This window comes from Lynx rufus, unplaced genomic scaffold (genome assembly GCF_022079265.1).
Source record: "Lynx rufus isolate CCGP_SWC_20201006 ecotype Redwood Valley unplaced genomic scaffold, mLynRuf1.p SCAF_7, whole genome shotgun sequence".
In the NCBI taxonomy this organism is placed as follows: Eukaryota; Metazoa; Chordata; class Mammalia; order Carnivora; family Felidae; genus Lynx; species Lynx rufus.
This window is the reverse complement of record NW_025814889.1, coordinates 29800603-29872691: the sequence shown is the minus strand read 5'-3', so window position 1 is coordinate 29872691 and position 72089 is coordinate 29800603. Positions and strand designations below refer to the sequence as shown.

General features: G+C 37.5%; 1 protein-coding gene across 1 annotated transcript; it reads left to right on the top strand.

Annotated features, from left to right (window-relative positions):
• The first annotated feature begins 14165 nt into the window (after positions 1–14165).
• On the top strand, positions 14166–61331 carry ITGB1 (integrin subunit beta 1). Its single transcript, XM_047065197.1, has 16 exons — positions 14166–14463; positions 32288–32354; positions 35285–35370; positions 38139–38361; positions 40093–40263; positions 40770–41008; positions 43807–43962; positions 44740–44835; positions 45173–45262; positions 46929–47069; positions 47248–47447; positions 48907–49145; positions 49368–49590; positions 50202–50434; positions 52843–53009; positions 60144–61331. Exons 1-16 carry the CDS (start codon positions 14185–14187, stop codon positions 60207–60209), a joined length of 2676 nt encoding a protein of 891 aa, XP_046921153.1. The 5' UTR covers positions 14166–14184; the 3' UTR covers positions 60210–61331.
• The last annotated feature ends 10758 nt before the right edge of the window (positions 61332–72089 follow it).

Genomic DNA, 72089 nt, shown 5'->3' with positions numbered 1-72089 from the left:
TTTTATAAGGATGTCATTATAATCACCAGATATTATTTAATGTCCAGAAGGGTACAATTGGTGCTGCATTGATTTGCTTCAGTCCAAAAGCCAGGGTATTTGAGAGAATAAGTTTTTTTCCCCAGAGATATCAGAATTTACTCTCTTGAAAGAGGAAATTTATTTTGAAGTAGGTACTTATATTCAGTTTGGGTGGAAGGAAGAAGATGATGTGATCAATTTATATTTTTATGAATGTGTAATTTTAATAACTAAATTTAAAGTATAAAAATTGCCTTCCTTATTATTTTCATTAATATTTATTTACTCTGATTATGGTTAAATTAAAATTAAAGCTCTTTGGTGTGTCCATTAATTTAAAGAAAAACAACAGAAAAGATGAAGTGCAGTGGACAAATCTACTCAAGGCATAAAGTTAGAATAAGATTGGAAGAAAATCCAGGAAAATAAGGGGAGTTTTATTTGTTGAAATGGTGTAATTACATGTTTCAATTTAATAATACAGCATTTGTAATATATGATAACTCTAAATTTATAAACACGCACAAAAGCAAGCCTACTATTTTGAATAATGTGTGTACTACCTAGGTTCAATAATTAGTAATCTTTTGTCATGCTTACTTCATCCATCTTTTTCTTTCTTTTCTTGTATTTTAAAACAAATCCCTGAGATATTCTATTATTTCACCATTTTTTCATGTCCTGTCACTCTTAAATATTTCCCTAAAAAAAGTTTCTTACATAATCCCAATAGCAGTAACATGCCATCAAAAGAAATATTAATTTTTTAATATAATCCTCAGTCTATATTCAAAGTTCCCCCAGTTATCTTAGAAATATCTTTTTATACTTGGTTTGTTCATCAGGATCCAAATAAGTTCAACTCTGAATTTGATAGTTAGGTTTCTTAAATCCCTTCACCTTTTTAGGTTTTCTTTTCAAGATCTTTCCTTATAAAACTCAGATCAGTCGTCCTGTAGAATATACCACAATCAAAGATTTTTCTGATGCTTTCTTGTAGTGTCATCTAAATTGTTTTTCCCTCCCCTGTATTTCCTATTAACTTAAAGTAATATCTAAATGTGATTAGATTCTGCATCATTTTTTTTCTCTTTTTTTTGGCATAAATATTTTACAGGTAGTGCTCTGTACTTCACAACATATCACATTAAGGAGCACATGTCTGGTCGACACACTTTTAGTGATGCTAAGATGGACCTCTGAGTTCAGATGAAAGCAGTCAATGCTTCTAGTGTGTAGCTCTCCATTAAACGTTACCCTAATAGTTCTTAGAAGAATCAATTATTTCAATAGAGATTGTCAAATAATAGTTTTCTACTTTTATCATTCCTCTGTAGTTCTCAGCTGTCATTCTTCTTTAAAAAGAGCTTTGCTCAATAAACACATCAATTTAGATACCTTGTCAATTAATTTATACAGGAAAGGGAGGATAAATGATTAAGTCTTTTGTTCTAATTACGTTTCCAGACTAAGAAGTTAGTTCTCTAGCCACCTCCAATGGCCTTTTCTTTTTTTTAAAAAAATTCTTTTTTGTTCAGTTTTTTAACTTTCCTGTTTTTTTTCTTTTTTAAAAATAATGAACTCATAAATTTTTATAAATTCAGTGTGTTTGAATCAAGTAGTCACTTTTTCTTTGATGATCAAATTGTCCCATTTGTAACAGTTGGAAGGGCCTTTTTAATCTGGCTCCTATGTCCTTTTGAAAAAACCCAAGTAATGCTTGATAGTTTCTTTGGTTTCTGGTATGCACACAAGTGCACACACACACAAACAGTCTCAATTCATCTCCTATATTTGCTATTTCAGGTTTGTAATCAATCATTTTCCAAGCTTCTAACTGGTTGGGAATTTCCAGTAGATAACAATTTGGATACCGGAAGTATTCCTTGCTTCCAACTTATTACTGTTTCTAGGCATGTCCAGTGTATTGAAGTAGGAAATACACATTTAAAAAATTGTGATAAAATACATATAAAATTGACCGTTTTAAAAATTAAAAAATTTTTTTTCCTAATGTTTATTTATTTTTGACAGAGAGAGAGAGCACAAGTGGGGGAGAAGCAGAGAGAGAGATACACACACAGAAACCAAAGCAGGCTCCAGACTCCAAGCTGTCAGCACAGAGCCCAACATGGGGCTTGAACCCATGAAGTGTGAGACCACGACCTAAGCTGAAGTTGAACATTCAACCGACTAAGCCACCCAGGCGCCCCTTAACTATTTTTTTAAATTTTTTAAGTTTATTTATTTATTATTGAGAGAGAGAGAGAGAGAGAGAGAGAGCACAATCTGGCGAGAGACAGAGAGGGAGGGAGACACAGAATCTGAAGCAGGCTCAGCTGTCAGCACAGAGCCTGACTCAGGGCTCAAACCCACAGACCCCGATATCACAACCTCAAGCCAAAGTAAGACACTTAACTGACTGACCCAACCCAGGTACCCTACCCCTTAACTATTTTGAAGTGTATAGTTCAACAGTATTAAGTTCATTCATATTGTTGCATAACCAACCTCCAGAACTCTCATTATCTTGCAAACCTGAAACTCTATGTTCATTTGTTGTTGTTTAAACTCCCCATTTCCCCAGCCTCCTAGCCCCTGGCAACCACATTTCTATTTTCTGTCTCATAAATTTTACTCTAGGTACCTCATACAACATTTGGTTTCTTTGTGACTGGTTTCTTTCATCTAGCATGATGTCCCTCAGGTCCATCCCTGTTGTAGCATGTGTCAGAATTCCCTTCCTCTTAGGACTGAATTAATATTCCCATTGTATTATGTATTATATACCATATTTTGTTTACTCATTCATTCACCAATGGACAGCTGGGTTGCCTCCCCATTTGCCTGTTGTGAATAATGCTTTTAACATAGGTGTACAAACAGCTTTTGGAGACTCTGCTTTCTGTTCCTTTAGATATATAGATATATACCCAGAAGTGGAATCACTGGATTATATGGTAATTCTATTTTCCACTTTTTAAAAATTTCATTTATTTATTTTGAGAGAGAGAGAGCGCTGACGGAGCAGAGAGGGAGAGACAGAATCACAAGTAGGCTCTGCACCATCAGCGTGGAGCCTGATGCAGGGCTCCAGCTCACGAACAAGATCATGACCTGGGCCAAATCAAGTCTGACGCTTAGCCGACTGAGCATCTATTGTCCATTTTCAAAGAAACCACCATACTTTTTCCATAGCAGCTGCACCATTTTACATTCCTGTCAACAGTCACAAAGTTTCCAATTTTTCCACCTCCTTGCCAATACTTATTTTTCTTTTTTAGTAATAGTCATCCTAATGGGTATAAGGTGGTATCTCATTGTGGTTTGATTTACATTTCCTTAATGATTAGTGATGCTGAGCACGTTTTCATATGTTTGTTGGACATTTGTATATCTTCTTTGGAGAAATGTCTATTTGATCTCTTTGCCCATTTTTTATTGGCTTGCTTTTACTTTTGTCGAGTTGTGGAAGTTCTTTTTTTTTTTTTTTCTGATGTTTATTTTTGAGAACGACAGAGAGACAGCATGAGCAGGGGAGGGAGAGGGTCATAGAGAGTGGGAGACCAAATCTCCAGGCTCTGAGCTGTCAGCACAGAGCCCAGCGTGGGGCTCAAACTCACAAACTGTGAGATCATGACTTGAGCCAAAGTTGGATGCTTCACTAACTGAGCCACCCAGGAGCCCCTGGAAGTTCTTGATATATTCTGAATATTACTCCCTTATCAGATATATGATTTGAAAATATTTTCTCCCATTCCATAGGTTGCCCTTCATTCTGCTGATTGTGTCCTTTGATGCACAGAAGTTTTTAATATTGATGTTGTGCAATTTGTCTACTTTTACTCTTATTGCCTATGTGGGGTTTTGTTTTGTTTTTTTTTGTCCAACTAGTCTTTGCCAAATCCAATGTCATGAAGTTTTTTCCCCTATGTTTTCTTCTTAGAGTCTTATAGTTTGGGGTCTTATGTTTATGAATCTTTGATCCATTTTGAGTTAATTTTTTATATAGTGTAAAGTAAGGATCCAACTTCATTCTTTTCCATGTGGCTATCCAAATTTCCAAATACTATTGGTTGAAGATACTGTCCCTTCCCCATTGAATAGTCTTGGCACCCTTGTCAAAAATCATTTGCCCATATATATGAGGACTTATGGTCTCTCTAGTCTGTTCCATTGATCTATATATGTCTGTCTTTATGTCAGCACCACACTATTTTGATTACTATATCTTTGAAATCAGGAAATTTGAATCTTCAACTTTGTTCTTCTTTTTCAAGGTTATGTTGGCTATTCAGACTCCCTTGAAATCCAATACTTTAGGATGAATTTTTCTATATAAAAATTGCCATTGGGATTTTGATAGACATTTTGTTGAATCTATAGATTACTTTGGGTTGACATTTTTACAATATTAAGTCTTCCAATTCATGAACAAGGGATGTCCTAAAATTTAGTTGTGTCTTCTTTAATTCAGCAATGTTTTACAGTTTTCAGTGTATAAGCCTTTTACCTCCTTGATTAAGTTTATTCCTGAGTAGTTTATTCTTTTTAAAGCTATTGTAAATGGAATTGATTTCTTAATTTCCTCTTTTGGATTAATGTATATACATACAAAAAAGATACAACATACAAAAAACATACAACTGGTTTTTGTGCATTGATTTTGTATCTTACAACTTTCCTGGATTTATTTGTAGTTCTAACAGGTGTGTGTGTGTGTGTGTGTGTGCGTGTGTGTGTGTGTGCATGAGTGAGACAGAGAAAGAGATCTTTAATGTTTTCTACAAATAAGATCATGACCTCTTCAAACAATCCTAATTTTACTTCCTCCTTTCATTTTGGATGCATTTTATTTCTTTTTCTTGCTTAATTACTCTGTCTGGAACTTCCAGGACTGTATTGAATAGATGTGGCGGAAAAGAACGCTCCCCTGAGCATTCTTATCTTGTGATCTCAGGGGAAAAGTTTTCAGTTTTTTACCACTGAGTATGGGTTTTTCACAAATTACCTTTATTTTGAGATGATTTCCTCCTATCCCTAGTTTGTTGAGTGTTTTTATTAAGAATCACATGGAATATTTTTAAGGAATAAGATTAAGGATGAAAGCTACACTAAATAATTGCTTTTTAAGATGTTATTTTAATGTTGCTTTGTAATCTTCACAAGGTATTGAAATAACCATAATATTTGTTGTTAATAGTAAACAAGCATTTACTCATTCATTCAATTGTTTACTCTCTGCATGTGTCAAGTACTTCTGGGAACTGGGTGAGGTAGACAAAGCAGTTACTCTCATGGAGTTAGGACTTTAGGGGAGGAATATAGAAAATAATCAAAGAAAAAAATAAATAGAAAAATATCAGATAGTGACCGGTGCCATGTGGAGAATTAAAATATGGCAATGTGATGGAGAGGGTCGGGGGGAGACTATTCTAAATTTTAAGGTAGGGAAGACCTTCTAAAGAGGTGATAGTTAAACTGAAACCTGATAAGAAGGAAGTAGACATATGAAGAGAAAGCATTTCAGAATGACAAAGACAGAAACTCCAAGATAAGAACACACCTGGTGAAGTCAGACTTCACGAAACAGAGAAGATCAATGTGATCAAAGTACAATGAGCAAAGGGGAGATGGTTTAAGATGAGGTCAGAGAAGAGTGGTAGTTATTTTACCTTAAATGTAAACAGAAGCAATATAATCATATATGTAAAGCCCTATGTTAAAAACAAAAGCACTTAAGATATACTCACTGCCCTTAAGAAATTTAGAATCTTATAAGGTCTCTAATAAAAAATATGTAACAGACCAATATTGGAATGTGTTTGAATAATCTTAGCTATGCCTAGATAAGCTATGCTTATATGCTTGTTTACATTGATATATAACAATTAGAATCTCATGTCACCCTTTCCTTTTTGATATGTATATACATATTTGATATATATTTATATAAATATAATATTCATATATTATACAAATATATATTAAGTTATTTATACTTATACATATAAAGAGATAAACAAGAAGTAACAGAGGGAAGTGAAAATGTCACCTTACTATTATTGAAAATGCTGGTATTGAAGAACATGGCTTATATCTAGAATTACAGACTTATCTGCCTGGTCACAGCAGAGATGTAACAGGGAAGACAATATCTCTATAAAGTTACACAAGGGATCAGAGATAGTAAAGTACAGTGAACAAACATGTGAATCCTAGAGCCAGACTGCCCAGGTTCCAGTCTCGGTGCTCTAACTTTCTAGTGTTTCAGTGCAACCACTTGCTTCCATTTCCTCACCTATAAAATGTGGAAAATACTAATGTTACTTCTTATAAGGGATTATGCCATAATATGTTCTGCATCTTGTTAATAATGCACACATAATCTATATCAAATATCTTTACATATCCATACATTCAGGTCCAATGCATTATTTTTTTTTAAGTTTATTTATTTTTGAGAGAGAGAAACAAAGTACAAGCAGAGGAGGATCAGAGAGAGAGGGAGACACAGAATCTGAAATAGGCTCCAGGCTCTGAGCTGTTAGCACAGAGCCCAACGTGGGGCTTGAACCTGCGAACTGTGAGATCATGACCTGAGCCAAAGTCAGATGCTAAACCAACTGAGCCACCCAGGCGCCCCCAACGCATTGTTTCTTTTCTATGCTGCTGATTGTTATATTCCATGGATATATTAGAATTTAGTTAATCAATTTTGTCTTTTCCTGAATGTTACATATCAGAATCATACTGGAGGTAACCTTTTTAGACTGGCTTCTTTCACTTAGAATTTGCATTTAAGTTTCCTTGGCTTGATAGTTCATTTCTTTTTAACACTGAATAATATTTCATTGTCTGGATGGACCACAGTTTATTTATCCACTCATCTACTGAAGGATATCTTTGTTGCTTCCTGGTTTTGGCAATTACGAAGAGTGATTATAAAACATCTGTGTGCAGATTTTTGTCTTGACATAAGTTTTTACCTCCTTTTACCTCTTTGGTAGACACCAAGGAGGGTGATATGGGCAGAGTATGTTTAGTTTTGTATGAAACCACCAAATTGTTTCTCCAAAGTGGCTATACCATTTTGCATTCTCACCAGCAATGAATGGAAGTTCCTATTGTTCTATATCCTCACCAGAGTTTGGTGTTATCAGTGTTTGGATTTTGGCTATTCTAATAGGTGCATAGTTGGGACTTGTTGTAATTTGCAATTCCCTAAAGACATATGACATGGAACATCTTTTTCATATGCTTATTTGCCTTCTCTATATATCCTTTGGTGAGGTATCTGTTAAGGTCTTTGGTCTAATTTTATTTTTTTATATATTAAAACAAATTTTATTTTAGAGAGAGAGAGTGCACGAGTGGGGGAGAGGGGCAGAGGAAGAGAGAGAGAGAATCTTTTTTTTTTTTTTTTTCAATGTTTATTTATTTTTGGGACAGAGAGAGACAGAGCATGAACGGGGGAGGGGCAGAGAGAGAGGGAGACACAGAATCGGAAACAGGCTCCAGGCTCTGAGCCATCAGCCCAGAGCCCGACGCGGGGCTGGAACTCACGGACCGCGAGATCGTGACCTGGCTGAAGTCGGACGCTTAACCGACTGCGCCACCCAGGCGCCCCGAGAGAGAGAGAATCTTAAGAAGGCTCCATACTCAACACAGACCCCAATATTAGGGCTCCATCCCACAACCCTGGGATCATGACCCGAGCCAAAATCAAGATTTGGATGCTTAACCAACTGAGCCACCTAGGCGCCCCTGGCCTATTTTTAATCAGGTTGTTTGTTTCCTTACTGTTAAGTTTTAAGGGTTCTTCATATATTTTGGATAACAGTCCTTTATCAGATATGTATTTTGTATGTATTTTCTCCCTGCTGGTGAAATTGAAGTGTTTCATTTCCAGAGCCAATGATCTGAGTACAGAAGAAAAACAGTTTAGTTGACATTTTAGGCATGTGGCAGCCATAAGCAGTTCTAAATAGGGAATTCTTGTGATCATAGAGTGAAAAGCCTATGACATCAGCCAGAAACAATGCAGAAATCCTAAAGTAGAAAAGCCACAGGGCTTATTCTTCTGAATGTTATATGGAAAATATTACTAGGAAATATAATTAAAGTTTATTTAGAATCGTTATCTAATTAAAAATTTACGATTTTTGATTAGGAAAATTTTTAGATATAATTTGAAGGCATTTAAGTCCCAGTAAATAAATTGGAGATTTGAAATAACAAGGTTCTAGTTTCTCTTTGAAGGATCATTTTACCTTAAAAATTAAATACAAACACTCTTTAGTTGTATGGTTTGGTCACAAATGATTCTACTTTTTCTGTTCTACTTCCTACAGGTTAGATAACACTGCAGTGAATATCTTGTTATAACAAAATATTTGGACATTTATCTGATGATTTAAAAATTAGATAAGACTAACCAATATTCAACTCAAAAATCTAGGGCAAAAAAAAAAATTAGTCTCTTGGTCTGTAAAAGGGACTGATTGCATCTGGGATTAAAAAACTGATTCTTAATGTTTTCAGGTTAAGATCCCATTAAAACAAGAAATATCTGCAAAATTACAGAGCTGTATAAGTGAAATTCTATCTACAATTTTGGGAGTTAATGTATTCATGGGTTGCCTGTGTTGACATATCAACAACTCTGTCTTAAATAATATGTTATGGGGATTAATCTGGGGGAGGAGGGTGCTTTTACTTCCAAACAAATATACCTTATATACCTTTCTACCCCTAATGAATCTGGCCTAAAATCAAGCTATTCTTAACTCAAAATAGCAAATTTTCTCGATACTCAAAAGTAATTAAATAAAGAAAATAACACTTTTATAGTCACTTGCCATAACTCACTGGTAGCACCACCATTTCCCGCACTGAATGACCCCGGTTCCTAAAAATAACTCCAGTGCTGTTCAACTGCTTATATTTGGCATATTCTTCATTCTTATTTGGGAAAGCACATTCCCTTCTCCAGCTGAAGAAACTCATGAAAAGAGCTGCTTAAAAACACTGCTCCCTCTGGGCTCTTAAAAATGTTCAGCATCTGAATGCTGGGAGAGAATGCTCACACCCAGCAGAGGCAATACTGGATGGACTGAGCAAGAGAAAAATGGGGATGCTATATATGGAAGACAGGAAGCAGAACTAGTTGAGGAAGACTCACTCGTAAGTGACCCATCTTTACAGTCATAATCCAGCAACTGTTATCTAGAAAAGGAAAAGCTTGGGGCGCCTGGGTGGCTCAGTCGGTTCAGCGTCCGACTTCGGCTTAGGTTGTGATCTCGCAGTCCGTGAGTTTGAGCCCCGCGCCGGGCTCTGTGCTGACAGCTCAGAGCCTGGAGCCTGTTTCAGATTCTGTGTCTCCTTCTCTCTGACCCTCCCCCAATCATGCTCTGTCTCCCTCTGTCTCAAAAATAAATAAAGGTTAAAAATTTTTTTTTAGAAAAGGAAAAGCTTTAATAGCTAGCCTAGGTTATAAGGGACACATTGAAAATCAGGCCAGACTGTTCTGACATGTTCCACCCTACTTTTAAATAAGCAAAAAGTAAAGAACTAAGTAAAGCCTCAGGACAGGACAGTCAAATACACAGACACACACCATGTATACCGATGGTAGCTGTCTTGCTTCATGGTTGCTCTGGCAATTAGGGTACTGAGGAGTGTTGATGAAATCAAAGTCCCAAAGCCAAAAATACAAGTTGCAAAATAAATGAACTTCCAGTTTCTCTGCATTATATGATTATTTGCATGTTATTTATAATATTTGGAGACAGAAAAAGAAGGAACTGGAAGGTCTGTCTCACCCTTTCTTATTTTTCAAAAAGCCAGTAATTCCCATGGCTGTTTTGTTTTGTTTTGTTTTGTTTTGTTTTGAACCAAAGCACACAGATTCACATTTTAATAGAGAGATTTTAGTTTCCTAGGAAAAGAAATGGAGTTATTTGTGATTAACCCAGGGGAGCGTGGGTGGCTCAGTCGGTTAAGCATCTGACTCGATTTTGGCTCAGGTCATGACCTCATAGTTCATGGGATCGAGCCTGGCATTGGGCTTGGTGCTGACAGCACAGAGCCTACTTGGGGTTCTCTCTCTCTTTCTCTGTCTCTCTCCCTCCCTCCTTCTCTGCTCATGCTCTCTTTCTCTTCTCTCTCTCAAAATAAAGGTGTTTTTTTTTAAAGCACTTCCACATTAGCATTTTAAGACATTATCAGAGACTTTTTATTCCTTCTCTCCCCATCCACTCATCTTTGTCCTTTTTGTTTTTTTAATGTTTAAAGAGAAGTTACGCTCTAAGTGGCTGGAGATGGCAAATGAGGAAAATACACCTAGGTCACTCTGTAGAAACAGTTCTTGGAAAAGTAAATGAAGACTCACCTAGCCGTTGTCAATTTGTTCCAGAAGCCACCACATACATTTATCATGGTATTTAAAACACAAGTCTTGTTGATCAACCAGGTTACTGTCAAAGATTTTCCTCAATTAAAGTTACTAGTAGGGCATTTTCATCAATACAAACTGCTTCATTTACCACACTCATCCCTACACAATTTTCCCTATCATTAATGTTAGAATTGGTTTTCACCTATAAACCTGGAACGTGATTTGCAATGTGTCCCTATGTATCCTCTTTGAATTTCTAAAACTATTTCTCATTCCTTATTGTCTGGACATTCTTATTTATTGGGCAACCACAGAATCTATCATCCATATCTTGGATGTACTTTTGGGAATTATGCATGGACAACAAACTGTGACTATCTTGGGCACACCAGGACACAAAGTCTCCCTGCTTATTTAAAAGTGATCTGGGGTTGGCTGGGGTGGGGGAGGTGCCTGGGTGCCTCAGCTGGTTAAGCATCCAGCTCATTTCAGCTTAAGTCGTGATCTCACCATTCTGAGATCAATGGAGCCCCGTGTCCAGCCCTGTGCCTGCTTAAGATTCTCTCTTCCTCTCCTTCTGCCCCTCCCTGGCTCTCCCACATGTGCTGCTCACTCTCTCTAAAAAATTTAAAAATAGAGGCAATCTGGTATATTGTGTGAGAGTGTGCCAGTCAGTAGCCAACACCAAGAAAAATTTGGTCTTAGGTATACTTCTATTCCTACAATGCAGGTATTCATCCTTTGTTCTAATCCCACAGAATGATCAGATGCACGTTGAAAATGATGATTATTGCACGTTGAAAATGATTTATCGATGAACATGTACTAAACTATTAGCCCACAAAAGTTTATACTATTTAGGGTTATTTCTACTCTCAAAGATTGAAAAGCTGTCAAGTTATCATGGGATGCCTACTAAACACATTCATATGTGAGAGGGTAAGTCCCAAGACTGCTCAAACTTCAAGGGAAAGACAGCTATCCACTCCTGAAGCCAACATCGGCTTACTCACTCCCAATCCTGTATTTTATAATCACGGGATTAAATACAACCTGCTAGTTCTAAAGGTCAGTAATCAAATTGTGATCCTGCTGCTTAAAAGAGATAATCAAGTTCCTAGAGAACCTTTAGTTTCTTTCGTGCCTCACTAAATATTAGTGGTTCCTTTCATTTATGCAAGCCTATCCTTTAATTATACATAGAAGTAGGATTAAATGCTGATTGAAAGGAACCTGAGTATCCAATAGTCTTTGCTGGTGAGCAACACTGAAACTTCACTTTGGAAAACAGGGTGAATAAAGATACATTTCAGAGAACATATAGTAGTGTGGTGGCAAAACTAAAGAAAAGGCCAACTTTTAATTATCTGACATAATGACTTATGAGATAGAAGACAATTCACAATAATTGGGAGACAGTATAGGCACAATATAATTTGAAACATAGGCTACCAATAGATGTTCTATCATGATTTGATCTGGCAATGTGACTTGCACTATTCCTACTTACTAGGATTTCCTGTTCAGGATGGTAAGACTGACCAACCCTTTCGTAGAGTAATCATAAATTTTATAGTTAGCTATCAATTGATGAATATTTTATGAAATCACAAGTAGAGCCATACTCTTGACCAATCACTGCTTTTCTCAATTACCATATTTCTTTAATTTCTCCTCTTCAGGGCTCATGACTTCTGTACATAAATTGCTACTCACACTTCAGTTTAGCCAAATGGTCTAACCTATCCCAAGGGAGAAAAAGGACCTTTTAATTTATTCATTTATCATACATTAGCTGAGCCATTATTATGTGTCCTGGAATAATGTTTGACCCTGGGATTAGAGAGATGATTAAACTGCCCTTGAACTCATTTAGTTTAGGGTTGTACAAATCTAAACCTCGTAATTTTCTTTTTTTTTTTTTAATTTTTATTTTAGAGAGACAGAGAGCGAGCGAGCATGAGTGAGGGAGAGGGGCAGAAGGATAGAGAATCTTAAGCAGGCTCCATTCTCAGCAGGGAGCTGAACGAGGGGGCTTGATCCCACGACCCTGGGATCATGATCTGAGCTGAAATCACAAGTCAGACACTCAACTGACTGAGCTACCCAGGTGCCCCTAAATCTCATAATATTCTTGTGGCAAAGAGTGCCTCCTCAAATCACATAAGAAAGAAAATTCTGGGAAATGTAGTGCAAAATCAGGCATTATCAATTATGCTTTATCTTTGAACTTCAGTCTCCCATGTTGAGACTAGGCCAATTCTTAGTAATTTTGAACACTGGTATAACCAAGAATCCAAGATTCTTTAAATCCAAGAATGTTGAGGTCTTGTAGCAGCTTTTCTCTTGGGATAACAATAAACATCATTTAGCCTCATCCATTAAGTGGGAAAAATCAACCTCATCCCTTCGAGGTCTTCAGAGATTATCTATCTAATCAACAGATTTGAATTTGCTGGTGAGCAATATGCAAACTTTCCATAAGTAGAATTATCTTATTTTATCTTATTTAAAATTGGCAGCCAAGGGGCACCTGGTGGCTGAGTCTGTTAAGCATCTGACCCTGGATTTCAGCTCAGGTCATGATCTTCTGGTTTGTGGTTCTAGACCCTTGACAGGCTCTGTGCTGGCAGCACAGACCCTGCTTGAGATTCCCTCTCTCTCTCTCTCTCTCTCTCTCTGCCCCTTCCCCATTCGCACACACACACTCTCTCTCAAAATAAACCTTTTTTTTTTTTTAAGACTATAAAATTCACAGCCAAATGGGCATATCAGCTTCTAATTTCCCCCAAGTGAAACATTACTCAGTTTCATAAATCTCATTTGAACTCGATTCCCAACAGGGTGTTGCAGCTGGCCGGGCGGCATGGCTGTGACATTTTCTGTTAACAGGATGGCGGCCTGCCAGCAGCACACTCTGAATTACTAGGTTTCAATATGATGTTGGTTGGTACAAGTTCCAAGCCTCTTATCAAAATGTGTCCAGCCATTCTCACAATGAATATTTCCCTTCCATTTTAAATGTTCCTCCTCCAGCCCTCCTCTCCACCTACTAAAAAAAAGGGAAGAGAAACAGACACTGTATTCTTATGGATGGAACTTTCCCTCCTTATTCCTGTTCCCCATAAACGGACCTCCAGATTAATCTAACAAAAGCAGATCCCCAACTTACCAGTTTTTTTTTTTTCTAAAACCTTCCTAAAATTCATCTTTCTTGGCATCGAACTCCTTCCCGTCTTCACCTTCTCAAAGACCCAAGTCAAGCAAACTATCACTCCAGAAAACAGTATTGGTTTTAGTTAACTGCATTCCAAAAGTTAAACGTTTTTGGCCCCACGAAGCCTTGTAGGGTGGGTGACCGTCTCGATTTGCCTGAGGCTGAAGGGGATGCCGAGACAATCCAGGGCAAAAGGGACCCTTGGGTGTGTCCTGGGGGAAGCAGAACCTAAGGCCGAAAAGGAGTCCAGCCGCAGGTTCCCTGCGGCCCATCCAGCCCTCCCTCTTGGTAAGGTATTACGGCTTGCCGGGGCCGCGCAGAGCTTTGGTGCAACGCCAACGCCTCCGTCCCCAGGCATAAAAGGAAACTGAGGCACAGCGAAGGCCCGGCCGAGTCCTCCGCCCCGCCCCGCCCCCCGCGGCTCCCCCAGGCCCGCTCCCTCCCCGCTCTGCCAGCTCCTTTGTCCTGGGCCGCGGTCTTCCTGCCTCCTCCACCGCCTCCGCCGCCGCCTCCTCGCCTCGGGCGCGGCTGACGCGGCGGGGTAGGAATGCGTTTCCGGAGGGAGAGGACGGAGGCAGCGGCTTGGAGGAGCAGGATCAGCCGCGCAGAGAAGGAGGTGCCGCGGGGGTCGTTTCCTGCCAGGGGGCGGCTCTGGGCCGCCGAGTCTCCTCCTCCCGCCCCCAGGAGGAGGAGGAGTCGCAGCCGCCGCCGCCCGCCGCGCCCGAGACCCGGGAGGCCGCGCCAGCCCTCGGGAGAGACCCAGCGGGAGCCGCGGAGCAGCAGGCCCGAGCCGACCGCGCCGGGGCCTGGACGCCGCGCGGAGAAGGTAGGCGCCTTGGGGGGTGGGGCGGGCGGCGGCCTCCGGGCTCCCGAGCGCGGCCGGACCTCGGGCGGTCCGCCGCGCGCCGGGCCCTGCGTGTGGGACGTTGGGGCCGAGTGGGCCGTGGAGGCCGGGGCGGGGGTGCGAGCGGAATCCTGCCCGGGGCCGGAGAGGAAGTCTGGGCCGGCGGCCGCGCTCCCGGCTCCTCCCGGGGCCCTTCCTCCCTTCCCCCGGCCCGGGCGCCCCCAGGGCGCTGAGTCGACCCAGCGGCGCAGCGAGTGGGAGGGTCGTCGGCCTGGGCGCTGTCACGTCGGGGCTGGAGTCCGCGGAGGACCGGGGCCCGCGACCGGCCCCTCGGACACAAGCCATTCGTAGCAACCCTTGTCTGATTCGTGGCCCGGACCCCGTTGAACGAACTGACCCCACGCGGTGCCCGGGTTTCCGTCCGCCGCCTTGGGCGCGTGCAGGTGAGACGGCGAATGGGGGCAAGCCTCCCAGCGACTCGACGCTTTAGGACTTTGAACAGTCCTTGACGGTTTCCCTTTGTCTGGATTTCAGCGTTCGGTTTAGTAATTCGCTTCCAACTTCAGAAGTTGGGCCGTGGCCTTCAGGGCCTGTGGCCCGGGATGAATTGCCGGGTGGGCCCAAACAAAGTTGGCATCGTGGAGCCGCTAGGAGAAGAAGGCGCAGTGTTGGCATATATTTTTTTCCACTTCGTGTTTATGAAGGCCGCACTTGAGTGTGTCGGCTCCCTCTGCAGTGAGAGTCCTGGGCCCGGGCTCCCTGCCGCTCCGCAAGTTTGAGTGCCCGACCTGCCTCTGGTGCCTGTCTTACTACGTGTCAGTTCCTTTGCTTCCTAACGAGTTGTAGTTTTAAGAATATCAATATTTTATGCCCAAGTAGTTTTTATTTCACCAAACTTGTGCTTTTGAGTCAAAACCTAGCACCAGTAAATTACCCTCTTTAAGCTCTTCCCATCTGTAAATGGGATACAAGAATACCTACACTATAATAAAAGTAACTATTATTATAATAACGACAGTGTCAGCCATGCTTACCTGTAAGCACTTTAAGTCTATTTTCTCATTTTATCCTGGAACCGATGCAGTGAGGTAGGTGCCATTTTCACCCCCATTTTACAAATGAAGAAACTGAGGCACAGGGAGCATAAGTAATTTGCCTGTGATCATTCAGCTGGCAAGTGGAGAACTCAAGGGGTCTAGCTCCAGAGCCCATGTTTGAGCCACAGGTAACTTTCCATAACTACAATATAGTTGTGAAAATCAAATGGAAAACAATTTAGAGTGGATAATAAATACAACTCCTTTTCATCTCTTCTTGGTGTATTAAAAATGTATTTTTTTTTTAAATCTGGGGATGTAATTAATAACATAATTAGCAAGGTTTCTTGGGGTCACATTCCACATAGATACTCATGTGGGTAGAATTACTGGGTTGTTATTTTTTGTTGTTTTGATGGTACAAAAATAACAATGCAAAATGAATTTTGATTAGGTGTTTTTCTTAAACTACACACAGCCTTTAGGTTATATTAATAGACCGCTTTTAGAAATGATTAAGAAATTTTAGTTGAAGTTTACCTCTTCTGCATTTGTGGAGAGCTAGGCTCAGAGGGGGTAGGACCCACTTAAGCGTTCCACTGCAGTGTTCATATTTTTAAATACTTTGAATTCATTGATCAGTATTAAATGAGTGACTTAAGATAATGAAGTGGTACATAGAAAACAGAGGAAACAAGTCAGTATTTTGGGGACAGGTCTTTGAGGAAAAAGCCATTTACTTATCCTCTAAAATTTGTTGTAAAATGGAAGATGTTATTAGAATGCTGGTTAAGAAGACAGGGGATGTGGTTAATACTTCTGCAAATGGAAAGCAAATCAACTCCAAATTAAGGCATCTGTGTTGACTTCACAGATCTAAAATTTTTAAGTTTTTGTAATGTTGACTCTTTTTAAAAAGAATGCTAAATTCTATATTTTTATCATTTTGTAAGACCCTCAACATTCTGTACATGAAAAAGTATAGAATCAACAATACTGAAAATTGCTAGATATAGTAATTTTAACAATCAGGTGCCTTTTTTCTTAATTTTTTGGTCAGTATAATTAAAATCTAGCTCAAATTTCCATCACTAAATGGATATATAGTTCTCTATATTGTTACCCATAAATTCCTAATACCAGGAGCTTCTCTGGGGACATCTTGTCACTTTGTAATAGAATTAATCAGTTTAATGTGATAATTTTAATGGGATGCTTGCCACATAATAGCTTTATTGTTTGACTTCTTGCCAGATAAATTGTGGCTTACAACATTGGTGGGGGGGGGTGGGTAGGGTAGTGTAATTTTCTACCTCCAGAAAATATTTTCTCGTTGATATTCTGTTAGTGCACTGGTTTGCTCTTAACTATACTGCTAGAATGATAAGATGAAACATCTTCTACTTGGTGAAAGTTGCAGAACTTTTGAATTCGAGATTTTCAGTTTCTGAATGTGTAACAAGTTGAATTTATCTGAGGATTTATACAGGCCCTTGTTAAATTTTAGGTTTCCCCACTCTGTGTGGAAAGTTAGGATGTGTCAGGTTGTGGGTAGAATCCTACAAGATTCTATTGTGCAAATATGTAAATATCTCTTGTTGTATTAGCAGGTCTATTCTAACTTTGGTTATGTAGTGTGGGATTTTGTCCTTTTTTGTTGTAGTGGGGTGGATGGATTGACAGGGATAAGAGTAAGGGAGAGAGTATTATTCTTCAGGATCGTGAATGGTAGCAGTATCTATAGATGTAGAAAGCTGAAAAAATATTTCAGTATGTACTTGGGTTAAGGGAGGTACAGTGCATAAAGCCCAGAACATGAGCAGCCTTAGCGTATTTCAGTGGGTAGGTGAAAAAAATGTGGTATCTCTCCTCCAGGAGCCATGTGCAAAAGGAGCCAAATTATACTTTGTCAATTTCTTGTCTTTTTAAAGATGGATATTATAAGACTTACAGAATTGTTTTATTTATAGAATAATATTGAGTGGGTGTTTAGAAGTCAGCTACCTTTAAACTTTTTGGTTTGTGGCCTTTAGTAAGGTTAACCATATTTAGCAGTATGCTAAAGCATTTGTATATCATCTTGAAATATGTATGTGTGAATAAAAAGAAAGGGCTTCAAATGCCTACTGCATACCTATATAAACACATACACACATGGATATATATATATATCTTACTTATTGGACTAGTCTCATGTAGTCTCCAAAGTGCAGTTTCCTAGACTCCGGGAATGTATAAAATAACTTACTGGAGCATGGGAAGAACATATTAGATTTAATATATATATATATATATATATATATATATATATGTATATATATATACATATATATATTTTTTTATTTAAAGTTTAAAATTTTTATCATGACTTACAGTCTTAACTGTACTGCTGTAGAAGTACATGAATTTTAATATATAAAAAATATGTACATATTTTAGGCATATGTTTGTTCAAAAATCTTTTCAGTAATAAAAGTGAGTGATGGAAAAGCTTTGGAGATCATTGGCATAGGGAATGATTTGGATGGGGTACAAGCGCTACTGTATTCAGGAGGGGGAATTGAGATTTGGTTTTCAAGGTAAGAGACAAGCGCTACTGTATTCAGGAGGGGGAATTGAGATTTGGTTTTCAAGGTAAGAAAGGTGAAAGAAACCCAAAGTGACACGGGTTTTTGGGTAGGTGGTGTCATTTGCCAAGATAGGCAGTATGATCACAAGGGGGTGGTACAGGTTGACTGGAGGGAGAGGAAATGATGAATTATAATGCCGAGTGTTTTTATCAGTGACTATGGGACGTTGGTAGAGATGTCTAAGAGCGTAGTTGAACACACAGATTGGGAGCTCAAAATAAGAAGTCTGGCTGGGGGCTTCAGATTCTGGAATTCTTAGTCTACAAGGGCTAGTTGAAGCGATGGCCTGCAGATGAGACTACCAAAGGAGAGTGTGTAGAGTGAAAAGGGGCTGGACAGAAAGCCTGGGAACACTTACAAACTGTCCAGGGCTGGGTGGAGGAAAAGGAATCCAGGAAAGCATTTCCTGTCCTGTTTCTTCTCTTAATTCCTAATTCTTTTTGTGTGACAGTTTAGTGAGTGACTTGAGAATTCACAAGTTTTTCCTGTGGTTGACATTTTTGAGGTAAAGACAAAATGACTTAGTAGTCATTTTAGACTCATATTGGAAGAGCAGTTTGATGTAATAAAGGCTTTGTAATTGAGAGGTGGGAAACTTGGGTTTCGGTACAAGCTCTGCCACTGAATCCCTCTGTGACCTTTGTTGGAATACTTCACCTTCACCTTCCAGGGCTTTGGTTTCTACAGCTGCACCATATAGAAGTGGTCAGTATGTTTCCATCATTCTGTCATTCTGTGAGTCACCCAAGCAGTGTGGAGGGCAGCTCTCCTCCCGTGAGCAGCCATTTTCTTGTATCATAACCAGAGAGGACAGGTACTGTACCAAATCATTGCTTTAAGAAAACCTGTCAGTGTTGACCGGCCAAATCTATGACTGTTAGTTCTTTGTGGGATGTAACTCTGTAGTATGTTACATTTTAATCTGTGTATGGAGAGCCAGTTACCTGGAAAATGCTGTGCTGAGTGGAGGTGGAACAAGCAGTTGACGTGGACTTTGCTGTTGAGTGTATTGTCTAGTTAGGACAAGTTGTGTTTATTCTAGGGAAACATAACAAATACCAAAGAATACTTTACTCATTGTACTGTACCAGATAATTTTCTGTAATAGATTTTGGGAAAAGATCAGCATTGGCTTAAGTGGTTTTGGAAGGCTTTATAAAGGAGCTTGGAATGGTATGAGCACAGAAATGGGTGACAGATGGGTGACATATTCCAAGGACACTGCAGGTATAAGGCAGAATTCAGTTTAATTTAGCAAAGTGTGTGTGTGTGTGTGTGTGTGTGTGTGTGTGTGTGTGTGTGTGTATCTGTTGAAGGCCTGGATTTTGTCCTCCAACTTTTGTCTGGTGTGGTTCACAGACGTGAGTATAGTTATAATAGACATTTGAATTAAAACAACATGATATTGAGCATCACTGAAGGTTTGTTATTTGCTGTGCTAGAAACTTAAATAAAGAATCAGAAAAGGAGTAGTTCTGCTTATTGTGGTGTGAAGAGATGAAGAGCCAATGAAGGCCAAAAAAAAAAAAATAGCATTTTATTTTGTTGTGGGGAATATAGTTTCAGTGGATGAGGAAAGTATTTACATGAAAAACTTACTGGGAATGTACCATTTGAAGTAGAGAAGTCACATTTGAGTGTATAAATGTTTATTGAATGTGAGTAACTTACGCTTTTGTACTGTTTGTGAAATTCAGAATAATAATTAGCTCTCCAATATCTTACAGTTAATGTACGATTTTTCTTTTTTTTAGAGAGAGAGAGTGAGCATAAGCGGGAGAGGGGCAGAGAGAGAGAGAGAGAGAGAGAGAGAGAATCTTAAGCAGGCTCCATGCCCAGCATGGAGCCCAGTGCATGGCTTGATCTCATGACCATGAGATTGTGACCTGAGCTGAAATCTGGAGTCGGTCAGGTAACCGGCTGAGCCACCCAGGCACCACTGTATGACTTATTTCATATTATGATTTCAGTGCTTCCTAAAAGGGGTCATGGTAGGTCATATTTGATTGTTGGAGAAGGAGGTTGTAGTTTGAAAAAGTGCATTCAGCATTATATTAGGAAAAACAACAACAAAAAACACAATAGGAATGGATTTGTACTTGCTAAAGAAGCATGGATTTAAAAAGATTGAAAACCGTTTATTAAGTAGTCACTCAGGTTCTTATGTTTAGATGCCTATGACTAGTGAATGTGTTGGAGAGCAAGAAGAAAATTCAGAAATTAAGTAAAATGTAATCTACAGATAATCGTAATGATGTGTGTTGCTAAAAGCTTTCACATTGATCATTGTATTTAGATATTATTCCCACCTAGTGCTGAGTACAATGGGAAATTGATTTCTCCCTTTGTATAGTTTGTTTTAAAACATGTGTTATATATTTAAAATATATGTAGTGCAGTTCTTGTTCCACTCCACTACAGGGCAGAGATGAGCTATGGCAAAAGATATGGTCAAAATTTATTAGAGTTTTGATCAAGAAAGAATTTTAGAGTGATCTACCTAAAAGTAGGTAAAATTACACAATTTGGGAACATAATTTACAATTCCCCTTAATGAAAATAATGTGGAACAACTGTTACTTTCAGTGTTTATTGATGCTATTATAACAGGATGGTTAACATTTCACTTTTTGCTAGCTGCGTTCACAATTATCTTTGTAAACTTGCCCCATAGTTAAATTCTCAAACAAAACTCTTACTAACTTACTCCTTTCTCCTCCCAGGGAAGGGCCAAATCTATAGCCACAGGGAGTGTAGAGAAGGAACAGCTTACTAGGCTGATTTGAAAAATACCTTTTTTTTTTTTTTTTAACATTTTATGTATTTTTGAGACAGGGAGAGACAGAGCATGAACAGGGGAGGGTCAGAGAGAGGGAGACACAGAATCCGAAACAGGCTCCAGGCTCTGAGCTGTCAGCACAGAGCCCGACGCGGGGCTCGAACTCCTGGACTGTGAGATCATGACCTGAGCCGAAGTGGGCTGCTTAACCGACTGAGCCACCCAGGTGCCCCAGGTTTGAAAAATATCAATTGCTAGGTAATGTTTTCTCTTTTGAGTGCAAGGAGGATCTTGGAACAATTCATTTCAGGCAACTTTCCATGCTCATTTTGGATCAGCCTTTAATAATACGGCTTAACAGTTTTGTTAAAGTGTTTAGTTTCCTGCTTGTGTTTAAGTTTGTCCTTCTTGGGGCGCCTGGGTGGCGCAGTCGGTTAAGCGTCCGACTTCAGCCAGGTCACGATCTCGCGGTCCGGGAGTTCGAGCCCCGCGTCAGGCTATGGGCTGATGGCTCAGAGCCTGGAGCCTGTTTCCGATTCTGTGTCTCCCTCTCTCTCTGCCCCTCCCCCGTTCATGCTCTGTCTCTTTCTGTCCCAAAAATAAATAAACGTTGAAAAAAAAATTAAAAAAAAAAAAAAGTTTGTCCTTCTTCAGTCTTCGAGTTTATTACATGCCCCCTCAGCAGTTTTTTTTAGTTTAATGCTTGATTGTTTTTTGTTTGCTTGTTTTGTCTTTACCAGGTTAACAGTTTATTATAAAAGGATATAACTCATAAACAGCCAGGTGGAAGAGATGCGTAGGGCAAGGAATAGGGAAGGGGCAGGGAGCTTCTTCCATGCCCTCTCCCTAAATCTCCACAGCTTACCAACCCGAAAGCTCTGAATTCTTTTTTTTTTTTTTTCTTCATTCTCACATAGGCTCTCCTTTTGGAAGGGTGGTGGTAGTCTACCAGTTACCTGTTTCCTAGATCACTATTGGCTCTATCATAATGTGTCTGATTGGCTTGAATTATTTTGAATTCGGTGTGGTTTTTCTCGTCCGTGCTTTGCCTGCCATGTTGATTCTGTTGCTCATATTTAAGAGTTCTATAGGGATTTCAACTTAAATTTCCTCCCTGAGTTCTCTATGCTTTTCCTCTAGTTTTGTTCTTAACTGTTTTTGACTGATTGCTAGAAGACCTATTTGAGATTTTCTAAGTCTCTTCAAGAACATAATGAATTCATCTAGATTTTCTCCTGGAAGATTCTTCACTTCCTTTAACTTTTCTTCTGTAGAAGTTTTTCCTGAATAAGTTCCATGCCCTTACCTGCCCCCCCCCCCCGCCAGCTGATTTATCTTTGAGGCTCTTTATGTGCCAACATGCAGTATATCCATTCTTTATCTTTCCTGTGCACTTGTGGACTGGGTGGTAGGTGATGGTGATCCATCTTCCATATTCATGTTGCCTTGGAGAAGGTGGGTAGAGTACTTACTAGTGATGAATTTTGCTTCAGTCTATTCAGTTATTGTCATTTTCTTAAAGCATCTAGTCCCGTCATGAGCCGTTCTCAGGTTTCAAATCATTTTGTGAGCCTGTAGCTTTGGAGCAGACTAACCTTTGTTGTTGGAGCTCATTATCTTCAGGTTGATGCCACCTTTGGGTAAGAAGGGGTCAGTGCTCATAAAAAGCACTCTTTTATTCTGGGCGGGAGTAGTGAATTATAGAAAGGTTTCTAGTTGAGACTACTGTTCTATTTCTCCGCATTAGGCAGAAAAAGACTTCTAGTGAGGTATTAGTTGCATCTTCACATTGGAGTTTTTAGCCTTTTCTCTTTCCTATTTTCTCTCTCTTTCTTTTTTTCTTTTTTATCCTTTCTGCTAAGTTTTTGTTGATCATTAATTTTGGCTTATTGTTTGGGTCATAAACACTTTCATAGTCACCAGCACATACATCTTCCTGCCAGACAAAGGGAAGTAAAATGTTGACTTTCAATGTTCTTCTTGTAGGGGAAAGATGCTCTTGCCTCGGAGGAATGCGTCCTCCCTCTCACCCTGAAATTTGATGGAATAGAGATCAGTAGCATTTCTGAGCACCTTCCTTGTGGAATTCCCCATCTGTCTGCTCTCTGTGGGGAGAAGTGGGAAGAGCTGTATGTGAATTCTCTGAGGCTTGCAGTTTGGCTCTGTGTTGTTTTTATGGTCTACATTGATATTTAATACTATTCTTTTAGAATATTTTAGATTTTAGAAAAATCTAGATTTAGATTTTAGAAAAATATTTATTTTTTCCCTTTTAAAAAGCAGATACAGAAAATAATGATGGTGGGAGAGACTTGATGAATACAACTTTCTTATGTTTTTAGGAGAGATTTATGATATACCTTAATGTAGGTATCCTCATCTTTTCTACCATTAAGGGGAAAAGATTTTAAAATGTTATGACATAGGGGCGCCTAGGTGACTTAGTTTGTTGAGCGTCCTACTCTTGATTTTGGCTCAGGTTATAATCTCACCGATCTCATGGTTTGTGGGACCGATCCCTGTGTCGAGGCCCATGTTGGGTTCTGTGCTGACAGCAGAGCCTGCTTGGGACTCACCCTCTGCCTCTCCCTGGCTCACATGTGTGCTTTCTCTCTTTCAATACATAAACAAAAAGGACATAAAAAAGGAAGTAAATTCTATTGTCTGAAAGAGCATTTGAAAAGTGAAAACCCTTAACTTTTTTTTAAGTTTTATTTATTTATTTTGAGAGAGTGCATATGTAGGGGAGGGGCAGAGAGAGAGAGAGAGGGAGAGAATCCCAGCAGACTGTGCATTCAGTGTGGAGCTTGAAGTGAGGCTCGAACTCCCCAACTGTGAGATTAACCAACTGAGCCACCCAAGCACCCCACCCTTAACTTTTCTTATTAGAAACCTACTTATATTGAAAGCTTGAGCTTTTGAATCAGACCTAGATTCATATTCCAGCTGTGTCTAGCTTTATCTGGTATAGTAGATATGTAATAAATACTTGCTGATTTGAATTTAATTGGTTGTATTGAATAAAAATGTACCCTTTGCAAATATTTTATAGGAAGAAATCTTTTGTGGATGACTTCTTTTTGTACTAGTTGGCTTTGGGCACCTTATTTTAAAACTTGAAATAACTGTAACTCACCATATTTTTAAAAGTAATTTTTCTGTAAAATGTAATTGTTTAATTTCTATAAATTTAGTACATAAAAAGTTACTGAAGATGTTATATGTAAATATAAATGCCAAATGAGTTATTTGTGACAATGTTAAAAACATTAAGTATATATTTAGAAGTTTGAATAGAACATAAAATCACACTTAATTTGGTGGATAAAAGTGAGTTTAGAGTGGAGATTAAAATAATTATGTGCAGTTTTTGACAATGTATGCAGTTCAGGCTATTAACCACGAAAATGTATTGTTTGGGGGAGATGTTTAAGATGATTTATTGTTTAAGGAATGAATTATGACCCCTTAGATAAACTTGAATATGGTAAAAAAAATAATACTAGGGTAAAATGTCTCCACAGAAATAAGATGCAAAACCTGTGGGTACACTCATGAAATTTGACAATTAAAATAACTTGTTAGCCTCCATTCAGTTTGAAGCACTGAGAAATAAACTCACAGAACATTATAAATCCTTTCCATTTCTATGCTTTGAGTCAGTTCTCACACTCGACAGATATTCTTTTTTTTTTTTTTTCAATAATGACTTGAGTAGACCTTCAAAAACTTAGTTTCACGAAGCACAAATCCAATCTCACAGCTTGTGATTCAGACAGTCTGATCTCCATTATACCTGTGTGACTCTGGAGAAGTTATTTAACCTCTCTGTGGTTTGGTTTCCTCATCTGTAAAGCAAAGATAATATCATTGCCAACCACAGAGTCACTTGGGAGAGATAGCTGTTATTATTTTTTATCATTATTATTATTATAATCATTTGAAGGTGAATTAAAAGTGAGATAACTTTGCTACAAATTACCCTAAATCATCAAAACTCAGTGTATTGTGTTATTCTTGTCTGTGCCTGCTGTGTACCTACTCTGGCCCTGTAAATGAACAAATCTTCCTTTTGTGGAACTACAAACAGGACTACAAACAGTCCATGAATGAAATCCCACTGGTGTAGAGCGTTCAGATTCATGTTTCTACTGGTAAGATGTCTTTTCAGGGAAGTTTCCTTCTTTCAGCCTCTCCTAGGTTTGCTTCTCCTTGACAGAAGCCTCAAGTCTTCTATTTGTATTAGGTATGTTCTCTCCTACCCTGATCTTGTGTAAGGTAATCTGTGATACTGATGTTCATAAATAACCTGTATTTTGCCTAATGTAATATAAAACATCGAGATTTTGCTGCTTTTATTATTTTACATATAAATTGTTAGGAATCCAAGTGTTAGAACGTGTATTTAGTAGAATAATCCTTAGATGTGGAACCTAAAATAAGTCATCTAGTTATATTTAATTAATATGATAATTAGTATCTAATATTAAAGCTTCTGATTAAACCTTATTGTTAAACAGCATAGAAAGGTTTTGGTAAGTCTCTGGATATAATAATGAACATTTATCTTTTCTTGGCAGCCGTGTTATTTCTAACCCTTATCCTTTCTTCCAAATCTTGTTTCCCCCCTAATGTGGATCAGTCAAAATTTTTCTGGTTATAATTACGAATGAAAAAAAGCAAAATCTTCAAACATAGTTCAGAAATTTGGAGCTAGGCATTCTGTCCATTCTCTTAACTCTGTGCTAGCCTGTTATTGAAGTGCTGGGCATAACACACTCCTTGCCCTCCTTAAGCTTAACTGGTTTGGGTTTTGTTTTTGGTTTTTGGGTACCTCAATATTTTCAGTTACCTTTACCTTTAGTTTCTTTATTAAATATGAAGATACTGCACTTCATACAAAGAACGCCAAGCACTGACTTCCAGGAGATGGCTATTTATAAGACAGGTTAGCTTCACACAGCTAGTAGATGGATAAGAGCTACATGTATCTTAAATACTAAATTACAGTGTTTTTTTTTTTTTTTCAATTTATTTATTTATTTTGAGAGAGAGTGCACGTGTGTGCCAGTGGGGGAGAAAGGGAATTCCAAGCAGGCTGTGTGCTCTCAGTGCAGAGCCCTATTCGGGGCTCGATTGCACAAACCTCAAGATCATGACCTGAGCCAAGCTCAAGACTCATGCTTAACTCACTGAGCCACGTAGGCACCCCTTCAATACTAAATTTTTTTTTTTTAATTTTTTTTTTCAACGTTTATTTATTTTTGGGACAGAGAGAGACAGAGCATGAACGGGGGAGGGGCAGAGAGAGAGGGAGACACAGAATCGGAAACAGGCTCCAGGCTCTGAGCCATCAGCCCAGAGCCCGACACAGGGCTCGAACTCCCGGACCGCGAGATCGTGACCTGGGTGAAGTCGGACGCTTAACCGACTGCACCACCCAGGCACCCCTCAATACTAAATTTTTAAAACAGATTGTTTATATTTGATTTAGTACATGTATGTGTGTCTGACTTAAAACCCTCCACAGTTCTTGCATCATCAGGGTCTTCAAGAGTTCATGCAGATAAAACTCACACTCTTTTCTAGCTGTTCTCTTGAGTCTTTCAACTCCAGTGGCCTTTGAGCACTGAATTAGAGACCCCTTCTGTCCTCACCTCCTCCTGGCCTCTTCTCTGATTGCAGCCAGTGCTGCTGGGAACAGTTCATTTTATGACTCACTTTTGGCTGACTGCAGCATGCCTCAGGTTCCTCTTGGGACCTCCCTTGTCCGTCTGTGGGGTGAGAAGCTGGTGCAGCCTTCTGGGCAGATGCACTGTAGTTCTTGGAAGTGTGGGGGAATTAATACTCCTTGGGGCAAACTTTTACCTGTGGGGACTAGAATTAATTAATGTACTTCTCCACATTGACCCTCTTCTGGACACAGTTTCTGTATGCTTCTCAAAACTTCTCAGCCAGATCAAGCCCCCAGGCACCCCCATGGTAAATAAGTCTCCTGAATTGGCTGTCTCGGTTCACTCTTTTTAGTATCTGTGTCTTTCCCTGGGGTCACCTCGGTAATAATAATCGCCTGCACTCCTGTTTTTGTCTCGACCTCTACTTTCAGAAGGAACTCTGGCCAAAACAATTGCCCAAAGCTGTAGCATCACTTAGACCTTTTTACCTAAGACTGCCTGTCTCTGAAATGATAAACCTGTCCTTATTTTCTAGCTCTCTTCCCTCCCCTGTTTACATGAGCCCCTTTTCTCTCACCTACCTGTTGTGCTCTTTGTTGTTAACTCTTTGTCAGCAATGCCAAGGCCTCCTCAGTGCCTGCACTTGTTCTGTAAACCAATGGATTAATGCAGTGATTTCGAAGTGAAGTCTGAGAACCCAAGGGAAGTAGTCTCAGTGATTTGAGCTGTAAGAATTTGTAAAACAATGTTGTGCTTTTGTGCTAATAATTGTAACAATATGCAACCAACATCTGGATTATCTGGTTGACTACCTTGTAACAGAGTACTTATTATTTTAGTGCCTAGTTTGTATTTGCATATGTAAATGTTGGTTCATAATGTGTGAGAGCCAGGACTACGAAGCATTTTATATCTAGCTTTAAGTTGGCTGTATATACTTAAATGAATTGAAAATTGGTATCACTAGGGTGTCTACAGTAACTATTTTCTATTTAGAGAGGATCTGCACATTAATTGTGAGAACTCTTCTGGGCTTCTGAGTAATGTCAGAGAAAAATGTCATACAATTTAATATAGTTCTGCAAAACTTTTTGAGCATTGACTTTGTGCCAGGTGCTTCTAGGTACTAAAGCTGAATAAGACACACCAGGCCTCTGTCTTCTTGGAGCCCGGAGCCCATCAGGAAAGATGGGTGTGAGCAGGTAGTTTCGAGTGTTGCAGATGGGCCTTTGTAAGCCCTCAGCTCTGTGATGCTGCTATTCGCATTCCTAGTGTCCTCCAGCCTTCAGCCCCACCTACTCCTGCCCTGCCCCTCCTGCAGAAGGGACCTAGGCTGCCCTGCTCTGCACTGACTGAAAGAAGCCCCTCTCCTTGGGCTCCTACACTCACCCGCACTCTGGATGCTCGCCCTCTCTGTGCCTTGGAGGCTCACCCTCTCCACACCATCAGTTACCCTCTCCTGTGTCTTCACCTCTCCAGCTCGCCTCTTTTCTGGAGTGTTCTTTCCTTCACAGTCTCCTCTGTTTCCTAGTTTCGGTTGTGCCTCTATGCCATCCACTGTTGGGTAATCATCTCTGACCCTGACCTACCTCCTGAGATGAGGATCTGTGTCTTAACTTCCCCGTAGGTGTCGTCCTCCTTTGCTTCCCCTCAGGCTTCTCACCTTTTGCAGATCTGTAGCTAAGACATTATTTGCTCCTCTAACTTCATTCTCCTTCTGCCTTCTTTGTTCAAAATGGTGATTCTTTTCTTTCTCACACTTCCTTTTCTAAGCAACTGTCAGGCCCCACTGGGCTACGTCCTAATCTCACGTTTGTCTTCTTGTTCATCACTACCGTGTGAGTTCATTTAGGCCCAGCCTCAGCAGTGAGAGCGGTGCCCATTTGTAGCTCTTGTCTTGACCCTCCTCCCCTCCCTCACTGATTTTCTGCCATGAGTGTGTTGTGTGTGTGTGTGTGTGTGTGTGTGTGTGTGTGAGTGTGTGTGTGTGGCATGTGCTGTTCCATCCTGTGGTGTCTCCCTGCTGTGTATCGGGGAGTATCTCAACTGGGCATGGCTGGCTGGCTGCAACCTAATTCCCCCTGCCTTGCTGTCCTCGGTTTCCCTTTTTCCCATCTCATAACTTAAGTTTCAGAAATGCATAAGTATGTTAAGATTCTTTTTGGCCTTTATGATTTTTTAAGATTTTAACATAATTTGTACTTCAGAAAATTACAGGGATAAAAATATTCCTTCCCACAGACTAGATTTAGCTTACAAATAACATATAGATACATGTTTTCTAGTCTTTCTTCTGTAAAGCTAGAGCGAGACAATCCCAGTTGGGTGGTGAGGGTTGGGGAGTCACCCAAACATGTATGTTTAGAAATAAGATTGGAAAGAAGTTATCTAATTCTTCTCGGGACTCCATGACTTTGCACGTACTAACCTCTTGCCTGGAACACTTCTCTCCATTTGCCTGCCTGGTTCCCGTATGTCTGCATTTCTAGTGTTGCCAAACTCATGAAGCCACTGAACGTGGCTAGGCAGATTTTGGTGTCCTCAGCGCACTTTGTCCTTATTTTCATTACAGAAACCATCACATCATATTGTCTTGGAATGGAAAATTCCTGAGACAGCAAATTTTGTATCTCCATATATGGCACAAAACCGGACATAGTTGGCAGAGGAGGAACTTCCAGAGCAGTGGGGGAGAAACCAGGAGAGCCCGAGGACTAGAGTGCATTAAGAAAGAATGGCGATGTGTATTAAGTGCTTTGTGTGAATTCTGTGGGTGGCAAACTGACGTATCTTGCAGAATACGTGTTATAGGCAGTCAAGACATTTTTGAGTGAATGAATGAATGAATGAATGAATGCAGACAGTAAGATAAGGCCTGGAGGGTTCTCTTTTGCAAGAGCAGTTTCACATGCATGGTAGGAAATGGACACCAGTTACAGCTGGTTGAGGAGGGAGTAGGGGATTACAGAATGGAGAACAGTGTAGATAACTATTTCTAGGCCTTTGATTTCAAACAGGAGACAAAAGATAGGATCAGGATAATGCCTGGAGGCATCTCTCCCTGTTGGCCCCTCATACTGAACTGTTCTGCATGTAATGCCTTTGGTAGGAAACTCCTTTGCTTGGGAATCAGTGGAGCACAAGCCTCACCTACTGAGCTTGTGGTTTTAGGCCCTGGTGGGCATCCAGGTAAATCTGAAGTGGATACTTACAAGACCACACTTGGAGACGTGCTTCCTGAGGAGGTTCTGAAATGCTGCAGGAAGCTCTTGGGGTGTCCTTCTTCTCCCCACCCATGCAGGAGTATCTAGTACCTTCAAGAGCTGGATTGACGGGGAGGCTGCTGAATCTTCTGTGCCATTTCCTCCGCATGTCCTGCTCTCTGTGGCGCACTTTCTTCCTGGCCACTTCTAACCCGGTCTCTTCTCAGCCTTGTCCTCACTGTTCTTTACTCTTCATTGCTGCCTTCTTCTGTCTCCAGTGGCTTCTCTGTTTCCTTGAGGGAAAGACTGGCCTTTTACAGGCGTAACCAGCCAAGGACAGTGCCTCTCTGTGTCTTGTGAGTGTGCTGACCAGTCACAGGAGAGTTGACAAGTGTCCTTGAAACTGTTCTCAGCTCCTGTCCTGTTCTCTCAGCTGCTCTTCAACACTAAAGTCTTGTTCTGCCTTCTGGGTCTGGAGCTCTTCCAGAAGGCTGATCTCTGGCTTGTCAAGGTTTGCAGAAGGAAAAGGACAGGGTGGTTAAAGTAATATTTTAAAGGTACATAGCATAAGGTTGCGAGGCTGACTAATAATAGAATGTTTCTGTGACCTAGTAACTTTAGCTTAGTGGTAACCCTCTGAATTGTGTAATATTTTAAAAGGTTTTTCAAAGCAGTCTAGTGGTCATGAAGTAGCCTGAGGAATATCCTGAGGAAACACATATCAGCCCATATATGGAACAAATATTTGTTCTGTTCACTTTGTGTAGAAACTGCCCAGATGGTCCATTCATCACAGTCTTAATGTTCCAGGCCCTTTTTGTCATAACTTTGGAATTGATAACATTATGCAAATTGCTTAGAATTTTAGTCTATGTGGATTTATGGCACATAAACCTGTTGGATAGGCCATAGAAGGCAAACTGTAGGCATGGCCTGTTTCCATGACACTCTGCCTCTGTCGGTTTTTCGGATGCAGTTACAAGTGATATGTGAGCAAAACTATAAGCTCGTGGCACAGCAGAACTTTCTGGTCTGAGCACAGTGTAGAGTATGTAGCTACGCAAGTTATTCTTACTGCTCTTCTCTGGGAAGCCAACAGAGAAAGCTTAAACAGCATTTAACAGCAGAAGAGGCACAGGAATCCTGGGGTGCTCTGAGCACAATTTTGAAGCACTCTCCCAGAGCAGTGGGAATAGCATCCTAGAATAGAAGCTTTTGAAGCTAGAGGTTTGTTTGTTTGTTTGTTTGTTTGTTTGTTTTTTAAGAAATGTTTTTCCTACTAAAGGAAATTTACCAAGACAGAAGAAAATCCAACACAGTTACGCAGCCATAATTGTTTTTATGAAGAAAGTGAAAAGAAGAAAACACTATGACAGTTTTAAGACAAAGAAACCTATTATTTTTATATTATGTGTATGTACTTTATGTTTGTACACTGTAATTTTTACATACATGTCATCTGAATATGTACTTTACATTCAAAATCATTTTAAAAACATTTTTGGTCTATACTGTATTTGGTTTTTGTATTCTTGTGGGAGAGGCAGATATTCATGCATAATTGGCTCCTGGTCCAAGAACAGTAAACAGTTAAAGGATAGGGTTAGTGACCTGTGGCGAGACCCATCTTTGACCAGCTCTGCTAAAGTGTAGATTAATATTATGAAAATGGAAAATAGTCCTATACCTAATGGGTGCAGGTTGGGATAATTCTGAATAATATACAGGATAATAATTTATCTTTGGAGATTCTGGGAGACATTTAAGCCTCTGTCAGGTCTTCTTAAGCTACCCTCCCAAACTTTTTCTTTTTAGGTCTCATTTGTAGATCTAGAAATTACAGGGAATTGAATGGAATATTTCACTAATCCCATGCATAGAAGTTGATTTTATTTAAAAAGATAACTAATTCTAGGAGATCAGACTCAAAAATTAAGTCAGGCGTTCCTTGTATAGGATGTTGGTCTTAGCCTGAGGAGAAATGGAAATTATTGAAAAGTTGTAATCAAGGGGGTGAACCGTGAGGATTTCGACAGGTTCACTCAAAATTCAGTATTGAGGTAACGGAGGCATCTGGATGTGGCTGGCTGTGTGGCCCCCATAGGAGCCACCGAAGGTAATAGGCATAGAGAGAGATTCTTTGGAACAAAGACTGTTAATAGCTTTTATGGTGTTAGCGAATACTTGGCACTTTTTTGAGCACTGTTAATTAGATGTTAAAATATATTTGATAGGGAGAAAGGCAAGAATGGATTCAGGGATCTGGCACGGAAACTATTGTAGAGTAAGTGAAAGATGAGGTAACTGGGAAGGGGAGGTGGTGGGAAAAAGGATATAAAGAAGGATGGCAGAAGAAATGGTCTGAGAGGTATTATGTTTATGAAATCAACAGAAGATAAGGTGACTGGGAATGTTTTGTGTTTAACGTGTTATCTTTTTTGTTATTTTCTTAATATTTAGCCATGTACATTTTGTATTTCAGATGAATTTACAACTGATTTTCTGGATTGGACTGATCAGTTCAATTTGCTGTGTGTTTGGCCAAGCAGGTAAAAAAAAAAAAAAAAAAAAAGTTTTCTGGTTATCTTTTCGTTTCAGTGTCTTGTATTACTTCTTGATCAGTTAGATTCCATCATGCTGCTCCTTCTGAAAGCCCTGCAGTGCCCCATCTCACTCAGGGTGACAGGCAGTGTTCTCACAGGGGCCTGCAAGGCCCTTCGGCACCCGGCTCCTCTCGCTGCTACCACCCAGAATAGAGATAAGGCCAGTTGGCTAAGGAAATGCCGAAGCGACAGGAATACAGTACGCTGCAGAAAGGTCTTTTAAGATTGTAACAGAGGTTTAAGTGAGCAGAGAGAAAGCAAAGGTGTGTAATGTATTAGAAAATAAAGTAAATGTGTAGGATGATGGATTATGAACAAGCCATTACTATCACAACTGATGTTCTAGAAGATGTTCTCCCTCTTTGATCATAAAATCTTGGCAAAATGTTGGCATTATCTAGAAGATGAATAAAAAGTAAAGCTGAAAATGTATTTAATCCTCTTACAAACCATGGTGCACCCACCTCTGGAATAATGGATGTGTAGTTCCCTCCTCCAAATCTCAAAACATACATTACATGTGACATTTATTTGATCTCAGGACAGGAAGGAGTTACTACATGGAAAAATGAAGGAAGAAACTTTAAAGGAAATTAATGATAATGTTGATTTACTTAAAACCAACAACAACATAAAATCTCAAAGTGTGTAGATGTCAGAACACCATCATCTTCTCAACAAGATGAGAAACTCAATAAAGGTTTAATTTCATTAGCATGTATAGAGACCTAATAAAAACAGATGAATGCCATAGAGGAATCATTTGCAAACAAAATTTACAAAACAAATGGTCAGTAAAATATGGTAAGAATGAAACCTTAAATAAGTGACAAGTGAATTGATACTCTAATTTATATGGATTAAATGAGTAAAAGATTTTTTATATTAAAAAAGTACTTGGAGGCGCCTGGGTGGTTCAGTCGGTTGAGCAGCCGACTTAGGTTCAAGTCATGATCTTTTGGTTCATGAGTTCGAGTCTCTCATCAGGCTCTTTGATGACAGCTTGGAGCCTGGAGCCTGCTTCAGATTCTGTGTCTCCTTCTCTCTCTGCTCCTCCCTGCTCCTGCACACTCTTTCTCTCTGTCTCTGAAAAACATAAGTAAACATTAAAAACAATTTTTTAAAAAAGTACTTGGTGCTTGCTGAAGGTTTGGTGAACATGGTATTTTGTATACTGTTTTTGGGATTATAAATTAGAATATTACTTTTGGATAGAAGTTAGTGTATATTAAGAATATTAGGGGCGCCTGCATGGCTCAGTTGGTTGAGTGGCTGACTTCGGCTCAGGTCATGATCTCGCGGTCCGTGAGTTTGAGCCCTACGTCGGGCTCTGTGCTGACAGCTCAGAGACTGGAGCCTGTTTCAGATTCTGTGTCTCCCTCTCTCTGACCCTCCCCGTTCATGCTCTCTCTCTGTCTCAAAATAAATAAACGTTAAAAAAAAAAATTAAAAAAAAAAAGAATATTAAAAACATTAATAGTTTTCCACTCAATGTTTCTATTGTTTTTCATCTGTGATAAGGAAATCATTAGAGTTTTACATTGTGAGAATGGTCACCACAGTGGGTACATATATGTGCATATATGTTTATATTTGTGTTTGGAGAGTTTGTGTGTGCACGTGAGCAAGTGTGTGAATGATGCACTTATGCAATTGAAAAAAATCTAAATTTGTCCAACATTAAATAGGGTACATTAATATAGTGTAATATATAACCATTAAAAGGCATATTTTTGAAGATTTTTTTTTTTTAAAGTTTATTTTGAGAGAGAACGTGAGTACCTGAGCAGAGAGAGAGAGGAGAGAGAGAGAATCCCAAGCAGGCCCCATGCTGTCAGTGCACAGCCCATCATAGGGCTCAATCTTATGAACTATGAGATCATGACCTGAGCCAAAATCAACAGTTGGACACTTAACCAACTGAGCCACCCAGGCTTCCAGTTCCAAAGAACTGGAAATGAAACAAGATAAAGTATAAAAAGTAGTATGCAAAATATATATTCTCTATATAAATAATGTCTCTATGTGTGGTTCCTTGCTATTTTTTTTTTTTAAATCTGTCTTTATAGAAAAAAGACTGGAAAGAAATATACAAAAGTGTTAACAGTAGTTATCTCTTAGGGAGTGGATTATGGGTGATTTTTTTGTTTTTTATACTTTTATACATTTTCCAAATTTTCTATTACGGGTATATGTTAGGTTTATAATTAGAGAATACACATTGGAGACAGACCATGTTAGTGCTTACCACATGAAAGGCATGCTGATCCTTAGGTAGGTTCAAAGAAATGTGAGACATACTTTGGACATAGAGCTTGAAAAATCATGAGATTGTGGACTGGATGAATTGGGCTTTTCAAGTATTTATATACTAAAAATAAAAGGAAAGCAGTTGCAGATGCTTCTGGAGGTATGGATATGGTAGTATGAGTTAATTGAAAATAAATAATATTTTACCCAGTTGTAAGAAAACTGACAATTATGACCATCAAACAATAGATCCTGAAATTATGCCTTTGAGGAAAAGAATAAGCGTATAGATTACTGGTACGTAGTCTGCTCTAGAAGACAAGAAAAAGATCACTATTTTTTCATGGCTCTCTATGCCAAGGTAATCTGAAATCACCAGTCTTTGGAGTACATCTGGATCAGTTCAGTAACTATTATGTAACATAACATAACATAACATAATGTAACGTAACATGATGTAATATGATATGATATAATATAATATATAGTACTATAATATGTAACAATATATGACATATTTTGTTATTCATATTTAACGTTTATATATGTTGCATTTTAATCATTTTTCATTATTTTCTCTCTTGAGACTTCAAGTAAAGTTGTCTGTTCTTTGTTTCTCCTGACAGATGAAAATAGATGTTTAAAAGCAAATGCCAAATCCTGTGGAGAATGTATACAAGCAGGGCCAAATTGTGGATGGTGTGTAAATTCAGTAAGTAAGATTGCTCAAGGCATTTACTCTCTAGTCATTTACTGTTGCCCAATTTTGTACCCTTATGAAATGTTAGATATGATTTTCACTTAAATCAGTGTTTATCGAATAAGTATCAATTCTGTGTCTAACACTATGTGATGGTCTGGAGGTGTGCTATTTAAACACAGTAGCCACTAGGCACGTGTAGCTATTGAGCACTTTAAATATGCTCCAAGATGTTCCAAATTGAGAATTACTGTAAGCCCCAGATACATCCCAAAGTTTGAAGACTTAATGATTAAAAAAATCATTAATAATGTTGAAATGATAATATTTTGTATATATTGTTAAAATTAGTTTCCTGTTTCTTTTTATTTTTTCTTTTTGTGTGGCTACTAGATAATTTTAAAGTACGTTGGTAGCTCGCCTTTGTGGCATGCATTATATTTCTGTTGAATAGCCTCCCATAAATCCCTAGCCATTTAATTTGACTGTTGTAGATTTTTCTCTTTTTTTGACAGGAGAGGTAGAAATTAACCTTCCTAATTATATTTGAATTAAAACTAAAATAGAATTGATTTGCATCCTAATAAAAGCCCATTGAGATTAGGGTTTAAATTTTATTCAGTGGTACATTGCTTACTTGATACCTTTCACAAAGCTTACTAATGTTAAATGAAAAAGTAAATGTATGAATGAATGAATCAAAACAGAATAAAGGGAAGTCATTTTGAGGATTTATAATTTATTCACAGGGTAAATAATATCAGAAGGTCAAAGGTTAATTGCTTGATTTTAGTCAGACATTTGACCCCACACATTTCAACTGCCTGTTTGTAGCTGTACGTAACTGGTCAAATATCAGATATTTTGTATGGTTTAACCATATGAAAGGGAAAATCAGAGGTTTTTGTTTCGTTATTTCAAAGTTTTCCTAGTGACACTTTCTGTTCTCATAAAAATGGTATTCTGGAATTCAGTTGGAGACGGTGGAAGAAATAGGGAGTGCTCTGAGTTTTGTCTCAGGTAAGGCTTACTTGCCAAACTGTTCTTAAGCCTTTGATATTTGTGGCATAATTCTTAAATTATTAAAGGGTATTTCAGAATGTGTTTAGTGAAACTTTGAGTGTTACAGTCTTAAGTTTTCCACGCTAGGCTCCTGTGCTTTGGTAGTATTTTAGGTTTGATAATACAAGAAAGTAGTTCAGCTTTGAATTATCTGACCTTTGGTATTCCCTTCCAGGTGTTTTTCTAGTTACATAAATGCTCTTTATGTAACTGATCAAAAAAAGTAACTGATCAAAACCATTGTATATTCTTTGTATTTAAATATCCTCATTACACAGCGCTGTGAAATTTGTAGATAGTAAACAAATACCATATGAAATTGAAGATAAAGTGACCCAAAATAAAAGGCATTTCCTCATTTTCCCAGTGTCAAAATTAAAAAACAAAAAAAACAAACAACTCTGGCCTAGTACAATTATATACAATTTTTAGGGATATATGTGAAATACTCAAATGTCTATTATAATAATTGATTGTTATAGGTACACATTTTGAAGTGACACATACCCACCCACACACTAAGGTCATTGTTTTTCTCCTCTCTCAGATTTCATGAAAAACTTCCATTCAGAGATTTTACGTGCATCTTAACAGCAGTGTTTTTGCTTTCACTGAGATACTTCTTCAGTCATCTGATAAGATTTTTTTTTTCTATCTGATAATATTTTTATTTCCATCTAATTTGTTTGAGGTATAACACATTTTGAGGTCATATCACTACTGGAAATTTTACCCCAAGCCACAAGTACCATTTATATACCATTCAGACCTTTTTTATTTTTATTCTTTTAAAATGCACTCTGTGGAAATATATTCATGACCTTGTCAGGTAATCAAATTTTACTGCGATTATTGTTTTGTATTGTCACATAATCACCACTGTGATTATTGTTTTTAAAAATAAATTTTAAAAGGCTTATTTAAAATACTAGCCAATACTTGAAATTTTTTCAAACCTCTAGGAATACTTACTAATTCTGTGTTAAGTTTCTTGGTCTCATTTTTAAAAATTGTATCATTAATTGAGACATCTTCAGGCTAATGAGAGACTTATATAAGATTTTTCTAAGGGAAATTTTGGGAAAAAAATACTTGTCCAGTATTTGGGTATATACATTATTGTGGCCATTAAGCATTCTGAATAAGTGATTTCACTGAAGAAATTCCTTTGATTAAATACTTGTAATTTGAAAGTGGAACAGTTCAAATGTACATTTAGGTCAGTCCTAAATATTACCAAAGTAATAAATTATTAATAATATATTAACAAAGGTATTACTTTTCTAGAGAATGAGTTTGTTTGTTTTTAAACAAGAGCATATGATTTGGGTGAAGAGGGTATTTTGTTTAAAAACCAAAAATGAGGGGCGCCTGGGTGGCTCAGTCGGTTGAGCATCCGACTTCAGCTCAGGTCACGATCTCACGGTCTGTGAGTTCGAGCCCCGCGTCGGGCTCTGGGCTGTTGGCTCAGAGCCTGGAGCCTGCTTCCGATTCTGTGTCTCCCTCTCTCTCTGCCCCTCCCCCGTTCATGCTCTGTCTCTCTCTGTCTCAAAAATAAATAAACGTTAAAAAAAAAAAAAAAAAAAAAACAAAAATGAAGTGTGTTAGTTGTGTCACTTGATTTTTGCATTTAAATATTGCATGTTTGCAATTATGATTAAACAGAATGTTTGGCTATTATACTTACTATTTATACCTATATTTTGTATGTCACTTAGACATTTTTACAAGAAGGAATGCCTACGTCTGCGCGATGTGATGATTTAGAAGCTTTGAAAAAGAAAGGTTGCCATCCAGATGACATAGAAAATCCCAGAGGCTCCAAAGATGTAAAGAAAAATAAAAATGTAACGAACCGTAGCAAAGGAACGGCAGAGAAGCTCCAGCCGGAAGATATTACTCAAATCCAGCCTCAGCAGTTGGTTTTGCAGTTGCGATCAGGTACAGAAATCTAATTGCATGAATACCTTTATTTCAACAGGAGCTTTTTGACAACTTTATATTTTCCATCAAGGGGTTTTCACATATGGACTGGTACTCACATAGAAATGTGGAATGTGTCAAACTTTAGAAATTTGTAGCAGACATAGCAATCTGCAAGTCACATATACTTGGGATAATAAAGGTTGCCTCATGTTCAAAGCAAATTCTGTTAAAGAGTCAGAAAGTATTATATTTAATGGGTTTTAAAAATAAAAGTATCCATCCTGAGGTATAATTACTTAATATACAGACAACATTCTAACCTGTGTCTTTCCTTGTATTTGTTTAATGTTGTGAAAATAGTAAGTTTTTAAGAGAATCTGCAGCAGTCCTGCATCTGAAAAAGAAAGAAGAAAACAAGCCTTCTTCCTCCACTTCCCAGTTTCCGTCCCTTTTCTCTCAACAGAATGGTGCACGCTTGTGGTCTCCATGACTTCCCCTCTTGAGCACTTTTCAGTCTGCTTCTCTACCTGTTTTGGCAAAGCTCTACCATCACTTTGAACCACCAAACCTAGTGGATCCCTGTCAGGGCCTTTTTTCTTCTTTTAACCTTTCTGTACCGTTCCTTGAAACTTCTTGAAATGCTCTCCTCTTGGCTTCAGCAGTAGCACTCCTAGTTTTTATCTCTTAACATTACTTTCCAGTCTCCTTTTTGTGTCTTTTTTCTCTCTTCCTCTTTGTAGTGCAGTTAATTGTTGCTTTTCCCTCGTAACTTTAAAGCCATTTGTGTGCTGTAACACAGCCTTTCTCCGAAGCCCCAAACACATTTACTCAGCTGCCTACTAGAAATCTGTATAGAGAACATCCACAAGTTAACAAACAATGAGTTTTCACCCAAACCTTCTCTTTCTTCTGTGTTTTCTAAATGCATTTTACCTTCTGCCTCTTTTATCCCTCGCCTCTTCTTCTTCCTCATGGTTTCAGTTCAGATCTTCATGTCTTCCTCAAGGATTTTTGCAGTAGTTTCTTAACAAGCCTCTTTGTCTCTACAGTTCATTTTTAAAACTTTTTTTTTTTGCCAGGTTTTCTGAAGTAAAAATCAGACGATGTTTACTTAACATATAAACAGAGTACAGAATGTCTTACAACTTCACCCTCTAGAAGTCAGGTATACTCTCTAATGTGCCCTGCCTTACCCACCCCAGTCTAATTTATGCAGTTTCATCTATCTCTTGTCCTTGGTCATAGTTATACATCTACTGTTTGTCTGTCTTGCCCATGGGAGTATTGTCTTTTTCATCTTGAATGCCCAGTGCTTAGCATGGTAAGTATTTGTTGAATGAAATGGAGTATACACTCATTTAGTTAACCAGTGAAATTCCCAGGTTTTTGTAAAGATTATGGCAGTGGGGTGTCTGGGTGGCTCAGTCGGTTGAGCTTCCGACTTCGGCTCAGGTCATGATCTCATGACTCGTGAGTTCGAGCCCTGCGTTGGGTTCTGTGCTGACAGCTCGGAGCCTGGAGCCTGCTTCGGATTCTGTGTCTCCCTCTCTCTCTGCCCCTCCCCTGCTCATGCTCTGTCTCTCTCTCTCTCAAAAATAAAATAAACATTCAAAAAAATTTTTTTAAAAGATTATGGCAGTAATACATTTCATTTTATAGTGTTTATTTTTTGAATCCAATTTGGTTTTTCTCATTTGCTTTTGATTGCTGGAAACTAACTTCGTTTTCTAATCTCTGTTTAATTAGGGGAGCCGCAGACATTTACATTAAAATTCAAGAGAGCTGAAGACTATCCTATCGATCTCTACTACCTTATGGACCTCTCCTACTCTATGAAAGATGATTTGGAGAATGTCAAAAGTCTTGGAACGGATCTGATGAATGAAATGAGAAGGATTACTTCAGATTTCCGGATTGGTAGGGATATCAAGAAAACTCATAATTTTCATTTGTCTAAGTCTTGGCAGTTTTGTTCTTCATCACATACTTATGAAATAAACAGGCCAGTTTTTAGCCTTTTCTTTCTGAGAGGAAACCTATTCCTGTCACATATCTAGTAATCTTTGTCCCTTCTTGTTCCTCTGTTACTTTATGCTACCATGTTACTTAACACACATCATACCACCATAGATAATGAAACAGGGACTTATTCCATTCATGTGTTGTATTATAAACATGTTGAGTACTCAAATTCTAATTCGTTACTAATTAATGACTACACCTGTCAGTACAGCCTAATCTCATTTTACACCTGGATTTTTTGTGTTAGAATGATCTCCTTTCCAAACTTTATTATTAAAACCTTATTTCTCATTAAAGAAAAGGGTTGACTTCTGTGTGGTAACATACTTTATTCTTTTTAATGCAAGTTCATGTCTGTCCAGCCATCTATCCTTCTCTCTACATGCATTTTTCCTTTACAGGATTTGGCTCATTTGTGGAGAAGACCGTGATGCCTTACATTAGTACAACACCAGCCAAGCTCAGGAACCCTTGCACAAGTGAACAAAACTGCACCAGCCCATTTAGCTACAAAAATGTGCTCAGTCTTACTGATAAAGGGGAAGTATTTAATGAACTTGTTGGTAAACAGCGCATATCTGGAAATTTGGATTCTCCAGAAGGTGGCTTTGATGCAATCATGCAAGTTGCAGTTTGCGGAGTAAGTGCATTCATTTCCTGCAAAGGGCTATTGTATGAATTTTAGGTGTGATTTTACTCTCAGTACAGAAACATTACCTACTTACCAAATCATCCTTCATTATCCCAGAGAAGTACAGAATTGGATCCCTTAAATTCCCTCCAGCTACACAAGTGTTTTGTAAAAGCATATTTAATCATTACGTCCTTATTTCAACCAGGCAATTACTTCTTTTATACGGGATTTTAAAAGCCAGAATGCTCACCATTTGAAACAGTGGGGCAGTTTAGCTATGCTTGGCTAGCATTCTAGGTGTTTAGAAGAGCCACAGGTGTCCTGACTTTCTGGCTTGTGCCAGAGATGGAATTGATCTTGTCCAAGGTATCACCAGGAGAATTAAAAGAGCTCAAATGGAATTGTATCTCCAATACCATTTTCCTTTGATCAGTTTTCTTCTCATTGTCTTTGAAAGATGCCTTCCTGTGTCTTAGTAATTCAAAAGGAACTTTTTAAATTCTGCTTTGTAATCTATATGAACATATATATTTTGAGAAGCCCTACAATATTAATAATTGTATTTATTTTTTGAATTTATTTTTGAGAGAGAGAACACATGAGGGGGGAGGAGAGAGAGAGAGAGAGAGGGAGGGAGAGAGAGAGAGAGAGAGAGAGAGAGAGGGAGGGAGAGAGAGAATCTTAAGCAGGATTCAGGATTCTTAATCATGCTCAGCTGGAACCCACTGTGGGGCTCAATCCCAGAACTGTGAGATCCTGTGAGCCAAAATCAAGAGTGAATAGGACGCTTAACTGACTGAGCCACCCAGGCGCCCTTATTAATAATTTTAATTGTAAGGTTTTTAGTAAGCTCATCTCCATTAGACTAGTGATAGAATTCTATGACCCATTTAGCAGCTGAAGATTTTGAGATGACATTTTCATGACATGGCTGAAGCTGAAACCAGTAAGCATTGTGAGGTATTAAATAAGATTTGTCTTAAGACCTACTTCTGTCTCATTTTTCCTCTTTTTTTTCCTTATAGTACCCCTGTTCCCTAGAACACTCATATATGTTCCCTGTTCCTTGATTCCTGAAGCTTCCTAATGGTTATTTTTCGACCAGTTTTTGCTAAGGTGCTATATCTTATATCCAAGATATCCAAGATAATGATATGGTGTAGCAGTATGGTATAGTGTAAGAGAATAGACTGTTCGAACGTGGTTTCACATTTTCCCATCGCTACTGATGCTAGACAATTTACTTAGCCACACTCGAGGACTGTATCCTTCTCAGTATGAAGGGACAGTAGTAGATATACCTGATAGGACTGTTAGGAAATACAAATACAGTAATCCATATAAAGTGGCAGTAAGCACTCAGCAAATATTAAGTACTGTATTGTTGTTACTTTTGATTTCTCCCTGGGGCAGTTGTAATTTAAAGATAGTCTCGGCTTTTAAAGGGGAAGAAAGATTAATATTCCAGGTAGTGCCTAGCCTGCCACCCTTTCTCACAATCATTTATTTGTGATCCTGTTGGCAGCTCCCTGTGGAGAGAACATTCTTTGGGCTGCCTCCAGCTGTGCCTCAGCCTGTGGGATTAGAGCAAGCCATAGCATCCATGGCCTCTACTGTCTTTCCATGGTTATCATGCTGACTGAGAGTAACTGTTCCACCTACTTCCCTAGATGCAAGAGACACTTGGATTGCCAGCATTAGTAAACTGAATTCATATCTTCAAGGAATTTACAGCTTTATGAGGATATATACAAGATGTATTGAGTAAATTTAGGCAAATGTATTTACAAATTTACCATAGAAGAGGATTTCATTGCTGCTTTTTTTTAAATTTTATTTTTTAAGTAATCTCTACACTCCGCATGGGGCTCGAACTTACAACCCTGAGATCAAGAGTTGCACACTCCACAGGCTGAGCCAGCCAGGTGCCCCTTTATTGCTACTTTAAATTCTTTGTTGAATAAAGAAGAGAATAAAATAAATGAACAAATAGTACTTATGAGGTAGACTGGATGGAATTAGGTAGGGCAGGTGTTTGGAGAAGATGATTTCTTCTGTAGTTAAAAAAAGGAAGGCCTAATACAGAGGGCTGATAAAGGAGGCATATAGTATAGAAGGTGGGAGCAAGGATGGAAGGATGGATGAGAACAAGGCAGCAGCAGTAGGTAAAGGACTGAATGGGCTGAGACATTTCTGTTTCCCCAGCAAATATTCATTAGGTACCTACTGTGTGCCGGGCCCTGTGCTTGCTACTGGAGAAGCAGATGTGCTCCCTGCCCCCCCCCCATAGAGTTAGCCTACCTTCTAGTGGGGGAGGGAGACGTTGATTTTAAAAGATACAGTTTTTTATTTTTATTATTTTATTTTTTAAATATTTATTTATTTTGAGAGAGCATGCACAAGTTGGGGAGGGGCAAAGAGAGAGAATCCCAAGTAGGCTCCACACTGTCAGTACAGAGCCCGACGCAGGGCTTGATCCCACGAACTGTGAGATCATGACCTGAGCCAAAATCAAGAGTCGGATGCTTAACTGACTGAGCCATCCAGACGCCCCAAAGATAGTTTTCAAAAACTAGCTGAGAGAAATGGGCAACCAGGCAAGACACAGTTTTCCAATGGGGTGGAGGAGCCTTAATGTGTGGGCTCTGTGCATTTATTGGCAAGAGTATTAGCACTGTAAAAAAAAGAAGCTAAAAAGATACAGAATTAGGTTAAAAGTACAATGGCAGCCTATATGAGGGTTAAAGATTTATGTGCAGTGATTGTGGATAGTGTTTTTAAATTGAAATCATTTTCTTTTCAAGTCATTGATTGGCTGGAGGAATGTTACACGGCTGCTGGTGTTTTCCACGGATGCTGGGTTTCACTTTGCTGGAGATGGGAAACTTGGTGGCATTGTTTTACCAAATGATGGACAGTGTCACCTGGAAAATGATGTGTACACAATGAGCCATTATTATGTAAGTGCTGAATTCCTTATACATTGAATGAACTCATGTGGAATTTTAGTGTTTAATACTAAGAGTATTGTGGGTGATTAAGCTTGTAGGTTTTACTAGGTTTGGGGGTTTGTTATTTTGGTAAGTGTGGGCTCTAACCTAATGTGCAAGGAAGCTAGTGTTGCTGTTCTGAAGATGTGGCTTTGTGCTTGCTTCCTGCTGCTGAGCCAAGGGCCTCCACCTGTGAAAGGAGCTGCTTGAATACTATTTTTTTTTTCCATGCCTCAACCTGTCGCTGTGGCTTTTCTCACTTGCTCATATCATTTGGTAGTAAAGTTGATGTTATTCCTAAGCAAATAATTTGTATAGTCATATACTCCTCATCTTATTTCTATAAGATTTTTGAAAGTAGGCACTCTATTTTTACTGAAAACAAAGATTGTCAAATTATTCAAGTTCTAGAAGAAATCTAAACCCTGGCGAAATTTGGTCTTTTTCTTAAGTGATTTATGATACAGCCTTTAATTATTGACAATTCTTCAATTTAATTGTTCTAACATTTAATACACATAGGCCTTGCTTTTTAAAATCTTTTTATTGAAGTTTTTATACATACATAAAGATAGAAAATTAGAAACCCATGTGCACACATCTCCCATGTCTGCAGTTGTTTGTGTTATTTCAAGCAGTCTTGTGTAAGTAATCCAGTTATATATGCAGATCATTATTACTTTCAAAAGTATTGGAAAACTGGAATACATTGGATGTAATTACTTACAGATTTTATTAATTTCTTAGGATTATCCTTCTATTGCTCACCTTGTCCAGAAACTAAGTGAAAATAACATTCAGACAATTTTTGCAGTTACTGAAGAATTTCAGCCCGTTTACAAGGTAACTATCTATCTGTATATATATATATATATGCATATATGGGTTAAAAAGAAGAACCAGTTTCTAGACCCTTTAAGTTTAGTCATTAGAGGCAAAATCATATGTCTGAGTTGAAATGTGGGAAAGTGTCACTAGCCAGACTGGCTGGATTTTACATAAGTGGTTTATATTAAGTTTTAATCACATATAAAACGAGTTGTTTTTTCTGGTCTGACCCCTTATGTTATTTAGGAAATGGATAGGGAACTCATTAAAAATAAATACTGTATACTCAGTAGATGCTGATTGGTTGAATGAATAGTATTTGTATCTCATGTGTTTTATCTTTTAATTTCAGGAACTGAAAAATTTGATCCCTAAGTCAGCAGTAGGAACTTTATCTGCAAATTCCAGCAATGTAATTCAGTTGATTATTGATGCATACAATGTAAGTACATATTAAATAAGCTCTGTTTTAGACAATACCCTGTTGAGAATACTTTGCTCAAAGAAGGTAAAACTCTCTTCATATGCAATTTAGCAAGCCCAGAGGACAACACAAAACTAACATTCTGTGTATCTGGAGGAAAACATCTTATATTCTCTTGCTAAAGCATAATTATTTACATAGCCTCAACAAAGCAAAAATATGATGAAGACGTGGGGAAGATTCTAAATATTGAATGTTATTAAATAGGTTTCCTTGTCGGAAAACAAGTGGAACATAACTTACATTTAGATTTACAGGATTACTTCAGTCTTCTCTTCCCCTTTCTCAATCCTTTGTAGATTGGTTGTGATGAATTATTCTGGAAAAGGTTTTTGCCAGTTCTTCTCTTGCCATGTATTCAGAGATGCAGTTTTCTGTTCTCAAGGGATACACAGACACTCATATATATATGTACCATAAAGTATCTACATATATAAATATATATATATATATATGCTTTAACTGTTTTAAAAAGATTTATAAGATTTTTTCCCCACACATGAAAGGAAGTTGAATTGTCTACAGCTAATTCTGATGCTTAAGCATTGATGAATAATCATTTTAAGTAGTCAGGAGACATTTCTAACATTATGGTAATCAATGTGTGTCCACCCTCAACCTTTTGACAGGTTGAATTTAAGATACTTTTTACCTCATGTTAAGGTTTCCTAAAATGTTTTGGAAAGACCCTACGCAAAGAGACAGGTTTTTGTATTACAAAGATTTTCAAGATTCCTTTTGGTTCATGTCTTCCCCATAGTTCTCCACCCAACAGAATATTTTAATATTTTCCTTAGTCACATGCATGTAGGCATGTGAACAAGAGACAGCTTACCGCTGAGTCTTCTCTTTGTCCTGAGCATTCTGATATTCTAAAAAAAAAACAAAACAAAAACATTGGCTTGAATTCTTCATACTTGAGGTTTTGAGTTTGGTGATGTTTTTTTTTTGTTTTTTGTTTGTTTGGTTTTTTTGGCCTGGTCTATAATGGCTCTTAAGCATATGTGTTCCCAGACTGTGTATAGTCAGTTGTTTACCTTAGTCCCTAGTTGGCTGGAAGTGGTAGGGCCAGAGAAGAGCCATATTGCCAAATGGGGACAGAAAATGTTTGTTCTGAGGTCTTAGGACTTTTCATAATTTATATTAGGCCTTTTCTGCACTGTATGATCATCAATAATTAAAGCACAAATAATCTTATTATATTTTTTTAGTTTATTTATTTATTTTGAGAGAGAGAGAGTGTGCAAGCAGGGAAGGAGGAGAGAGAGAGAATCCCAAGCAGGCTCCACATTGTCAGTGCAAAGCCTGATGCAGGGCTTGAACTCATTAACCGTGAGATCATGACCCAAGCCGAAATCGGGGGTTGGATGCTTAACCGACTGAGCTACCTGGATGCCCCAGTACTCTTACTTTTTAATCATGTACATTATTTTGAAAAATTTTAATTAGAGCCTGTTTTTTTGGAGTCTGTGTTTTCTAGTCACTCAGAATTTGGCTCCAAGTCTTTTATTTAAATGATACTATTTTCTTAATAGTTCATTTTGCCCATTGGTTTTACGCAGTCATTGTACTTTATAGTAGCATTTTGTTTGCCTTTCCTGTGTGTGATTAGTCTTTCTTTTAGTCCCTTTCCTCAGAAGTCATTTTGGAAAACAGCAAATTGCCAGAAGGAGTAACAATAAATTACAAATCTTACTGCAAGAATGGGGTGAATGGAACAGGGGAAAATGGAAGAAAATGTTCCAATATTTCCATTGGAGATGAGGTATGTTGTATAAGCATTTTCTGGAGGAAAGAAAAAATTGCTTGTTTATAATCTAGTTATAGATTTGAGAAACGGTTTATAATTTGAGAAACAGTAAAAGAAATTAGTAGTTTTTTGAAATACTTTTTAGCAGATTCAGATTGCTTAGTTAGTTGTTAATTGTTTTTTTTCCTTCAAGGTTCAATTTGAAATTAGCATAACTTCAAATAAATGTCCAAATAAGAATTCTGAAATCATTAAAATTAAGCCTCTGGGCTTTACTGAAGAAGTAGAAATTATTCTTCAATTCATCTGTGAATGTGAGTGCCAAAATGAAGGCATCCCTAGCAGTCCAAAGTGTCATGAAGGAAATGGAACGTTCGAGTGTGGAGCTTGCAGGTGAGCTGAGGTTGTTGGAGAGTGACAGAGAAAGATCTAGGTTTAGAAAGTTATAGACAGGCTGCTTTGAGACCTCCAGGAGAAAAATCTCTATTTGGAGGAAATAAATTCTTTGTTCCAACCACTGTTGCTCATCACGTTATCAGTTTGACAATCCTGTATGTGATATTTCTAGAAAGTTCTTCGCTGCCCCCCCTTTTTTTCCTTAAGAAGACTGCTCTTTGAAATAAAAGGTTTTATAGCCATCTAAGACATATTTAACAAATTGTTAAGGTAGCCTTTGGGTTTTTCCCTCTTATAATAGCATAGCAGCCTGTATTTTCTAGAGCTAAATAAGCTCAGATAAAATATGTTTACAGAAAAATGTTTTAGGAAAATATATCAAACTTAACAATGGTGGTTTTATCTAGGAAATGGAACTAGGAAGCAGTAAAGGGTGTTCACCTTGTGCATGTACCTCTGCATTGTTGGAATAATTTTTTAAAAAATATATTTGCAAAGAACACTATTTTCTGAACATAGATCTATTACTAACAAAACTTTAATCAAATTATTTTAATTTTATTTTAGACTATGATATTTACCTCTTATCTAAAAATTAAAATTGAGTATTCTCTGAATACAGCTTTCTCCTTAAAGGATAGGAGGAAGGAGAGAGTATTTTGATCTAAATGTCAGCCCCAAATGACTTGACTTTGAAGAGTTTTCAATTGTGAAAAATACTGTATTTCACCATCAGTTATTAGTTGTCTAAGTAATAATTAAAATGTTATATTTTAATTTTTTATGTTGCACATATCCTGATTGAGTCATGTAGATTTGTTTTATTTTTAAATGATATTTTTAAATGGTATGTTCAATATGTTTTTCTTCACCTTCCATGATCTTTTTGGGGTGTGTTTCTGGTACTTTTTAAAAAATATTTATTTACGTAATCTCTACACCCAACATGGGACTTGAACTTGACCCTGAGATCCAGAATTGGCATGTTCTTTGGACTGAGCCAGACTGGCACCCCTTATTGTACTTTTTTAGATTAACAATTGGACCATTGCTTTAAATTTAGAGTTACTTCACCTATACTACCAAATGTAATAGCATATCATTTGAATACCACTGTTACACTCTTTTAAAGTAAGTTGATCCTGTGTTTCCAAATGTTTTGTTTACCTTTTCAATGCTAGATTATATCTTCATCTTGATCAAAATGGTTATTTTTCTGAAGACAGGTTTTTTCCCATGCCTTTGCATATATTCCATATGAACTTGACTGGTGCACCCATGTGTGTATGCGCATATAGGTACACTTTTGTACACGTCTGTGACATGTGGCATGAACACTCCCATGTAATAGAATTGTATTTTGAAGATACTGTTCATAGTCTTATTTCCTCTCCCATTCTTTCTCACAGTATGACTTGTTATTTTATGTGATTGAAATTTTGGATTCTTTCTTTAGGTGCAACGAGGGACGTGTTGGTAGACATTGTGAATGTAGCACAGATGAAGTTAACAGTGAAGATATGGATGCTTACTGCAGGAAAGAAAACAGTTCAGAAATCTGTAGTAACAATGGAGAGTGTGTCTGTGGACAGTGTGTTTGTAGGAAGAGGGATAATACAAATGAAATTTATTCTGGCAAATTCTGCGAATGTGATAATTTCAACTGTGATAGATCCAATGGCTTAATTTGTGGAGGTGAGAAAGGGTCTAAGAATGGTCATAAAATGTGATCCTATCTAATGCAGTAAGAAACGTCTAAGAGTTTGCTTGATGAATAAGTAGAAAAGGACAGCATTGAGGGGTCTGTCCATCCTTAGCTACATTTTCTTCCACATTACTGCTGATTTTTACTATTAAGTCAGTGCTGCAATTTTATATTTTGACCATTGTTACGACAAACAATATTTTTAATCACAGGAAATGGTGTTTGCAAGTGTCGTGTATGTGAATGCAATCCCAACTACACCGGCAGCGCCTGTGACTGTTCTTTGGATACCACTTCGTGCATGGCCACAAATGGACAGATCTGCAATGGCAGGGGCATCTGTGAGTGTGGCGCCTGTAAGTGTACAGATCCGAAGTTTCAAGGGCCAACTTGTGAGATGTGTCAGACCTGCCTTGGTGTCTGTGCTGAGCATAAGTAAGTATTTCCTAGTTGCTTGAAGTAGTTGATACTGTCTGTTGGCCTAACTAGGTTTTCTCTCTACAACCAGAACAGTACTGATAATAAGTTACAGTGTAAATATCTGACACTGTAGCCCACTCTAAATCTTAGAAATTCTTTCTCATTAGGGAGTGTTTGTCATATGATACTTAACATGTGTCATATGAAAATAGTTGGTACCATTATTTTGGTCTGAATTTGCTGTATAATTGAATCCACATAGTAACCTTTGTTAAATTAGTGTTATAGCTGTTTAATTATTATCTTTTCACTAAACTAAGCAAAATTGAAGGTTTTTGCCTTCTGAAGAACTATTGTACCAACAACACGTTGTTTAAATTCTTTTGATTTTGTGTTTTATATTTATAATGTTTGATAGGGCTAGTTTTATTTTACTACTCTGTTTTCTTTTTCTTTTTGGATTTTAGTTTGACCTGTACTAAATCTATAATTTCACTTGGGAAACTGCATCTTTATGTTTAGTTTTCCCATCTAGAAGTGTCATGTCTCTCCATTTATTCACACAAAATAATCTTTAAGCAAATATTTAATTTTTAAATAAATTTTTAATATTTGTGTTTTAACAGAGAATGTGTTCAGTGCAGAGCCTTCAATAAAGGAGAAAAGAAAGACACATGCGCACAGGAATGTTCACATTTCAACATTACCAAGGTTGAAAATCGAGACAAATTACCACAGCCAGGCCAGGTCGATCCCCTGTCCCATTGTAAGGAGAAAGATGTTGATGATTGCTGGTTTTATTTCACGTATTCAGTGAATGGGAACAATGAGGCCATTGTTCATGTTGTAGAGACTCCAGGTAAAAATCTGATCATTTCAAAATTCTTTACATTTTCTTTTATGTCTTGTTTTTACTACTACTTAGGCCTCTTGGCAGTTTCCCGGACACCCAGAAACAGCCTCCAGCATTCAAGTTAGGGCATTTTTAGTCTCAAAGCTTAAAATAGTATTTAGTTGACTGTATAAGAAATAAGGAAAAGAGAAAACAAGTTTTGAGTTTTATGAGTGGAGAGTTTGAAAATTAAATGTGTGAATACACACAAAACACTTGGCATTCTGCCTGACAATTATTTAAACAGATACTCACTAAGAGTTATATCATTATTGATAATATTTAAGTTTGAGCTTGATTTAGGCTTGGACATTGGGAAAAATAACTTGTTAAAGGATATTATAAGGCATGAATTTGCTCAGCTTCTCAGAAGGTGAAACATTTTTTAATTTGGTTTTTCTAGGCGCCTTTTTATATATTCTTTGAAATTTTCTACATTTGTGTACAGATTTTTGTGGGAATGTACGTTTTCATTTCTTTTGGATATATAGTAGGAATGGATTTAGGGAGCATCTGGTAAGCATGTATTTAACTTTAAAGAAATAGCCAAAATGTTTTTTTGAAGTCTCTATTGTTTCAGATAACATGTTTGGCAAATATCGTTTCCTGGTTTATGCTTCCTTGTCTTTTCCCCTTTTTTTTTTTTTTTAATTTTTTTTTTTTCAACATTTATTTATTTTTGGGACAGAGAGAGACAGAGCATGAACGGGGGAGGGGCAGAGAGAGAGGGAGACACAGAATCGGAAACAGGCTCCAGGCTCCAAGCCATCAGCCCAGAGCCTGACGCGGGGCTCGAACTCACGGACCGCGAGATCGTGACCTGGCCGAAGTCGGACGCTTAACCGACTGCGCCACCCAGACGCCCCTTTTCCCCTTTTTTAAAATTATTATTATTTTTAGTGTTTAGTTTTGAGACAGAGCATGGGCATGGGAGGGGCAGAGAGAGAGGGAGACATAGAATCTGAAGCAGGCTCTAGGCTCTGAGCTGTCAGCATAGAGCCCTACGTGGGGCTTGAACTCATGAACCCGCAAGATCATGACCTGAGCTGAGTTGGATGCTTAACCAACATCTTTTCACTTTTTTAAGTGTTTTTTAAAGTATACATCTTTTAAGTGTATTTAGGTATTTTGCAAGAGAGAATGCAAATGGGAAAGGGGCAGAGAGGGAGAGAGAGAGAGCAAGAGAGAGAGAGAGCAAGAGAGAGAGAGCACGCAGCCCAATGCGGGGCTCAAATTCGTGAGAGCATGACCTGAGCTGAAATCAAGAGTTGGACGCTTAACTGACTGAGCCACCCAGGCGCTCCTTAACAGTGTTTTCTTAAAGAGTATCGAAGCTTTAATTTTGATGAACTAGAATTTACAGGTTTTTCTTTTATGGATATTGCTTTTACTTTTATTATATCTAGAATTTCTTGCCTAACTCAGCTTCATAAAGCTCTTTCTCCTGTATTCCAGAGGTTTTTTAGTTTCTGGTTTTCCACTTAGGTTCATAGCCCATTTTGAGTTATTCTTAGAATGTGGAATAAGGTTCAGTTTTTTGCATATGGATGTCCTGGAGTTCTAGCACCATTTGTGGAAAAGACTGACCTTTCTCTACCTTTGCTGAAAATCAGGTGATCTTACGTTATTTCTAACTCCAATACTTTCTAAAATTATTTCTTTTTATTCTGTTCCATTACTCTGTGCATCTGTCCTTTATAGCCAATATACCACACTGTCTCAATTACTGTCACTTTACAGCTAGTTTTGAAATCTGATAATGTAAAATGTCCAACTTTGATCTTTTCCAAAGTGTTTTTGAAACACTTGCCTAGTTCTCTGCCTTCCTTATACATTTTGAATTAACTTTCTGATATCTACAAAAATCTTGCCAGCATTTTGATTGGTAATGCATTGAGTTTAAATAGATCAAATTGGAGGAAAATTGACATCTTAATAATATTGAGCCTTCCAACCCATGAACATGGAATACCTCTCCATTTATTCAGGTTTTCGTTGGTTTCTTTCATCAGTGTTTAGTAATTTTTAGCATGTGAATCTTGCACGTATTTTGTTAGATTTATACATAAGTATTTAATGATTATTGATGCTATTGTAGAAGGTACTATTTTCTAAATTTCAGTTTCCAATATGTAGAAATAAACTTCTGTATAATATATAGAGATACATATGATTTTTGTTTATTGGTTATATATCCTATCTTGTTAGTTCTAGTCTCTTTTTTATACTTTTGGATAGTATGCATTTACTTATCTTGGGTTTTTACTCCTATATGTTTTTCTAAGAGACTAACCAGGACTTTGTAGTTTGGGCCCTACTTTGCTTCTATCAATCCCTTGTGTGCTCATTCTTTCCTTTCAACTTTAACTTTACAGAGTGCCCCACTGGTCCAGACATCATTCCAATTGTAGCTGGTGTGGTTGCTGGAATTGTTCTTATTGGCCTTGCATTGCTGCTTATTTGGAAGCTTTTAATGATAATTCATGACAGAAGGGAATTTGCCAAATTTGAAAAGGAAAAGATGAATGCCAAATGGGACACGGTAAGTTGAAAAACATGTAAAAAGCGAGATGGTTCACAGAGTAAATGTAACACTTCTAAGACTCATCTGTTAACTCTAAAGTTATTAAAGTCCTCTTTAAATATTTTATTTCCCCAAAAGTTCACTATCCAGAGAACATGCATTTAGCAAAAAACAGAAGACATCTTAAATATGTCCCATTAAAAGAAAACATTATGAGAAAGTATCCTTTGGGTACTGTGGTCGGTGTTTTTATTTCCTTAATTTTGATCTTGAATCTGCTCTTCTGCCTTTTCTTCTAATGTAAAATACAATTCTAAATATTGTCCGTATAGCAAGATACTCAGTGGAAAACATCTCTCTCTCTCTCTTTTTTTGTTTTTTTGTTTTTTTGTTTTATTCAACAAAGAACCTTAAGTCAAAAGGAGCCATACTCAAAAGGCTACATATTGTATGACACCATTTATATGACATTCTGGAAAAGGCAAAACTATAGGGGCAGAAATTGTGGTTTCCAGAGGCTGGAGTGGGGGGAGGAGAGCATTGAGGGATCTTCTTGGGATGATCTTGATTGTGGGCATGTTTATACAACTCTCTACTTAAAAAGGGTATTTTTAATTCTCTGCAAATTATAACTCAATAAAATTTGCTTTGTAAAAATTTTTAAAAGCTGAAAGTGAAATGTAATAGCATTTAATGTGCTTTGAAATACAAAGTCCAAGGGTAGACTAGCCAAATGTTGGCCTTCATGTATTATCTTTTGATGCAACAAGGCAGTCTTCGCTATTTTTAAATTGTAAATGAATTTAGTCGTTTGCATTTTACTACAGTTGGCTTGGGTTTTTTTTAAAAAACATGATATTCAGAAGTGCAAAAATAGTAAAAATTCTCTTACAGTGTTTAAACACTATACATGTCAGTTTTTTCCTGAAGAAATCATTAGAAACTATTTCTTTTACTTTAGCAAGAAAATCCGATTTACAAGAGTCCTATTAATAATTTCAAGAATCCAAACTATGGACGTAAAGCTGGTCTCTAAGTTGCCGTTCGTATTTTCTTTCATTTTCTGTGTTTGCATGTGAACTTTTATCCCTTTTACCTGCACTGTGTGTCCTTTATCACAACTGCTGTTTTTTTAAGTCTGGCTTTATTTATATGGCCATACCATGGCTTTTGTGTGTGTATGCGTGTGTTAATTTAGAGTGTTTAGAAGGGCTTTAAAAAGGCTTTATGGTAAAGAAGCAGCAGCTGGTTTGTAGTAAAAAAGAGGATGTGCTTTGTGGTCAGACAGACCTAGGGTCAGATCCCAGCTCTTCAACAGCACTGACTCACTTCCCTGTTTAGACCTTTTAGTTGTTCATATTTTTAATTATTTTTTTAACATTTACTCATTTTTGAGAGACAGAGAGAGAGAGAGCTCAAGCAGGGGAGGGACAGAGATAGAGAGGGAGACACAGAATTTTGAAGCAGACTCCAGGCTCTGAGCTGTCAGCACAGAGCCTGACGTGGAGGCCAAACTCACAAACCACAAGATCATGACCTGAGCTGAAGTCGGAAACAACTGACTGAGCCAGCCAGGCGCCCCTAGTTTTTCATATCTTTAATAGGGTGTTATTAATAATATCTGTGGTGTGGGTCTGGGTGTTTTGACTGATGAACTACAGTATATGATATCAGCCTGTCAGTTTTAATTTTCACTACAGTCCTGTGTTTTAAATGGTATTATCTTTATATACAAATTACTGTATGCAGATTTTAGGGTGAAATAGGGAAAAGTGAAATCTAAATTGCAAAATAGAAAAACAAATGTAACCTGGTGAAACATTTATATATTATACAACTCCAGTATCATTGTTACTGCTTCTAGAACTATTTTGAGATTCTTTAGTTCTTGATTTAAGTTGAAATTCCATTAAAAACAAAAGACTTAGGTGCCTGGGTAGCTTATTTAGTTAAGCGTCCGATTCTTGATTTCAGCTCGGGTCATGATCTCATGGTTGGTGTGTTTGAGCCCCACAGTGGGCTTCCCCATTAACAGTGCAGAGTCCCTCCCCCACTTGTGCTCTCTTTCACTCTCTCTCACTCTCTCTCTCTCTCTCTCTCTCTCTCACTCAAATAAATAAACTTAAAAAATAAAAAAACCTAGAATATCTTTTACATTTATTTTTTTTTCTGGTTATTGAATGATTCTGATATTCAAATCTAACATTGAACTTTTAAAAAAAGATAACAGACTTTAAAGAGAAAGTCCTATTTACAGTTTTCAATAAAAACTTAGTTGAAAATTTCAGAGCTGTAATGAGGCTTGCCGATCACTCTTCACTAAGCTAGGATAAGCTATTTGTTGAATGTTTATTTTACCTGAATGACAAATTTATTGTCTTTTACTGGTGGACGGGATTCTACCTTATATCTGAATTTTCATGAAATGCTTTTAGCATATTTTAATATAATCATGTAAGTCCCTAAAGCTGATTGAAAAGGTTAAGATAAGAACACATTTTCCTGGCTGGTGATCTAGAATTCCTCTTTCCTTTCCCCACAACTTTTATTTTTATTTCACATATTAGAAAACTGAGGCACAGAAGGAGTAGGTAACTTGACTAGGGAGTGGAAGAGCTCAGATGTAGACTCAGGCAGTTTGGACTCTAGAGTCTGTTTTCTTACCCACTGCAGTATGCTGGCAGCAATCACATGTCTTCAGGGGACTGTTAGTGGTTAAGAAGAGGTAGCTCATTCTCTATAGAGAATTAAGGCTTTTTGACATTTGTAGTAACTTAGAGTAGTATTACCGCATTGGACAAACATTGTAAGAGTTACCACTTCATGACCTAGAAACCAACACTACTGTTTTTCTCATTTAGTGGGAGTGTACTTAAAATATAGGAATGTTTAATATTTTTAAGAGGTAGGAAGGCCCAATAATAGAAACCATTACTGGTCAGATTTTCCTTTTATTTCTGAGCAGGTTAAGACTTTGGCAATGGCAAAATTAAATTTGATGGCAGAAGATTACAGTTACACTCATATATGGGCAGGCTGTTATGGTTTTGAATTAGTCTGAGACTTGATGCATCTTTCATTTTCTCACCTCACCTAATCCTTACCAGAGTAGTTTATTTATTTATTTAATTTTTTAATTTACATCCAAGTTAATTAGCGTATAGTACAGTAATAACTTCAGGAGTAGATTCCAGTGATTCATCCCCTATAACACCGAGTGCTCATACCATCAAGCATCTTCCTTACTGCCCCTTACCCATTTAGCATATCCTCCCACCCACAGCCCCTCCAGCAACCCTCAATTTGTTCTCTGTATTTAAGAGTCTCTTATGTTTTGTCCCCCTCCTTGTTTTTATATTATTTTTGCCTCCCTTCCCTTATGTTCATCTGTTTTGTATCTTAAATTCCACATATGAGTGAAGTCATATGATATTTGTCTTTCTCTGACTAATTTCACTTAGCATAATACCTTCTAGTTCCATCCACGTAGTTGCACACAGCCACATTTTATTCTTTTTGATTGCCAAGTAATACTCCATTGTATATATATATACCACATCTTCTTTATCCATTCTTCTGTTGATGGACATTACCACAGTATTTTTAGAAAGAAACTGACTTGCCAGGGCCTGCCTGCCTTCGTGCCTCCGTGCCATCCTGCCTTCCTGCCTTCCTTCCTTCCCTCCTTCCCTCTCCTCCTCCTTTTCTTTCTTTCTTTCTTTCTTTCTTTCTTTCTTTCTTTCTTTCTTTCTTTCTTTCTTCATCAGAAACAAACATTGGCAGTTCTATACGGTTACTTTACAAATGAGATGAATTTCTATGTATTCTATTGAAAGGTGAAATTTACACCTTTACATTTAATTGTACTTTGAAGGAAATGATCAATAATTAACAGTGAAACTTAATGTTTATATCATTAAATTAATTTCTAGCTGAAATGTTGCTTCCTCAGCCAAAATAAAAGCCTTTTGGATAACTCGAGAAGCATGAGTTTGGTTAAAATTTCATTATTCATTAGTGAAATCCAGGCAAATTAATAGCTACAGGTTAGTCTGAGATGTTTTCTCACAAAAATTAAAGTAGAAATAAATAATAGACATTAATGAATGAGCATCAAGAAATGAAAAAACAAATTACGGCTCATAAAACACTTTTCTGACATGAGACCAGGGTTTGCCAGTCAGTAAGTTATGTCATTAACATATTTTGGGTAATGAGCAGGCACTGTAATTATTTTACTGCATAAGACTATCATGTAGGTACATTTAAAAAATCAAATTATCAACTTTATAATTTTAAGGTAGATTAAAAAATTGTCTAATTTCCCTGCTGTTATGCACACTTAAATGTGGATTTCTAATCTAACAGTTGTGTGTTGTATATCTAAAATGTTATATTATAGAGATGATTCTGTAGCCACCATTGTCCGTAATTCCAGAGTAAGCACAAAGATGATGTTTTACTGAATACAGAGGACTTCATTTCTGAATATAACCCTGTTCTCTTGATTTAAATATGCTTTGATTTTTTTCCTAGAGATAGGGGTGGGGTTGCACTCTGTACAATGGAAACTAATCTGATTTATTTTAGTTTACCTCCATTTAAAATGATGCCTGGCACAGATAGTTTAACTTTACCTCTAACCTTGCATGTTAAAATTTTGCTTGGATGTAATAATGAATATAAATGTTTGTGTATATGAAATGGCAAACTTTTCCCAAGGTAAGTTTCTGCCTTACATACTTTGGAATCATCAATAATTTGGGTATTTTTTTCTTCTTTTGTTTTTTGTTTTGTTTTGTTTTCTGGGGGTAGGGGTGTTGTGTGTATGTGTTTACTTCCCTTATAATTCTTAAGTATTAAATATATATCTAATGTATTGTTTTAAACTTAAATGGTAATTTGTTTTCTCAGTATATTTGAAAGAATGCAAGTTCTAGCTTCTTATGCTGACGAGGAAGATGGAAATAAAGAGTGTAACTTATTTGTGCTGTATAACTTGTTAAGAATGTAGTTGCTAGGATGCAGTTTCCTGTCTCTTATGAAATGTCTCCTGTAATGTCTATATATTTGCTTCAGTTGGACTAGAGATCAGAAATTGATTTTTTTTTTTTTTTTCTCCTATATGTATGTCTCTGAGGGATCCTGAGTTCCTCCATGGTTCTGAAATGACTGGTTCTAAAATGACAGAGTTGTATACTATGGGATGGGGTTGGGGTAGGGCTAGGACATATTGTCATGTCTTAATTGGAATTCAGACTAACTGCTGAGCTGAAATCGTAATAGTTTACTTGGTGTGTTTCAGGACCACTCCGCCCTTTTCATGCTCAGCTTTTTCTCAGTGATTTCCCATCTACAGCATAAAATTCAGTCTTTTTAGCATGGCATACAGGACCTTTTATGACTTGGCTCTTTCTTCTGTCTTATGTCCCCCTCCCTTGCTCACACCTCAAAACATACACTCACACATGCACCCTTAAAAACTTCAAAACTGTGTGTGTGTGTGTGTGTGTGTGTGTGTGTGTGTATAAATGTTTATTTTTGAGAGAGAAAGAGAGCGTGAGTGGAGGATGGGTGGTGGTGGAGGCTGAGGGAGAGGGAGACACAGAATCCAAAGCAGGCTCCAGGCTCTGAGCTGTCAGCACAGAGTCCGACACAGGGCTTGAACCCACGATGAGTGAGATCATGACCTGAGCTGAAGTCAGACACTTAACTGACTGAGCCACCCAGGTGCCCCTATATATATTTCTACATAAATTTGCCATTCTTTTCCCTAGAGCTTAACTTTGCACATGACCTTTGACTTTGCATGTGTTTCTACTCATCTTTTAATATTTTATCTATAGTCAATTTCTCTATGAAAATACCCCTGATCTTCTCAAAGTGCATTCCTTTTTTTATACTGTTCCCATACTGTGTACATAATTCTATTTTGTGCTCTATCAGAGTGCCTTAACTTATTTGCATGTCTGTCATCCACCAAACTGTACCCTCCTAGAGGGCAGAAATTGTGGCAATACAAGCCATATCCAAATATAACCTGCAGTGAAGTAAGTGTAAATAAAATTTAAAAGTAAAAATTACTATTTACATGCTTCCTATAAATATTTTTTAAAATCACCACAAATTTCTCTATAGTACAATATAAAACCAAACAGCATTTCAAAATCTTAATTTTTGTCTAAAAATGTAGTATTTTAAGTTTTAATTTAACATTTACTGATTTGTGCTCACTGTAAATTTCCTCTGATATAGATTATTTGGCTGTATTTCTTACTTGGCTTTCAAGCCTACTTTCAGTTCATAAGGATAGGAGAAATAAAATGTTATAGTAGATATTTAAATGTATCACTTAGCATAAGATTTTTTTTTTTTTAAGAAATTGGTAGTGTGCAATTGTATGTTATTTTCCTGCTTAAAACATCAATCTCAGGCTATTTTTGGATCTTGAAAGAATTCTTGGGTTTGTGGCTTGGAGTCATTTGCTGGGCTTGATTTCAGTACTCTTTACTAAAATTTAGTATTGCAATAAAAATGAAACACTTCATCAATATGATACTAAAAAATAATGGAGAATGGTAATTATCTTTGTTAAGATTCTAAGTAAATTTGGCAACGCAGTGCCTTGTGGAGGCACAGTACCCTCAGTGACAGTATGACAACCTTATCCCACAGCTCTCCATGTCAATAACTTCTGTGGTGGAAGAGCCTCTGGAGAACACTTCCCTCACAGAGTTGACAGCCAGGGATTCCTAGTAATTATCAAGAACCTTCTTCACCACAATAAAGGGTTAAGAATCAGACAGCTAATGACAAAAGAGTTACTACTTCTTTAAGGGCATTCAAAACTCGTTTAAAGGAGAGAAGCTATAACAGCACATTCTCTGCTGTGGAGGACATTCTGAAATCAGTCCCTGTGTAGGAAGGACTCAGAAATGAAATAATGCCAAATTTACAGGGTCACCTTTCAATTTGTAGAGAGCAAAGATTTCATGTTTCATTTTTGTGTAACTTTTTATTACTGTCCTTTTAAAAAGTGGAGTGTGATATGAACGACTTCTGAAAATGACCATAACTTTCAACATTGTCTTATAAAATAATATTGCATGATTTTAGTAGAGTGATAATTTTTCTTTCTTTTTTTTTTTTTAGGGTGAAAATCCTATTTATAAGAGTGCCGTGACAACTGTTGTCAATCCGAAATATGAGGGAAAATGAGCACTACCCATGCAAATTTCACAGCACTGAATGCAAAGTCGTAGTTTTCATAGTCACAGTAAGGTAGAGCTAGGGCAGTATCACCATGGTTTTTCTCATGTGCAGGTTTTGAAAATGTACAATATGTATAATTTAAATTTTTTTTTTATTATTTTGAAAATAATGTAATAATGCCAGGGACTGACAAAAAACTTGAGACAGGATGGCTATCCTTGTCAGCTAAGGTCACATTGTGCCTTTTCGACCTTTTCCTCCTGGACTATTGAAATCAGGCTCTTACTGGATGAAATGATATTTCTAGAGCGATTGAAAGAGAGTAATGAGTATGATGAGAGTTTCTATTAATCAAGTATTAAAATTGATTTTTAGCTTTACAGACATGTCAGGTTTTAGTTATACAGAATCCAAAGTAAATATCCTACTTAACTAGAATTGTTTTAAATTTGTTATTTTGCTATTTGCCTATTAGATGAGACTGATGACACGTGAGTATGTTGGGAATTCCTGATGTAAAATACTTTTGGAATATTTGATCTACAGAGGCCATTGGAAAAAGTCACAATTAGGAAGGGAAAACATAGCTTTAAAACCTGTGTGCCATTTTAAGAGTTACTTAATCTTGGTAACTCTTACGCCTTCTCTTTAGAAAATCAAGCCTTGGATAAAAGTATCGGGAAATTTTCTGCAGAAAAGTCCTTAATTTAGCATTATTTACATAAAGGCCTTACTTTACATAATTGCCGAATTGAGGACCTTTGGGTGAATTTATTCATTTTATTTTGTTTAAAGCCTGGTGCTTTTTTATCACCTCTTCTAATCATTTAATGTATTTGTTTGCAATTTGGGGTAAGCCTTTTTTTTTTTTTTAACCAATACTTTTTTTTTGATGTTCTAGCTGTAAATTTGCCTTTTTAATGAACATGTGAAGTTGTCCTGTGACTTTCGCAACAGCTATCACTTACGCACGTCTTACTTTCAGCGCTGTAACAGACCACTGTATAGTTCCTTCTCACCATTTGCCCATGTTGTTTCATGCGATTCACGTTCTTGTGTTAAGTGCCTTTTAATTTTAACAGTTCACTTTTTACATGCTGTTTACTGAAGTTATTTATTAAATAAAAATGCCTAAAATATTTAAATTGGATGTTTTTGCTCTGTATTGATATATTTTATCAATTTCTGTGCGTGAAATTTTTATAGCTTAGGCTGACAATATTTCTGGTTAATGGATATTTCACTTAAGAAACTAAAATCTATTTCTTAAAAAAAGAGATGTGCCACGGGCATAAGGAAAGTGGTATGGTTAAATAGATTTGTCAGACTATCTTTGGGCTCTTTAGATAATATTGTATAGATCCTCATCCCTCCCTCCTCCATGCCACTCTGTCCCTACAGTGGCACATAGCTTTCATCCCTACATCAAGCAGAATAACTCTGAATGTTTTAGAACTGGTGACTAGAAGCTTGAAATTACGTCATTTGATTTAAGATTTGACAGGATTGTTATCTTTTTTTTTTTTTTGTAAATTTTTTTAATGTTTATTTTTGAGAGAGAGAGAGCACAAGTAGGGGAGGGCAGAGAAAGAGAGGGAGACACAGAATGTGAAGCAGGCTCCAGGCTTTGCGTTGTCAGCATAGAGCCTGACATGGGTCTCGAACTCATGAACCGCGAGATCGTGACCTGAGCTGAAGTCAAGACGCTGAACCGACTGAGCCACCCAGGTGCCCCGGAAATCTTATTTTCATTTGGCTTTGGTTTATTTGTCAGAGAAGTGTATATACCCATTAAAAAAATACTTGTGTAAAGCATATTAAAAGACATATATTCCTTCTTAGAGATACAACAAATGTCAGAAAGATTTGGGGGAGAGAATTGTGTTGAAACTTTTAAACCTTTTTACTTTTAAACTTTTAACTTTTAAACTTTTTTAAAAATAGTTATCCTTCTGTGCTTATTTCAGTTTAGAATCATACATTTTTACTAGATTGTAAGCTTCATGAGAGAAACTGTCTTGTTCGTTTTCTCTTTCCCACCACACATACTCCTCAGGTCATTTCCTTATGCTGTAGGCATAATCGATTGAATTACATATTTCTACTCCAGGAGTTTGCTTTTATAATGAGGAACAAACTCATTCTTCTATATATACGTATTTTTTTCCGGACAGTTCCTTGAGACTGAAATATGGTGAATTTTTAGGTTTCCATTACAATTTATAAAAAGATTTTGTATTGAAATCCTTTTATTTGGAAGCTGGAGTTGTTTATTTCTCATACTGACTGTAAGAGTGTTGAATAATTCAGGCTTAAAATTGGCAATTTCAAAGTACAATCTAAGAGATGGGAAATTAGCGTTGATTGAAGCCACATAGAACTTTGTCATGAAAATGTTTATTTTCCAGTGAAACCTCCAATGAAACACTTGCCAAAAAGTAAGAGCCCTGAAAGTAAAGTAACAGTTATAAGGTTTCTTTTATTTTAAACACTATTATGAAAATTTGCAAAATGTTACATATCATTCACAAATTATTTGTGGATGTCAAATGTCAATTGTCACATTTGTTGCAGTGATTCTGACATTCTACAGAGTTTTCTCATCTTTTGCAACATATAACCTTCTGAATTTATTTGATAAGATACCCAGATAAGACCTTAAGCCACAAGAACAGTTCATCATACTACTTAAAAAAGTTACCATGGTCAACTATTTTAACCAGGAATTGGCCTCTTTTCCTTCTGTTGCTTGCTGGAGTTTGAGAGAGAACCTTGAATAGAGGCCATTTGTCTTGATTGCCAGGTTTATTGCCTGTCCCCTTGAAGACTTGGATATTTCTGACCTGATCTGCTCAAAGGAGTTCAGAAATAGTATCTCCAGGATACTACTGAGCATATAAAGAGACTTCAGTGGCTCTTTAGAATCTCTATCATGTTCTAGGATTCTTCTAAGAATTTAGGGATAGGTAAAAGTGGCTTCTGACTGATAGGTACGAGCAGATTTTGAGGCTGAATTAGATTCAGATGAAATAGTCCATTAAGCCGTTACCACTGTGATGGTGACATGTTTTCTCAACTAGAACGTTTGGAGTACAAAAATGCTGGATGAAGCATGAGGCAAGTATTACTCTCTTAACTCCACCGATAATGACAATCCTTATGTTCATTTCCTTCTATAATTTCTCTAAGTGTTCACTAGATTTTAACTATATTAAAGATCTTATATGAATTTTTCAAGGGGATAGAGTTCATAAAAGGCTACTAGTGATATTTCATACAATTTTATTGGACTTTCTACTTTGGGTTTATTATTAGGACTAATTCTAAAATAGACTAATATTAAACAAGAGTTAATTATGGATCACTTTGTGAGTGGAAACACTATCAGAATATTTAAATCCCATTATTTAATCCATTACTTTATTGTAATAGTTTACAGAAGACAGAGTTACCTTCAGTTTCATGTGTAGTATTTGATATGTTGACTTTACTCATTGATAGCAATGTTATATTAATACTGCGTACTGACCAAGATTATTCCTGGGGGATAATATCAGCATTTGGGTGTCCTCCAACAGCTAAGTGGCCTCTGGGCAACAATTTAAAACATGAATTTGATCTCAACACCTACATTACAGTTCCAGTTTCAGGTCCTCAAGGTTAATATGTGTCCTTTGTACTTGATGTTTCTGTCTTATCCCTAGATTTGATAGGTCTGTGAATACAGCAATCTGTGTGTTTTGATTCATCATTGTATCCCTAGAGCAATGTCTGGCACAGTAATAGGTGACTAATAAGTATTTGTTGAATAGATGGATTTGTTTCCATAAGTTACCACAACTATATCTACCTACCTAGTATCATCTGCAGTGAGCTTCTCGACCTTCCTGCCAGTTCTTGTAGGTGGACTCTATCCCCCTGGGCCAGTCCTTCCACTTTATTTTAGATACTGTTATCTCTTGCCTACTAAGACAAGCATCACTGCATCACTGTTTTCCCCTCTCTTCTAGATTATTTCCATCAGTAACAAACTTGCTATCGCTACCTTTTCTGTTTTTCTATTCCCTTTATAACCCAAAAGAGTTATTTAATCCATACACCTATGGCCAATTGATTTTTAACAAAGATGTTAAGGAAGAAAGAAAAGTCTCTTCAACAGATGGTGCTGGGTAACTGGATTTCTGCATGGAAAAGAATGACCTTGGACCCCACACCTCATACCATGTACAAAAATTATCTCTCAATAGATCAGTGACCTAAGGGCTAAAACCATAAAACTTTTAGAAGAGTTTTTACATGAATTACATGGTAATTCCTTATGACCTTGGTTTTGGCCATGCATTCTTAGACAAGACTTGGAAGCACGAGCAACAACAACAACAAAAAAATGTAGGAGTTGGACTTCATCAGAATTGAAAACTTTTGTGCATAAAGGACATTATCAAGAGAGTAACAAGAAAGCCTACAGAATGGGAGAAAATATTTGAAAATTGCATATCTGGTAAGGGGTGAATATAAATAAAGAACTACAACTCAATAAAAAGACAACAAAATTAAAAATGGACAAAGGATTTGAATAAATATTTCTCCAAAGAAGAAACACAAATGATCAATAAGCACATGAAAAGATCCACAACATCATTAGCCATCAGAGAAATGCAAATTAAACCCACAATTAAATACCACTTCACATGTACTAGGATGGCAATAATTTTAAGAAGTGGGAAATAATGTGTTGATGAGAATTTAGAAAACTTGTACCTTGCTGGTGGGAATGTAAAATGGTGCAACAGCTATGGAAAATATATTGGTTGTTTCTCAAAAAGCTCAACAGAAAATTACCATATGACCCAGCATTTCCAGGTTAATACCCAAGAGAACTGACAGAAGTCACTGAAACAGATACTTGTGTGCCAGTATTCATTGCAACATTATTCACAATAGCCAAAAAGCAGAAACAACCCAAGTTGTTTTGCTACACCCTAAAGGACCAGATAAGACGTTAGGTCACCCTCTGACCCATGAAGGTCCCTCCTTCGGAAAGCCCTGGGTAACTTACATAACTGCTTGAGTGACCCCACCTCACACTTCCTGATCCGTAGCTCTTGCTCCTGTGCTTTAAATTGGCTAATAAAGAGTGAATGCAGGAAACTTAAGGCACACCACCCCCAGACCATAATGAAGGCAGAGACCCAAGTTGATATGCAGCCTCTCTCTACCCCCATTCCCGACCTCATTGTGTGATCTTTGGGCAGGCCATGTGCCCACTGAGAACTATGAGTAATAAATCTTGTTTCTTAAAGTTACCTGATGGTTTCTTAAGTGTGTTCTGCAGTCATAAGAACCACGATGACCCGTGCAGCCACAACTTTGGCCCTAGTGGGGGAGATGTCTGGTAGGGCCTCACTAGGAGTTATATGGGGCAGGATGTGTGCCTCAGGCATTCCTAGCCAACAGCATCATTATCAATAGGTGGGGGTTGACACAACAAACAACCAGAGCAGTGTTTAATTCAGGGCTAGCCCACATTTATTTAAGCAAGATCCTTCTGGGTACTCTACACATGGTTTTGGGATTCTGAGGTCCTCTAATCTGGTAGGAATAATTATTCCTGGCTATTTGCAAGCCTCTAACCATTTTGGGTTGATACTTCCTCAGTTTCCTCACACAAATACAGTAATCAGTAGTCTACTGAATACTTACAGGGACGCTTAGCAGATCTCTAATGTTCTTTCTGTGCACAGCTCTTTTACCCTGCCCTGTGTATTCTAGCCTGCTTGGATGCTCAGCTCCAGGGAGTATGCGAAGCTCTGCCTTGGCACACCTTCCTTGAGTCGTGTCTTGGAACATGACTTTAAAGACTGTAACTTGGGACAAGTCTAGAAATCACTTCTTTTGTTTTCCATCTCTCAGGAATGCCCAAAGTGCTGAAACTCTTTCATTTGATCTGTTTTAAATTTGGTTTCTTGGCTTGGAACAGAATTATTGAGAAGATGAAATTTTAAGTTTTTTGAGGTCTAAATTTCTTTGTTAACCCATGTGTTCTTTAGTATGATGTTCTTTAATCTCCAAGTATTCATGGTCTTTACAAATTTTTTCTTGTGGCTGATTTTGATTTTCATGGCATTGTGGTCTGAAAATATGCAAGGTATGATCGCAATCTTTTTGTACTTGTTGAGGGCTGATTTTGTGTCCCAGTATGTGATCTGTTCTGGAGAATGTTCCATGTGCACTTGAGAAGAATGTGTATTCTGCTGTTTTAGGATGAAATGTCCTGAATATATCTGTTAAGTCCATCCAGTCCAGTGTATCATTTGAAACCATTGTTTCTTTGTTGATTTTCTGCTTACGTGATCTGTCCATTGTTGTAAGTGGGGTGTTGAAGTCCCCTACTCTTATGGTATTATTATCAATGAGTTTATTTATGCTTGTTATTGATTTATGTATTTGGGTGCTATCATGTTGGGGGCATAAATATTTACAATTATTAGATCGTCTTGGTGTATAGACCCCTTAATTATAATGTCTTTCATCTCTTGTTACAATCTTTATTTTAAAATCTAGTTTATCTGGGGGCGCCTGGGTGGCGCAGTCGGTTAAGCGTCCGACTTCAGCCAGGTCACGATCTCGCGGTCCGTGAGTTCGAGCCCCGCGTCGGGCTCTGGGCTGATGGCTCAGAGCCTGGAGCCTGTTTCCGATTCTGTGTCTCCCTCTCTCTCTGCCCCTCCCCCGTTCATGCTCTGTCTCTCTCTGTCCCAAAAATAAATAAACGTTGAAAAAAAAAAAAAAAAATTTTAAAATCTAGTTTATCTGATATAAGTATGGCTACTCCACCTTTCTTTTGAAAACCATTAGAATGATAGATGGTTCTCCATCCTCTTACTTTCAATCTACAGGTGTCTTTAGGTCTAAAATGAGTCTCTTGTAAGCAGCATATAGATGGGTCTTGTTTTCTTATCCATTCTGATACACCATACCTTTTGATTGGAGCATGTAATCCACTGACATTTAGAGTGAGTACTAAGAGATATGAATTTAGTGCCATTGTGTTGCCTGTTGGTGTTTTTGGCTGGTCTTTGTTGCTTTTTGTTTTGTTTTGTTTGTTTGTTTTTGTCTTTTCTCAGCTTAAAGGGTTCCCCTTAAAATAACTTGCAGGGATGGTTTAGTGGTCATGAACTCCTTTATTATTTGTTTGTCTGGAAAACACTTTATCTCTCCTATTTTGAAAGACAGCCTTGCTGGATATTGGCTGTGTATTCTTTCTGTTCAGCACGTTGAATATATCCTGCCACTTCTTTCTGGCCTACGAAGTTGTGGATAGGTCTGCTGTGAACCTGATCTGTCTTCCCTTATTGGTTAAAGACTTTTTTCCCCTTGCTGCTTTCATAATTCTTTCCTTTCTATGTATTTTGTGAATTTGACTATGACATACCTGTTGATGGTTGTTTTTTGTTGAATCTAATGGGAGTTCTCTGTCCTTTTTGGATTTTGATGTCTGTGTCCTTCCCCAGATTAAGAAAGCTTTCTGCTCTAATATCCTCACATAAAACTTCTGCTTCTTTTTCTCTCTCTTCATCTTTGGGGACTCTTATGATTTGGATGTTATTCCTTTTTAATAAGTCACTGAGTTCTTTAAGTCCTGTAGTGTGCTCTTTTGCCTTTGTTTCCCCTTTTTATCTGCTTACTTATTCTCCATAATTTTATTTTATATATCACATTCCCTGCTCTGCTTCCTCCATCTTTGCCATCATGGCATCCACTCGAGAGTGCATCTTAGTTATAGCACTTTTAATTTTGTCCTGACTGGATTTTACTTATTATATCTCCACAGAAAGGGATTCTATGCTTTCTTCAACCCCAGCTAGTATTCTTATTATTGTGGTTCTAAATTCTAGTTCAGACATCTTACTAATATCTGTGTTGATTAAGCCCCTGGCTGTCATTTCTTCCTGTTCTTTCTTTTGGGGTGAATTCCCTCGTTTTGTCATTTTGGAGGAAAAACAAAATAAAATTAAAAAAATAAACATTAAATTTTTTAAAAAAATTATTAGCACTTATATTTTATGCCATTACTAATTCTACAAAATATGCTCTAATACATATCAGTCACGTTATTGTCATGTCATGAGGCATTTATGTTTACTTCTTTTTTGAAATGTCTTGTGTAGTGTTTAAACATTAACAATTTGAATAGGGTGAGTATTTTAATCATTTGTGATTTAAAATATAACTAACATTTTTTAAATTAGAAAAAAGAGTTGCAAACATTCAAACTCACCTGTTTCCAATTAAGCTCCTCTATGATATGGACCTACCCTATTTATCCAGGGTGTTGCACACTATTGTTCAATAAGCACCATTCTTTCAAGTCAGTGTTATTTTCATAAGGCTTCCACACTTGAAATGTTCATTGCTATCTCCATGAATTTGCTCATGTTATCTTGACAAGAATTCATTTATTCTCAAAAGTATGGTGGGGTAGAGATTTTCAGGCATTTTAAAGAAAAGTTACTGTGATTTAAAAAATTTATTTCATTATAATTGATATAATTTTTATCATATGTTACATAGGGAAAACATTATTATATATGAATAATAGTAACAGTGGAATTGGAAATTTAAAAGCAGTACATAAATTTAATTTTCTATGTTTCTATAGAAATGATACTGGGACATCCTTAACATAGAGTAGTATAAATATAGTACAATTGTTCCCCAAATTTAGCTGATGTCAGAATCACCCTGAAAACTTATTAAAGCAGATTGCTGGACTTGAACTCCAAAGCTGATTCTGTAGGTCTGAGGTAGGATCCAATAATTTGTATTACTAATAAATTCCCAGTTGATGCCTAGGTTACTAGTCTAGAGGACACAATTTGAGAAGCATTCATAGAGAAATTTTAAAAGTTCCAACACTGGAATGATGGGTTTTGGTTGGAATACATATAATATATATGCTTACTATATTTATGGTTCTTCAAAAAATCAGTTTTAAGTGAGAGACAATTTGTGTACTGCGAAAGAAAAGGATCATAAAATTAGTGTTACAGAGGAAATAGTGGCAATTCCTTTTAGGTAGAAGACTCATCTTTGAGCTGATAGAAACCAAAAATGGATTATAAAACATCTGTTTATTCAAATAATGTTTGTTGCAACACTGTTTGTTAGAGAGAAAACTGAAAACAACCAAAGTGCCCATTTAACCAGAGGCCTGGTTAAATAAACTATGGTATTCTCAAATATAAAGGACTTAAAAAAATTAGGTTGATTTGAATGTGCTGATATGGAAAGATTTTCAAGATATATTATTACATGTTAAAAAGTAAAGGAGCAAAAAGATGCATGATTCCTTTGAATAAATAATGATAGAGGTGATATCAACAAGATGGGGATCTAGAAGATCCCAATGCTTGTTTTCCCAACAAAACAACAAGAATAAAATATAAACCAATGAAAATAGCTCTAGAAAAACTCTGCACTACAGGGAAAAAGCAGAAGAAATCCTGCAGAGCTCAAAAACCGAGGATGACCACATAGAAAAGTGGAGGAGACACTTTACCTGAGTCACCTCATCCTCCATGCTAGGGCATCCAGGACAAGTTTCCTTGGAGGGATATCACCCCTTGGGGAAAAGGAGAACAGAAGAGCTCCAGCAAGCTTCACTGCTATAGATATTTGCACTTTTGCTACTCCCACAGTATGCACCAACACTAATTCCAGCTGACAGAGCTGCTTGGAGTTCCCCCTCCCAACTACCCCCATCTGTCCAGGACTGAAGCTGTTGCTGTGGTGGGACCTGCCCCCCGGCACCCCAGTCATTGCTACTCCAGTTAAGAAACCACAACACCTCATCATCTATGGAACCAAAGGAGCTGCCACTGCTCCGTCCTCTGCCCCAGGTCCCAGAGGTTGTGGCTTTGACTTGCCATTAATAGAAGAAATCACTACTCTTCACTCGACCCTCTAGGTTCTGCCATAGGACTTTAACATTATATCACCTGGACGTACTGCTGCTGTTTACAGACTACTCTGTGGGGCCAGAGTTAGGATTTTGACCTACCATCCCCAGGCCATGGTGCTACTGCACCCAGCTCCCTAGGCCAAATCACCACCATACCCTGCTACCACAGGGCCCATGATGTTGTTGCATACTCCCTTCCTCTAAACACTACCCAGATACCTGTATCTCAGTTCCACAGGAAATCTGCACATCCCACACCTCAAACACTAGTGCCCCTGCCACAGCAAGTGCACTGTGTCCCAGGATCCAATTGCTGTGGTAGTTCCAGATGTAACTGCTCCCAAGACTGGCTCTAGTGCTAATATGAGTGCCAGTACATCAGAACTGGCACCAAGAGGGATTCATTCAGCTAGAACCTCTTCCACAGGCGAAAAAGAACAGGAAGACTCCAGCAGCCTTCACTCCTGAGGACCCTGATAGCCCAGCTGCTACTGCCAACCATACGAACTCCACAATCTTGGCCACAGAGACACCCACAGTATTCCCCAACATAGACCTCTACTGCTGTACCTCCCAGCAATTGGAGATGCTACACCCTGCCCTACAATTAACACCACCACACCTGCCCTACAAGAAATGCTAAAGGGAGTCCTTCAAGCTGAAATGAAAGGATGCTAATTAGTAACATGAAAATATGTAGTCAAAATCAAAATAGTACTGTAATGATGATGTATAATTTAGGCTGAACTCTAGCATATATGTTAAAAGGCAAAAATGTTAAAATAACTATAGATACAATATTTTGCTAATGTAAACAATATAATAGATATAAATTGAGACATCAACAAAATAAAATTGGGAGTACAAGTAAACGTGTAGAATTTTTTATGGAATTTAGGTTGTTATCAGCTTAAAATAAACTGCTATAGAATGTATTATAAATGTATTATGATAATAACAAAGCAAAAATCTATAATAGATACACAAATGATAAGAAAGTAAAACATATCACTACAAAAAATCATCAATTCACAAAGAAAGACAGCAAGAGAGGAAGAGAGGAACAATAAAACAATCAGCAATTAACAAAATGGTGATCTAAGTCCTTATCCATCAATAATTATACTAAATATAAATGGTTTAAATTCTCCAATTAAAAATACAGAGGACTTAAAAGGATTAAAAAATAAAAAGACTCAACCATATTCAGCCTACTATAGACTCCCTTAAACTTTAAGGGCACTGATAGACTGAAAGTGAAGAGATGGAAAAAGATATTCCATGCAAATGAAAACCATAAGAGAACAGGGGTAGCTATAATTTTAACAGACAAACTAAATTTTAAGAATTATCAAAAAAGACAAAATCAGTCTTCGATGATAACAGGGTCATTTCATTAAGAGAATATAACCATTGTAAATCTACCTATCCCATATTGGATCACCTAAATATACAGATCTGAAGGCAAAATAGACAGTAATGCAATAATGTCAGGGAACTTCATATCTCACTTTCAACAGTGTTTAATATCTCATTCTTAACAATGGATAGATAATTCAGGTAGAAAACCCATTAGGAAATGATGAACTTGAATTAAACTTTGGACTAGACCTAACAGACACATATACAAGAACATTTATACAGTAGCAGAAGAATACACATTCTCTTCAAGTGCACATGGAACATTCTACAGATTAGATTATATGTTAGGTCAAAATAAATCTTAAAAACTTGAGAAGATTAAAATCATATCAGGCATGTTTTCCAACCACAATGGCATAAAACTAGAAATCAATAGTGGAAGGAAAGGTAGAAAATTCACACATATGTGGAAATTAAACAACACATTTCTGAACAGCCAATAGACCAAAGAAAAAAAATCAAAAAGGAAATTTAAAAATTCCTAGTAACAAAGAAAAATGGAA

Coding starts and splice junctions, on each gene's coding strand:
- ITGB1 (XM_047065197.1), top strand. CDS start 14,185: ATGCGTTTCCGGAGGGAGAGGACGGAGGCAGCGGCTTGGAGGAGCAGG. Junction 35,371..38,138: donor GTGGATGGTGTGTAAATTCA/GTAAGTAAGATT, acceptor TATGTCACTTAG/ACATTTTTACAAGAAGGAAT. Junction 38,362..40,092: donor GGTTTTGCAGTTGCGATCAG/GTACAGAAATCT, acceptor CTGTTTAATTAG/GGGAGCCGCAGACATTTACA.